Source organism: Hippocampus bargibanti, linkage group LG04 (assembly GCF_051943395.1).
Source record: "Hippocampus bargibanti isolate YZ-2025 linkage group LG04, ASM5194339v1, whole genome shotgun sequence".
NCBI classification, from domain to species: Eukaryota; Metazoa; Chordata; class Actinopteri; order Syngnathiformes; family Syngnathidae; genus Hippocampus; species Hippocampus bargibanti.
In genome coordinates this window covers 17463469-17533750 of record NC_142737.1, presented here as the reverse complement: position 1 = coordinate 17533750, position 70282 = coordinate 17463469, and the positions used below count along the sequence as shown (strand labels likewise).

Sequence of the window (70282 nt, the reverse complement as noted above, 5' to 3'; positions counted from 1 at the left end):
AATCCACATGCTGTTGTTCGCCAGTGACGTCTGTGTGTGGATCATCGACAGACGACTTTGACAGTCTGTGTATATTGTATATAAGTTATTATATACAAATTTATCTTAGTCACATTTTTTTGTATCACAAAAACCTGGCATTTGAACTTGGGTACATATCACAGTAATAATACTGTTACAAAAATAGCCATTTAATCTCAATAATAATGGTAAGACACCCACTAGCTCTCTGTTAAATTTGACAACATGATGGATTGAACACTACCTGCTTTCAACATGCTGCCTAAATATAATTGAACCACAGATCACTTACAAGAATAGCATATAAAGTGTTTCACAAAGTTTTCAGGTTATTGAAAAGTTTGTTTTTCAATTGAGGATCGCATTAGTGTAAATTGCCAGATGCAAAGAGAAGTTGGACCCCCCAAAAAAACAAAAACAACAAATGAGCTGCGTATTATTATTATTATTATTAATTATTATTATTATTATTATTATTATTATTATTATTATTATTGTTATTAGTAGTAGTAGTAGTAGTAGTAGTAGTAGTAGTAGTAGTAGTAATAATAGTGGTAGGGTAGTCATCGTGGTAATAGTGTTCGTGTCAGGCGAATTGGTTTGTGAATTGGCCTCACAATGCAGTGATTGGAGGGTACTATTCCGGCTCCAGTACTTCCTGTGTGGAGTTTGCATGTTCTCCCTGTTCCTGTGTGCCTACTCAAATTTTCTCCCACGTTCCAAAAACATGCATGGCGGGTTAATGGAGCACTCTAAATTGTCCGCAGGTGCTGAGTCAAAGTGTGGATGGTTACTTGTCTATGTGTGCTAAGCGATGGGCTGGCAACCAGTGCAGGTGGTGTCCCCTGCCTACCGCCGGAAGGCAGCTGAGAGGATTAATCAACCATTCAAATTGTTTGAAGACAGCTCCAGAATGCCCTGCGCTCATTGTGAAAATAAAGCAGGTCAGAAAATTGATTAATGGATTATTATGCTTATTCTTATCATTATTAGTATTTGTACTACAATGTTAATGCTGCATTGGCACAACAACAGCAATGAATGAATATCATGTTTGAAAAACAGTCACAGTGTATTGACTGACTGCATCTATGCACATATAGCATATAATTTAAAACCCACATTTTACGTCTTTACACTTCAAATTGGTTTATGTAATAACCTTATTCAGATGAATGAAACCACAATGGCCAAAGGTAATCTGTGCAATCAATCTAAAGTAATTGGAATGATGGGAACTATTAATGATGACAATTTATGACAAGCTTATGAGACTGAAGCAAAATGTAAATGTGTAATCTTTGCTTATTTTCTCAAGTTCCATTTTGATTCTTCAACCGCACAGCGTAATTTGTTGCTCGCTGTGATCACTGCTTTATGAACTGACCATTTTACCGCTGCAACCATTCATCTGAAATGTACAGTAAATGGTATCTCACAGAGACTAAATGAGATGAATAGCAATCAAAGGTGTGCATTATATGAGTTCATGTTATTCATGACATACAGAAATGACCTTCGACCTTATGGCCATTGAGAAAGCCTTTGGCGAGAGGGTGACGGCAAGTATTGGAGCTTACGTCACATTAATGCAGGGGTCGGGAACCTTTTTAACAAAGAGCGCCATACAAGTAAAATATTTAGAAATGTTTTTAATGAGAGCCACTCGCATGCACGCACACACACAGAACAGAAGTTACTACAAGCTAGCCTGCACACGGCTCATTAGCTTCCACACTTGCTTTCTGCTGTCTCTTGCAGAAGTATATTGATGCGGACGTTAGCATGGGGCTTGTCAAAGTGCCACTGACATTCAACTGTTTCATCGATAGTATTGTTTCAATGCAAATTAGAATCAGAACCTTTTCTCTCTTTTTTCTCATATATGGCTCGCGAGCCATAGGTTTCCGACCACTGCATTAATGGACTGCCTCATGTGTCCTGTCATCATGCCAATTGCAACGAGAGAAAGGAACAGCTTTTTGGTGCCATAGTGGATGTGAATTGCTGATAACAATTTCGTGGTGACATCAGATCCATTAATGCATTAATGCAGGATTGGATTGGATATGCCTTTATTAGTCTCACAGTGGAGAAATTTACATTTCACAGCAGCAAAGTGATGAAAGGAATGAAAGTAGAAAAACAAAATACATGAGCTGCTGGAAAGGCAGCCACTCTCGCGGCGCCGTCTTGAAGTCAAAATAACAAAAAAAAACTAAATAAATAATATGACAGCATAGAGACAATATGACAAAACAAAGACACAGAGAGACATTCATTCTTCAGGACTTGCTGTACCCTGTTTGTGATGACATGAAGCAGTTCTAGATGAAAGAGGAGAGGATCAAAGCGTCTTTCCACCAGTGGATCTGCATTAATGGATCTGATGTCACAACGAAATTGTTATCAGCAATTCACATCCACTATGGCACCAAAAAGCTGTTCCTTTCTCTCGTTGCAATTGGCATGATGACAGGACACATGAGGCAGTCCTGATTATATTGCAAAATGGCACAATGAGAAAATTGTATCGCCGCTGTTGTCAGCACAAATTATTATTGTCACACAAGAGTAAATCACACAGTCAAAAACTTAAAGGACAACCGACGTCACTTTTGTTTTTTAACCGACATCAGAAAAACGTTTTATAGCATCTAAAATACCCAAGACACGCAGTATATTTTTAGTCAAATGCAAAACACCAATAAAAATGACTTAAAGTGTCCAAAATCTGCAAAAAAATTGAGCTGCGAATTGGGCATTTTCCGAAAGTCCCGTCCCCAGTTCGTGACATCACGCCAAGACGTCTTGCATTGCTGGAGAATCAAAACAATGGCGTCAGATTCGGAGAATATGCTTTCTTGTTACACATCCAGTTATGAATATGATTCAAATAGTTCTGAAGAGGAAAGCATACATGTTTGCAATTGATGAAAGAATTTATTCCGTGTCATTTTGAGGCAAACGGGCGGGGGGAATGTCGCACCCAAAAATGGCCACCGCTGTTGTGAGGAATGAATCAGCCCGTTTCCACAGGCTGATAAATTCCTTCCGTGGAGCTTGGACTCCCTCTTCTGGCGGCTTTTGGGTGCAACACGGTTCTCAGACCAAACATGTACAGCAAACTATATTGACGTGATGGAAGGACGCTACAATGAGTCTTTTTTACGGCCAGGGGGCGCTCCTTTCATGACATCACGTGCGGACTCGTCACCAACTCAAAAACAAGACTTCCTGAATATTCAGCGCGAGTCTTAAAACGTAAAATATAGCTATATTGCGGTGGAATCTTTGTAAAATACGCTCAGTAGAAGTCATTTGAAGCCATTTTACAAATTATGGACACAACTTGTCCGGAGACGTCGGTTGTCCTTTAAATGGGTCAATTTGTAGCTCCAGACTGGAGAAGTGCCATTAATAATGGAATGACAAGCAATTGGATCTTCATTCTCAAGGCCAATCTGCTACAGAGTCAAATTCAAGCTGCGTCAAATTCCCAAAATGGAATGAAAACTAATAAGGCAGACAGTCTGTGCACAGCGGCGCGGTGGTGGCTGGTCACTGAGTCGACCTCACATCCTGGAGGTCATGGGCTCGATCCCGGCTCCGGGCTTCGTATATGAAGTTTGCATGTTCTCCCTGTGCCTGTCTGGGTTTTCTCCGGGTATACTCCAGTTTCCTTCCACATTCTAAAATCATGCTTGGCAGGCTGATTGAATACTCCAAATTGACCCCAGGTGTGAGTGTTGTTTGTTTCTGGGGGCCCTGTGATAGGTAGGGAACCTAAAGCGGCTCAGGAAAAAAAGCAGAAGAAAATGAATGAATGAGTCAGTTTCCATTCAAGATTTTTATGGTGTCAATGTCTAATTATTTTTGGCACATTCTCATCTGTTATTCTTCGAAGAATAGCTAGAAAATCTGCTTGGGAACAATGGATGCCAAAGTCAACTTTAGCACTGAGGCTTCAAAAGTCCAACTCCGTCCATAAAAACATACCTAAAAAAAACTAAACCGTCCCGCATGAATTAATGAAAAAGGCATTATGGTGGGTTATTAAGGATTATTCAACAACTCAAATTATTTGAATTATGCTCGTGTAATCAGGGTCATTTTAGATTTATTCATATTTTTTTCCTGATAGATGACTCTCTGGTCATACAGGGTTTAATTTCGTCACTGTGCTTGATTCAAACCATCCATCCGTGCTTCCATTTTCAGATCAGCTTTATCCTCACAAGGTTTGTGCTGGAGCCTATTCCAGTCATCTTCAGGAACTGGTTGCCAGCCAATCTTAGGGCACACACACACACACACACACACACACACACACACACAACCATCGCCACTCACGCTCACACCTAGGACAATTTAAAGTGTTATTTTCTATCTATCCATCTATCCATTTTCAAGACTGCTTTTCCTATTCAGGGTTGTGGGGTGCTGCAGCCTATCAAGATGACTTCGGGCAAAAAGGTTGATGACGATTCACTCTGAAATTTACACCTCACTGAGTAGGAACTGAACACAGACTTGTCACGGTTTGCGAGGTGGTGATAGCGGGTGCGGATCCCCCCAAAAAGCAGGCAGGAGGGAGCAGGAGGTTGTTTGACAAAGTGTATTAAAATAAAGGTCAGCAGGAACCAAATGTAAAACATCAAAATCATCTGAATGGAAAAAATACAAAGTAGCAAAACAAGACCAAAAGTAAAAGTCCGCCAAGGTTAAACAAACACATACACAACGCATGCAGCCAACAAGCAGCAAACAATGAACCGACAACGGATGGTCGTGCCGGGTGTCCTTTTAAGTGACAGTGATTATAACGATCAGCACCTGCGAGGCTGCCGGCAGGGCTGACGTCGCTACCCGTTGGTCGCCAATCTGATCGGGACGACCAGCACCTGTGCAGGTGCAGGCGGGGCCGACAGCGTCCCCCGTTGGTCACCAACCAGATCATGACTGTACCCCCCTTCAAGGGGCTGCTTCCAGAAGTCCCAACAGTCTCCCAAAAGGTCCACTCGCCAGGGAACGGTCGGTGGAGAGAGCAACCGCTACCTCTCCAGCATACGACGGGCGGCGGCCTGATGGGAACGGGACTCTGCCTGGGGTGGACGAAGACGCGGCACGGATCGTCGTGGGCGTGAGTGCGATCCCTCTCGCACGTTCACGCGACGGCGCATGGCTCAACGTGGACGTCGCACTTCCAGGCGCAGAATGGCACCCCGTACGGCCGTATGGGACCAGGTCTCGGCCGGACGCCGACGTGGGCGTGAACTGCCCGGCACCGGGGGGAACGAGACCAGTCCAGAGCCGCTCCGGGATCCAGCGGTGAGTGGGGTCTCGGACTGACGTTGACGCGGACGTTGCACGGCTCGTCGTGGATGAGACTCAATTCGTCATGCACGACGACAGCGTGGCTGGACGTGGGCGTGCACAGCCAGTCACCCAGTGTCACCCTGGACGGCCACCTGGAAGGAGGTCTCGGCCGGACGTTTACGTGGACGTTACGGCTCGTCGAGTGACGAAATTCAAAGGCTCGGGCTAACGTGGACGTAGCATTGCCAGGCACAGGGTGGAAATGAGACGGGTCCGATGTACCTGCGGGATCTGATGGTTGGTCGGTTCATTCTGTCACGATTTGCGAGATGTTGATGGCGGGTGTGGATCCCAAAAAGCAGGCAGGAGGGAGCAGGAGGTTGTTTGACAAAGTGTATTAAAATAAAGGTCAGTAGGAACCAAATGTAAAACATCAAAATCATCTGGATGGAAAAAATACAAAGTAGCAAAAGACCAAAAGTAAAAGTCCGCCAAGGTTAAACAAACACATACACAATGCATGCAGCCAACAAGCAGCAAACAATGAACCAACGGATGGTCGTGCCGGGTGTCCTTTTAAGTGACAGTGATTATAACGACCAGCACCTGCGAGGCTGCCGGCAGGGCTGACGTCGCTACCCGTTGGTCGCCAATCTGATCGGGACGACCAGCACCTGTGCAGGTGCAGGCGGGGCCGACAGCGCCCCCCGTTGATCGCCAACCAGATCATGACAAGACTACTCGCAGAAAACCCAAGAAAATGTACCACTGCACGATCAGTGACTCAAAATGAGTGTTCATTCCAGTGCGAATGTTGAGTGAGAATATGTGTCTGTCATGCATGTTTAACGGATTCACTGCTATTCACAAATTCGTTCGAGAATTGAAAATATGACATAGTGCTTCATTCCTGAATTTGTTCGGGTTTTGTTTTTTCTTGTTTGGGTGCCTCTGGTAATGTTTTTTCCCTTCCACATGGGGGCAGAATTTCCCTTTTTTACATGTGAGCACTTTTTCCTCACTTCTGCTGTTGTGAAAGCACTGGCCGATATAAACCAATATGTACAGTATGTATTGCATTTATTTTGGACAGTTACCCTTATTACAAGCTCATATAACTCCAGACCCATACAATTTAGGAATTAACTCTTTGTTTATGATAAAAGAAGAGAGTATAAGGTTTCTTACACTGTATTGAATGTTTATGTAGTCCTAAAACCCAATATTCTGCAGGTCCTGCAATTCGAGTGACAATGACAAAAACCCTGGAACAGGTGGCCACATTTTTGTACATCGTCTGGCAATGAATGGGTTAATTTGTTCTCAATGGTGAGGATGAATGGCTCGATGATCACCATGTGTGATGCAATGCAAATGTATCGTCGCTTTATCATTTGCTTTCTTATTTTAGCTTGAAAGATGTGTAAAACTTATTTTAGAGCAAGCGAAAAACCAAGATGCACAAACCAAGCTGCTTTAATATGTGCTTTTATTTGCACAATCAACTGTACTGTTCATATTCACTGGACATTTATCTGCTGTTTGACAACCCTTTTTTTGCCTTGGCCATGCAGAAAAGTGATGACAAACCTCTTTTTGGCATAAGCTTTACCTACAGATACACATTAAATGTTAGCTCATTTGGCATCTAATCTGCATGCACTCAAAATTATCCAATATGACAGTTGTTGTGAGATAAAGACGTAATGGACCCAAATGGAATTATAAATTAAAAATGTGGCCCAAAGAATTACAGCTGTCTAATATATACAAACCACTAGTGTAAAAAATAAAAACTTGCAAAGGCAGCACACACAGTACAATTAATGAAAAAAAGGGTGAATGGAAAGAAGAGGATGAAATCAAGAGTTCATCCAAATTTAAAATAAAATGTCTAAAAGGAATTTATGTTATTGCTTTTTAGTAGATTCACAACTCATTTAGAAGATTGTGCAATGATTCATATGATCAACATTATTTAAATGCAGCACTTCTTCGAGGCTAGACAGTTCTTGCGTTTGCCTCCTTTGAAATGACATTATAGTCGAGTTGAAGTGTGAACACCAAGGTCTGTTGAGAACACCTAAAGTTAATGAGAACGATATAATCCTAATCATTATTACTACAAAAGTACTACAAAAACTGAAAGTGTACTTGAAATGATCATAGTCTGAATTCTCAAGTAGAACGTCAGAAATGTCGTGTGATGATCTGCTGTGCAAAATATGTGAAAATGTGTTTCATGTGTGACATTCATTTACTTCCCAAAAAAAAGAAGGAAAAAGATGCCGGTGGTGGTTTCAGTTAGAAAAAATAACTTCACTTGCTATTCATAACTTTTTGCATTTTTTTAGATTATAAATCTTTACATGAAAAGAAGCAATGACATCAGTTTGTTTTCAAATCCCTTGATGATGAACAATGAGGGAGCGACTCTACGAGTTGTATCATCTAATGCAGACCTGTCACCTGCCTATGATATCTCACCTGTGAGAGGTTGTACAACCTCAAACGACACATGCGCATATTTGTTTCTACAATGTAGCAGGCGAACGCACAGGCACTCAATTACATGGAAAGTCCCAAGCAGAGTCCAGATGTTTCAGGGTCTGTGTGGTATTTGGTCCAAATCATCATTGGCTAACAAGGCAGATGGTGAAGATCAGCTAAAAATTCTAATAGGTTCTTACTTGGCCCTCGTCTTCACTTCTCCACAAAGTTTCATGAAGACACGCTTATCTTTTATTGCTTTTATTATTTTTCATCACCTTCCCACTAAGATCTTCAGATTATGTGGTATATTGAGGACAGACATCAGGAGTCAGATAAAAAGAAAATTAACCTTTGTGGCACGTGTTAAAGCCTGACAAGCAGTTTGCACGTATCACAGCCAAATTCAGATCCGAAAGGGAAATCTGCTCTCAACTTTGTGCGCTCTTGTTTGTAATGAGAGGAGAAGGTTAGATGGTCAGTCACACTGAAGAAAGGATCAGAAAGGTCCAAAAAGTGTTTGAAATGTTTTTAGAAACCAAACCAACAGGAAGAGCCATCACTTCGACAATTCCGGGCCACTCGTGTAAATCAGTGATCATGGCTAAAAATGGCCCGGGAAACAGTGGGACACTACATTTTAGAATTAAATACAGTAAAGTCTCGTTATATCGATATTCAAGGGAGTCCGAAAAAATATAGATATAACCGGGACTATCGATATATCCGACCCTGTTTGCATGTAATTTTCTCCGTGCCTGCATAGAAATAGTATCGATATAACCGGGACTATCGATATATCCGACCCTGTTTGCATGTAATTTTCTCCTTGCGTGCATAGAAATAATATCGATATAACCGGGACTATCGATATATCCGATATCGATATAACGAGACTTTACTGTACTGTACTTCTTCTGTACTTACTGTAACTTCTTCTGAGAAATAAACAGCATCATTGGTAGCATGTTAGTTAATATGACAACAAAGGTGCCTGGTGGAAGGTGCTGAGCACTGTATTGGACATCGCCAAAGATATGATCGCCATTTATATGGCGCAAAAGCAGCCACTTATCAATACATTGACAGTTTAAACCAAGTTCCAGCATGATATTCCAATCCACGGACATTTTCCTTGTATGTGAGTGTGAAGAAAACTATAAAATTGTGCATACGTGCAGAGATGTCACATTTTTTGTGATATAGTAATGCCATAATCATGTTGGAGCTTTGAAATAGCCCCCAGCCAATGAAGAGTTATCAATGATGGTGGACAATCGATTGCCTGTTGCCATTTTAAGATCTTGGAACTTAAAGGAATAAATATCTGAAACATGGCGGCATGATGAGCAACTGGCAAGCACATCTGCCTCACAGTGCAGAGGAACAGGAGGGTTTGATTCCAGCTCCAGCCTTTCTTGGTAGAGCTTGCATTTACTCTCCGTGCCTGTGTGACTTTTCTCCGGGTACTCTGGTTTCCTCCCACATTCCAAAAACATTCATGGCAGCCTGATTGAACACTCCAAATTGACCTTTTGGTGTGAGTGTGAATGTTTGAACAGTAAGTAGAGTGTATTGTTTTTGCATTTGGATATATTATTGTATTAGATTAGATGCACCTTTATTTGTCTCACAGTGGAGACATTTACATTTCATAGCAGCAACAAAAAAAAAACGCAGCAGCTGCTGTAAAGGCAGTCATTCTCACGGCGCCATCTTTAGGTCAAAAACAAAACGACAAATGGCACGCAGCACAAAAGGCACAGACAGTCTTCAATGTGAAGCACTTTCTGTACCCTCTTTGTTGCATGAAAAAGTTTTAGATGAAAAAGGAGAGGATCAAAGCGTCCCTTTCACCAGTGGATCAAGGACATCATGGTGGAATGTGCATGTCCGCGACAAGCTAAATGTTGAAAGCAGACACGAAGCTGTAGCATCCATTGATGAAAAGAGAAGGTCTCACATCTCCTGTCCCACGTAAATCCGCTTTGATTCCAAGCCGTTCCAGATCCACATATGCATCGGTGCGCTGCGCTGACACTCCTTTCTTCTCATTGCGGTCTTATAACATTGTTGTTCTAAGATCCCCCATGGGCTGAGATGAGTCTGTCCATCTGTCTGTCTGTTTAATTCGGTGGGGATTATTTTGATGATCCCCAACTTTAAGCTCACTGACCCCCATCAACAGTTGTTGGACAGTATGTGTCGATATGTAACCAGTATCATGATGGCTTTCATTGCATATCCAAAATTGAAAGCTGGGTGCCTCAGTAAAAGTATTTCCATAGGGAAGGTGTTTGTGCAGGATGCAGTATTTTACCAAATAAGGACTGTATTAAAAGGCTAAGGAACACGGAAAACAATATCATGGGTGTTGCCGTGAAGTAGAAGGAAAGTATTTGCTGTTCATCTTCATTTTGTCTCATTGTAAAAGGCAAACTAAAAACATAACATGAGTTCAGTCGAGAATTTACTTTGTTAATTGTCAGATCTGTTTAGAAGAAAATGAATCACTCCAAGGGTTATTTACAAACAAAGGAGACTGCGGACATGATGGCATTTCTAAAAGCACACTAAGTCAAAACTTGACAATGTTATGATTGTGTGAGCAAACGGGAAAAAAAGACACATGCATTTTCCCATAGGAAGGCTTTGCGAAATGTCTGTGGGCGTTTAATTTATGTGACTTTAATACCACACGGACTCACAAATATTGTCTCATATCAAAGTAACAGTGAGCTCTGGATTGAACTTTGCCGATAACAGGAATGTGACTCCACTCGATTCATAGAAACGACAATGCATTCATTATAGTGGACTTATTTGACCCTGCCTGACTTCCCACATCGTCTGCCGCATGGATTGGATTGGATTTGCCTTTATGGATGGTTTTCTTTCCAAGGGACCACACAAAATGAGAACCATGTGTTTACCTTTTGTTAAGGTCTCAACAGAAAGATAGTGCATATGAAAGTATTGTACAGTAATTTGTCACAAAAGCATAGTGTTGTAGCTTAATGCCACAAATATTTAGGGCAAAATTGTCACCATGTGTTTAAAATTGAGCGTATACACCACTGTGAAGGTATTATCTGTACAAAACGTTGTGAATAAATTGTCTTATTTTAAACCCACCTAAAACAAAGACAAATTAAATGAGTGCAGCAAATTATCTCAAATGCATTTAAATGTCTTGTAGTCACTGTTATAACTATAAAACACTTCTAATCTAAGCAGTTGAAAACAACAGTACCCACAAGTGGTCTGTTAACGAGAATGTAAGACACATCGTACGTATTACCAAAATAATGAATATAAAGATTGACAATGAATGGATGGTCAAACTTTTCAAGTGGGATTTCGTCGGTACACAGCGACCTCTAGAGGAATAACGTTGATTTTACACATAGCAACGAGGTGCACTGCAATACAATGGGGAACATGCAATATGAATAAATTAATGTCATCACCGACACAGATAGTTAAGGCAGAATCACTGCCGAGCCACCGTTCAAAGTTAAATTTCACTTTGCTCTTTCATTCAAAATGGACTTATTTGCTCTTACATCTTAGAATGAAGATATCCGTTCATTCTCGCGCCCATACCAGTTGTGTTGCATGGCACACAAAGACAAACATTCACAATCGAAGTCACAACTAGACACAATTCAGAGTGTTTAATATACAGACCATGCATGTTTATGGAATGTAAGAGGAAACCAAAGTACCAGGAGAAAACTCCATGCAGGTGGCAGGAGAACATGCAAATTCCATATAGGAAGGCCGTGGCCTGGGATCAAATGCTGCACCTCTGCTTTGTGAGGCCGACATGTTTACCACTTGACTACTCTGCAGAAAGAATGATTAAAAATCACCAGGCCTGCCCATAATGACCCACGTCACTTTGTAACTTTTTAGCAATGTTAAAATACAATCTAGTTACATGACACACAACAAAACACATTCAGCATAGATCAATGGGATAGACGGACGGACGGACGGACGGACGGACGGATGGATCGATGGATGGATGGAGAGAGAGGGAGAGAGAGAAAGAGAGAGACACAGAGAGAGGGGGGGGTGACTGACGGACAGATAAACAGATAGGTAGAACCATTATCAGTAATGCATGTTAATATGCCTGCTTAGTTTCGAATTTGTGACAGTGTAGCCGTTGAGGAAGGAGCACACACGACTGATTGCGGAGACGCGTTTATTTCAACGGCTAACAAGTGGATCTGCTTTGAACATGGGAAAATGCAGTAAAATAGTTTTATCATAACCACGCCCCTTGCTGTACACCTGCTGGGTGTGATACACGGTCTTAGTGCCCGCTACAACAGTACATTTTCATTTAGATGCTATAACATAAGAAGAATGTGCATTGTGAATTTAATTTAAAGGTTGTTGCATCGAATTTTCCAAACTTTGTAATGAATCTCAGTCAAGTGGTTTTGTACTGAAAGGAACGGGTTTATGGAAGTTCCTGTTAGGGGCGGGGCTGAGACAAAAGAGTGTAAAATCATCGCGACGTTGACCAATCACAGAGAGAAAAATGACGGCGAGTCTTCACGAAAACCCTCCTCTGTAATCCCCGTTAGCTTTGTTAATTGGTTATTTGATCACGCTCACTGGATTTGTATTGCATAGTGTGCTCAAGATCCGACATTTGATGGGGACACTGGAAGAAGGGAAGTGAATGCCTTTAGCGTGATGTAATATCTTCGATTTAGTAGCATATGCGGGCACGTGTGATAAGCCGCTTTGGGTAGTGCAGAGCTACCTGCTGCCTGTGGTGGCAGCTGTCACCGCACCTAGCCGGTTAGCTTAGCTGCATAGGTGCGCTAACGACCGCACCGGGCAAATAGACTATTAGTACAGTCACTCAGCAGTCGTTTCTGAGAGTTTAGAGTAAATCGGTGTTTCCATTCTTGACGTCAAAACACTAATTAAGACACGTTTTGGTTCTGCCCTTTTCGGACCAAGCATTAGCCCGGACAACCCGCCTTGTCTTTTCTTTGAAGACTTTTATGTATAGTTTGTCAGCTAGCGTTGAGCTAGCTGCTGTCATCAGTAACGGCAGCTACCTTATCAGACACCACCTTGATCAGGGACCGATTGTTCATCACTCCCGACAGATCTTTTGTGTTTTTGTAAACACTTGAACATCGGAATTGTCGATTTGGATAACATCTGTAGGGAATGAAGAAATTTTTTGACTCGCGCCGGGAGCTCGTGAGCTCCGGGCCTGGACCGGGAGCCGGTGGAGGGGGTGCCGGGTCCAGCAGCGGAGGTAGCTTCATCGGTCGGGTTTTTACCCTTGGACGACATCAAGTGACCATCGAAGAGATCGTGGCTGAAGGTGAATGGAAGTGCTTTCGTCTGGTTTCAGTTTCATTCACTTAAATCACTTTGAAATTATTTAGTTCCGCCAGGTTTTTGACTTCATTGCCAAATTGGGGGAAAACAGGATTAAGTTTCTAATCCCTTGCATCCCACAGGAGTTCCTACATGTTCTTGGACAAATGTTTAATTCGTGATATAGCTGATTTATTCATTCTTTCTTTGGGGTGGGTATGAACGTATGTCTTTGACTGGCCCATAATTGCGCTTTTTGGAACTGCTTTTGTGTACTTAACAATGTATAAGTCATGTGTGATGTCTAAACCATTGTTTGTGTAAGAATAGGCTATTTGAATTACTAAATCTATTTAGATAAGTGTTATTTCAGCTCAAAATTCAATAACAGTTAATGCGAAAAAGAATTTTCTGGTTGCACATATGACCTCAAGGCTGGGAGTATCTTGGAATCGATGGATAAAGTCTGTGAATGCTGAGTCATTGGTAATTGTAAACAAACATTGGGCTAACATTTTCATGCTTGCACAATCATGCTTGGAAGAATTGCTGCAAGGCGGTCTAAAGAGTTCCGGTAATGTTGACTATTCTGTCATTCATTTCTGAGGACATTTTTATTCTGTTTAACTAAACAATTAAACAGAAGTTGTGTTTTCCTTTACCCAAATGGAAGTCAGCCTTGTTGTTTTAGCCATGATGGCCTGTCACTGAATAATAGATTTACAAAGACTGATTAATTTATCAGCGTTCTGGCAGGACTCCAGCACTCTGGTCACTTCATGAATGGTCTGGTCATCTAGCCACAAAAAAAATGATACAGAGAGAAACTAGTGTCATAAAAACTGTACAATAGCTAGAATTGACTTTGATGAAATTAATGAAAAACCAAGGATGATGAAATCACACTGTCTACATTTACGTACTTTTTAAACACTTTTTTTCTATACTTTATTTATTGAAATTTGACAATGGCGTCTGCAAAATGGCCTGTTTGTCATTTTATGTTAACTGGTCTTTGGTGGCGCAGGCACCAGCCAGCTCCTCTTGTTGTCTGTTGTCTGGTTGAGAGGGCGGAAATTTCATCTCTGATGCACATGCAGCATATTTGACAATAAAGTTGTACTAGTGCTGCCTTGAACCTTGTTGACTAATTTAGCAGTCTGCATGCAAACCTTTATCTGACTTGCTTGCTTGACACTTTGAAATGGTTGCAATCCACCTTTTTTATTACAAATTGTCACACAGACCACGTGCTTTGACCGTCTTGTGATGGTGTGTGTATAACACAAGGCTCCAATGATTTACATCATCTGTGAAGCAAAATCATTCACTCACGCTCATACTCTGTAAAGAAAACATTGGAGGCCCCAAGCTCTGTCTTCAATCGGCAGGACAATGCCACTTGTATCTTGTTTCATCATCACTGTGTAACCCTGCAGTAAAGTAGTTGTAAAGCTGTGGAACATTCTAAAGCCTCGTTTATTGCTGCGTTGACAAGCGGAACCAAATAGTGTGCTCTTAATGACTATGCCCAAAGGGTGCATTGCGTTACTTGGACATTTTGTTTTTTGTGTATTCATAAGCGGGTGGAGAATAATCCTGACAGTTGGTTATGTCATTGGGCAGTGGCTATTTGTAGCTGTACTCACTTATTCTTTTGGCACCATCTTCCGAACAGAGTAGACCAGTGAAATGGTACTCAAGAAGTTTGCTCATCCTAATTTCTTACAGTCATCTCAGATTAGGCAGCATGTCGTGAGACATTTAAACTCTCAGGGAACACACACACGCAAGGGTGTGGATCTAGGCTGTCGTGTCGATTGATATCGAAAAAAATCACCATTGTACCCCATTTTTAGAGACAGTATAAAAAGAGATGAGGAGGGATTGCCAACTATCGCAACATTTCATTGTTTTGCATTGTGTCACTGAAAAGGCCAGGCTCATATAACTGCAGTCCCCGACTCCGCTCCCGTTTTATGACTATTGTTATTCAAGTTTCTATAGATTTTTGGAAGGTAATAACAAAAACAAGCATGCTGACATTGTCGACATTTTAGATGTCGACTTAGTTAGTTCATAAAATATTATTCTGTGACAAAATTTCATTGTGGCAGACACTCCAGCACCCAGATTTAATAATGTAAACCTATTTGTTGACTTTGTGTCACTGCTGACTCCTTCGCGACGTACTCAACTGGTTGCGTTGGTCCATGCAAATACTATAATTGTTCTTGTATTTCTTGCCTCAAGCCCCCAAGATCTCCTGGGACCCTTACACATGACACGTTTGTAAAGATTTGACACATTTTATATTACCATTGTGGTAGACTAATGTAAATGAATTATACTGTTTTCATTGAATAAGTTTATATCATATGCAATGCAAAAACAGTGCAAGCTCAAACCTTTGGGGTCATTTTTATTTTTCTCATGTTACTAAATGTATAGTTTTTGCTTTTTTTGAATGTTGCTGTGCTAATGGCCATTTTGTGTTTGGGAGCCTTTTACTTAGCGAGTTGCTTGGTCTGTAGCCACAAAGGGACATAAGTCTTCTTGTGCCTGTCCCAAGCCCGGATAAATACAGAGGGTTGTGTCAGGAAGGGCATCCGATGTAAAAGCTTGGCCAAAACAAACATGCGGATCAAACCTCTAAAGATGGATGACACTGATTTGCTGTGGCGACCCCTTGAAGGGAAAAGCCGAAAGGAAAAGAAGAAGTTCTTAGCCCATGTGAACAGTCATAACATCACATTTACGATTCGATGTGCTGTGATCTTCACCTCTGTAGTGAATAGTACAGTGTTTAATCTCGCATCATTTTATCTCTTTGCAGGCGGTTTTGCCATTGTGTTTTTGGTGCGAACAAATCAGGGTCAGCGGTGTGCTCTAAAGCGGATGTATGTTAACAATGAGCATGATCTTCAAATCTGCAAAATGGAGATACAGATTATGGTGAGTAGAACACGTGAGCAGAAATTTAACATTGTATTTTTCTTTTGGCTCCCCAAGAAGTCACAGTCAAACTGTTGTTGCCTATTGTACTTTTTGAATGCTCAATAAAATGACGAGATGTACATCACCCTTGTTTAGAACAGAGCACTTTGGATATCAATAAAATAATTTGTATGAACCTAAATTGGTACCAATAAGACATACAATGATGGATTTATTTCTCTAAATGTCTGTATGTTGTAACGGTAACTGGTTTCCCACTGTTTCCCTGTCTGTGTTTATTGATATAGCGAGACCTCGTCGGGCACAAAAACATCGTTTGCTTCCTGGATTCCAGCATAGCTGCTATTGGAGCTGGTGATGTGTGGGAAGTCTTAATATTAATGGACTTCTGTCGAGGTAAATTTGTCGAACGTCATCGCATCCTTTTGATGTGATACAAAAATAGTTCACTTGATTTCACCATCAACATCACGATAAAACAGCCTTTTACTGAGCATATTCATCTTTTTTTAAGTTCATAGAGTTGCTTGTTCTGTAGCCACAAGGGGACACAAGCCAGTGTCTTCTTGTGCCGGTCCCAAGCCCGGATAAATACAGAGGGTTATGTCAGGAAGGGCATCCGACGTAAAAGCTTGGCCAAAACAAACATGCGAATCTAACCTCAGAAGATGGAGGACACTGATTCTCTGTGGCGACCCCTAGATCGGAAAAGCCAAAAGGAAAAGAAGATCATGATAAAAGATAATTTGCTCTATTTGTGGCCAATGAATTCAATTCAAATTTAGTCAGGTCTTGGTTTTAGCTTGAAATGCTGAGAAAATAAAGAAATTAACAGTTTGTTTCATAAGTAGATGCAACATCAGATTCTTGTAGAGTGTTATCTTGCTTGGCACGAGATTATATTTCAGTATGTGCCAAATCTTGTAGGAGGACAGGTGGTCAACCTAATGAACCAGCGCTTACAGACTGGCTTCACAGAGGCAGAGGTGCTGCAGGTCTTTTGTGATACGTGTGAGGCGGTTGCCCGTCTTCACCAATCCAAGATGCCAATCATTCATCGAGACCTCAAGGCAAGTTACGAGTTGTAAAAGTTGGTTTATTTGCTGTTTTTGAGTCATAGCACTGGAGTGAATTATTACGTGTATTCTTCCTGTCCAGGTGGAAAATATTCTTCTGCATGACCAGGGACATTATGTGCTGTGTGACTTTGGGAGTGCAACAAACCACTTCCAAAACCCACAGGCGGAGGGTGTACCTGTCATTGAGGAGGAAATAAAAAAGTTGGTTTTGTTTGCACTTTGAATGTACACACTGGTTAGCAATATCAATAAAATAGATGTCTTTTGAAATGATGTGTATGTCTTTCCACCAGGTACACTACTTTATCATATCGTGCGCCCGAGATGGTCAACCTTTACGCTGGGAAAGTCATCACAACAAAAGCAGATATATGGGTGAGGTGTTTTTGGATCACAGGATGATATTAGTTTACAAGTGTCAACAACTAAGCCGAATTAACTTGTCTTTTTTGAAAATTGTGGGTGCAGGCTATGGGATGTCTTCTCTATAAACTATGCTACTTCACGCTTCCTTTTGGGGAGAGCCAAGTTGCTATCTGTGATGGCAGTTTCACCATTCCAGACAATTCACGCTACTCCCACGATATGCACTGCCTCATCAGTAAGCAACAGCAGCACCTTCCTTATTTTCAAGTTATCATATGCAGTTACAGTTTCACAATGTTTACATTGGCTGTCACAGTTCATTTCCTTTAGTTTCCAATCTCCTTAGTTCATGTATTATACATATACTGTACTTAGTTTATGCGATAGCCATCTACAAAGGCTGAAAACTCCATGATGTGTGTATCCAAACGACAGATTCAGGTCAAACTGACAATCCTGTCCCTTAAATATGTGCATGTGTGCAGTTTCTATTCAAGTGTGATGGCAGAGTACAATATTTACATGACTGAAAGCTGAAGATTCCCCGTGTGGATTTTTCAGGATATATCCTGGAACCCGACCCCGACAAGAGGCCAGACATCTATCAAGTATCTTACTTTGCCTTTAAACTGAATGGACGAGAGTGTCCCGTTCCAAATTTATATGTAAGTTCAGAGTGATGGAAAGAAACGGTTTCCTTTGTGTCAGCACATTCTAATTCCCAGGCAAATGAAAAAACTGCTGACTGTTTTATATCTCTTCCTAGTTATATAGGGGTACCTAAAGGAACTCTTAAAATGCTTATGTTGTTTGACTTGGTCTGCTGTATAGTATTTTAGTCTTGTTTTTTTTTTGTTTCAAGTCCACTGATATAGTGTATCAACTCATTTCATTTTCTCCATCCAGAATTCATCCATTCCTGCAAAACTACCCGAGCCTATTAAAGCCAGCGAAGCAGTGGTAAAAAAAAGTCAAAGCAAAGCCAGGTAAGAAATAAGCCAAAACTCTTGGTGCTTTTTGTACAAAATAAATGTAAACATTACAACACACATTTCTCCTTTCGTGCTTCAGAATCACAGACCCCATTCCGACCACCGAAACGTCAATAGCACCTCGACAAAGGCCTAAAGCTGGGCAGACTCAACCACAGCCTATATCAGGCATCCTTCCCATACAAGCAGGGTTGACCCCACGCAAGAGACCCAATGTTGCTGCTGCAGCGCCCCAGGCCATAGGTACTACCGCTTTCATTCCTTTACATGTGAGCCTGTTTTTATTTGGTGATAGGTCAACTTTTACATGGGACTAATCACATTGGTCTGTTGTTAATACCTATTTTTCTTCTAGGTGTCGGTGTCAGTATCGTAGCTCCGGGTGCCCTCCAGACTTCTCAACAGGCTCCTGCTGCAGCTCAGGCCTCAGTGCGACCAACGCAGACGACTACCGTTCAGTCTCAAGTCACACCGCGACCTCGGCAGCTTCTCATGAAACAACAGCAGTCTTCTGCTTTCGTACACCTCCAGAATGCCCAGCAGGTAGGCATCCCAGCAGAAGAGCAAGAAAGGAAATGCAGTGAGGCTGTATTTCAGTGTGACTTGGAATTGATTCCCACTTAAAGGACAAGCGACATCACTTTTTTTTTCCTAACTGACATCAGAAAAACGTTATATAGCAGCTAAAATACCCAAAACACACAGGCTGATATTTTTAGTCAAATGCAAAACACCAATAAAAATGACTTGAAGTGTCCAAAATCTGCAAAAAATTGAGCTGCGAATTGGGCATTTTCAGAAAGTCCCGCCCCCAGTTCATGACGTCACGCCAAGACGTCTTGCCTTGCTCGAGAATCAAAACAATGGCTTCAGATTCGGAGAATATGCTTTCTTGTTACACATACAGTTATGAATATGATTCAAATAGTTCTGAAGAGGAAAGCATACATGTTTGGATTGGATTGGATTTGTCTCGCAGTCTTTATTAGTCTCTCAGTGGAGAAATTCACATTTCACAGCAGCAAAGTTATGAAAGAAATGAAAGTAGAAAAAGCAAAACACAGGAGCTGCTGGAAAGGCAGCCACTCTCGCGGCGTCGTCTTGAAGTCAAAAGAACAAAAAAAAACTAAATAACAAATAACATGACAACACAAAAACACAGAGAGTCATTCTTAAGCACTTTCTGTACCCTCTTTGTAACATAAAGCAGTTCCAGATGAAAGAGGAGAGGATCAAAGTGTCTCTTCACCAGTGGATCAGGAACATCATGGTGGAATGTGCACGTCGACTACAAGCTAAATGTTGAAAGCAAACACGCAGCTGTAACATTCATTGACGAAAAGAGATTGTCTCACATCTCCTGTCCCCCATAAATCAGCTTCAATTCCATCCCGCGACAGTTCCATTTACGCATCGGCGCTCTGCGCTGACGCTCCTTCCTTCTTATCACTGGCTCATCAAGCCATTTATCCATCCAGCCGCAGACTGTCCAACAGCACCGACATTCCACTGAACAAAGTGGGGCTGTGAAGATGCTGCCCATTACAGGCGCAAAAAAGCACAATGGCCCCTTTGGTGTCCAGCGATGGCAGTCGAATGGCACCGACATGCCTCCCATTCAAAAACAGTACTGGCATATTCATGCTGCCGAAAAGGCGCAACCGCTCAGCACAGTCTCCTCCTTGATGAATGTCGTGGTCAAAAATGCTGAAAAACAATCCGTATCCGTTCCACACGACACACAACAACACAAAGTGACAAAAGAAAACACAAAAACAAGACAAAAACAACAAAAAAAGCAAGGCTCATCAGAGCACTTGCTGACGGCTGCCTACTCGGGCGCCATCATGGACTCCTTTTTGCAATTGATTAAAGAAGGTTTTCTGGGTCGTTTTGATGGCTAAGACTGACGTGTAAGGAATTAATCAGCCCGTTTCCACAGGCCGATTAATTCCTTACACGGAGCTTTGTCGCCCTCTTCTGCCTCTTTTTGGTGCAACACGAGGTTTTCAGACCAAACAAGTACAGCAAAATGCATTGAAGTGATGTAAGGACTGCTACAATGTGTCCTTTTTTCGGTCAGGGGCGTTCCTTCAGTGACATAGGGTGAGGACTCGTCACCAACTCAAAAACAAGACTTCAGAAATATTCAGCTCGATTCTTAAAGCGTAAAATATAGCTATATGCGGTGGAATCTTTGTAAAATACGCTCAGTAGAAGTCATTTGAAGCCATTTTACAAATTATGGACACAACTTGTCCGGAGACGTCGGTTGTCCTTTAAACAGTGTTTCATGTTTCCACTCAATTTCAAGCAATAATTTGCAGTACCTGATAAGGCATAAAAATATTTACACACTTTCTCTCAAAGTATAATCAACCACCTCGGCCTCTGCCCCATGCCTGTCAATATCCCTGCAGGCAGAAATATCTATAAAGTATTCTATGAATACAAATAAATTGATTGGCACATATAACCAAAATGTTCCTGTGTATTCCTGTGTGGAATCATCTGACATGGAGCTTAGACCACCAAGTCCAGCATACTCCCACTGTGACACCCACTCTGTTGCAAGACAATGCTAAGTCAGATTTCCTCGCTCTCACACTGCACCAGCAGCAGCAGCATGAGGTCCAAGAAAGCCCAACTCTCCATCTGACCCCCATCCCTGAGTGCTCCGTCATTGAGCCAGCTGCTGACCCAGATGTGGTAACTTTCTGCTAATAGTGCCATCTGCTGCTGATTTGATTGAGCATGGGATTTAATCGCCGCCCTTTCTTCCTTCATTGCTAAAATCTAAAATCAATGCACTTACTCTGATTGACCAAATGTCAGGTACATCATGTTTAACGTGAACCCTCTCACAACTTTTTTCATGGCTTCTCTCTGCATTTTCTCTTGTTTGGCTTTCATTTCATTGGCAAGAGGTGTCAAAGCAGATATATCTCAGATATTTTTTTCCTTGATTTTTCTAGTTCCTCTTCAACCACTCATCCTTGATTATTTAAGTGTGGGAATTGTGTCAGATTTAAAAAAAAAAAAACTCATTCACTGCCAGGCGTGCAAAAATTTGTCCATTCCAGTGCCAGGGGTTCATTCATTTTCACTCAAATTACAGGACCCACAGAATATTGAGTTCCAGGACTACATAAACATTCAATGCGGCGTAAGAAACCTTAGACTCTCTTCTTTCATCATAAAAAAGAGTTAATTCCTAAGTTATATAGGTCTAGAGTTATCTGTGCTTGAAATGTACAAAAGGCAAAACATTGCCAGAGGACTGACCAGCGCTTGATCAGCACTCCCCTCACCCCCCACAAGAAAAATCAAAACCCAAACAAATTTGGGAATGGCGCTGCATGTCATGCTTTTCGATTCCCGAATAAATTCAGGAATGGCAGTGAATGAGTTAAATTGTTCATTATATTTATTTTTCATGCTCACATCCCTTATGGTCCCCCGCACATACAGGCAACTGGAAGAGGGCACAAAGTCGGCTCGCTAACACCCCCATCGTCACCGAAAATGGCAACCAAAAGTGGTCATCGACGCATCCTGAGCGACGTCACTCACAGTGCCATCTTTGGGGTCCCCATCAGCAAGTCCACCCTGCTACTGCAGACAGCCGCAGCTGAGGCCGGCCTCAACAAGTCCAAGTGAGCAGAATAAGCTCCCCTCAGTGATGTGAGGAGCGACTGTCCTTTCATGGCGCCGCAATAGATAGGCCTTTCACTTGACACGACCACGATGGAGCAAAAGTAAACCTTTTACATCAGACAGAATCTTGCTGAAGAAACACTCCCTTCACACATTTTTTTACATACATGATGAAATCAAGCCCGAGGGCAAAAATCTGTCCGCTTTCTTACTCATCTGTAGGTCAGCCACTACGACTCCTTCTGGCTCTCCATACTCGTCCCAGCAGACTGTATATCACCCATCTGATGTGGACACGCATTCTGCCCATGTTACACCCAAGACCCAGTCCAGTTGGAATCCCTTTGGCGACGATAACTTCTCTAAGCTAACTGCTGAGGAGCTGCTTAACAAAGACTTTGCAAAACTCGGTGAAAGTATGTACACTATTCTATGTGCTGTCGAGTAACACAAACCTGTGTGAGCGTGTTATTAAATACCAAGATATCCTTATTTATTGATGTCTTTATTTTTAAACACAGCTGCTGCACATGAGAAGCAGTCCAAAGGTGATTCTCTCATTCATGGGCTCAATTCATTTGCAGGTAAGAGTTTGTTTGACTCTAGTTTTTTTCTTTATCTTGAAATGGAAGATCTTGGAATGTCTAGGCCACCCAATAATTTCTTGTTCTTGATTGAAGGAAGCTTGCCAACATCAGAGTTGCAACTGCTCCTTTTAGAAGCCGACTTTTGTTGACATATGTTAGTAGCCGCACAGTGGCTCGTTGTCACTTACCATGAATAGTCTCGGCCTGCAGCGAATTTGCATCTCATTAGCAGATCTGTGCTTTTACGGTCATTCGTTACAACAAAGACAAACACTCCTTTGTTAATCGGATTTCCTCACTGATGAACTGTGTTCTAAAATCTCTGAGCCTAGCCCGGGCAGTCACACAATCTTTTACTTTTATCTTTAGTTCAATTGGAAACAAATTGTGAATGTGAGTGGGATGAAAGCAATTTTCTTTCACACCTCTGTCAAACAATCAGTACTAAACATGATCAACATCCAATCTTTGGCATTGATGAACTACAATCTGCACATTACAATATAGTCACTGTGCCTTATTAACACCTGCATCAAAATAATTCCATTTTTTTACGAATTGCAGCCTTACTCTGGATGATAAAATGTGATTCTCTACCACTCGAAAAACAAGTACAATCATAAAATTGTCTATTACTTAAAAAAAAACTCAAATCTCTCATCGAGTTTGAGTCAAAACTTAAGGGACAACCGACGTCTCCGGGTTGTGTCCATAATTTGTAAAATGGCTTCAAATAACTTCTACTGAGCGTATTTTAATAAGATTCCACCGCATATAGCTATATTTTACGTTTTAAGACTCGCACTGAACATTCAGGAAGTCTTGCTTTTGAGTTGGTGACGAGTCAGTACGTGACATCACTAAAGGACCGCCCCCTGACCGTAAAAAAAGACTCATTGTAGCGTCAATGTATTTTGCTGTACTGTTTGGTTTGAAAACCTTGTGTTGCACCCAAAAGCCGCCAGCAGAGGGAGTCCAAGCTCCATGAAAGGAATCTATCAGCCTGTGGAAAAGGGCTCATTCTTTCCTCACAACAGCGGTGGCCATTTTTGGGTGCGACATTCCCCCCCGCCCGTTTGCCTCAAAATGACACGGAATAAATTCTTTCATCGATTGCAAACATGTATGCTTTCCTCTTCAGAACTATTTGAATCATATTCATAACTGGATGTGTAACAAGAAAGCATATTCTCCGAATATGAAGCCATTGTTTTTATTCTCCAGCAATGCAAGACGTCTTGGCGTGACGTCACGAACTGGGGGCGGGACTTTCTGAAAATGCCCAATTCACAGCTCAATTTTTTGCAGATTTTGGACACTTTAAGTCATTTTTATTGGTGTTTTGCATTTGAATAAAAATATACTGCGTGTTTTGAGTATTTTAGATGCTATGAAACGTTTTTCTGATGTCAGTTAAGAAACAAAAAAGTGATGTCGGTTGTCCTTTAAGCTTCATTGTCTTTATCATCTTTGCAACGACTTGTAGATCTCATCTGATCTTGCCGAGTGATGTGGCCATTTTGTTTAGTTCTGTTTTATATTTGGTCACTTTCTGATGTTAGTGTTAACCTTTCAACAATGGTCTTTCCTTTAGAGAAGGGACTAAGGGGTCACATCTGCTGTGCCATTTTCTGAGCCAACACATTCCTCCTGTAAGAATCCCTCGCCCCAGCACACATTTTCCCCATTATGATTTCCCGCAAGTATGAACTGCGATGAGGAAACTGTGATGTTGTCTGCTCAGCTGACCAAAATCATTTTTTTTTTTTTTTTTTTGCGTACAGCGGGCCTTTCTCTGCTCGGTGTTGTTTGTTCAGCTGAACACTTACTGATGAGTTTCCAAGTTTGTCTTTGCCTGGTTGGTCTCATTCTGTTGGCAAAAGTATTGCACAAACCTTAGGTGTGTTGCTGTGTTGACCAGACCGATGTTACTAACACTTTAGACTGGACAAATGAAGCCTTTCAAAAATACTGAATACATGTATTCTAGTGATACACTACCAACTCTGTTTTTGGGTTAGGTGGAAGGAACACTGTTTAAAGTCCTAACACTGCTTGAACGTCTACACTTTGTTTATGCTTGAACTTTTCTGTTTGTGCGTGTGCATATGCATGCGTGTGTGCATGTGAAATAATATTTCTTCCAAATAAGTGACAATGGATATCTTCTCTTAGCACACTTGTTGGGAATCACTGATTTAGACAGTTTGATTGATCATGGACCGTAGTCTCATGAAACCTCATTTCTGCACTACCGGTCTCTTAACAATGTCGAAAACTTTGAGCACAAATGATGATACCAGTGCCATCTTTATTTTTGTCTGCCTTACTGAAAAGTAGTTTCCACTTTGCTTTTTTGTTGTTGTTGCCTTTCTCTGTTTTCTGTGCAAATCTCAGGGAGATGCCTTAGCAAAGGAAGCAATTCTCCCCTCTTGCATTCTTAGGTCTGTGTAGCAGAGTGTTATGTGTAGGTTCACTGAGTCCTGGTTTGGTAGTCGCTCAAATCCAGTGGCACCTGGGTCAGTCTGAGATCACCTGTGCCGACATGCTAGGTTAGCATTGCAGGGCAAGGTATAGGGTTGTTGGCAGCATAAAATCTTGTTACATTTCAGTTCTTTCTTGTCATGTCAATTGTGACTCTTGGATTGGAAGTGCCAATGTCATAGAGTATTACCTCTTCACTTGGCTTGTTTAAACAGGCCCATCACATGAATTGTAATATGGAAGTTGAGTTCAACTGTTTCATCGTCAAATCGTTGCTTTTCTAAAACATTTATTGACTAAATGTTTCTCAAAAGTCATTCTTTATAGTTACATTCGTTGGCCACTGTAATATTAAGACGTCACCCGCATTTTTGTCAGTGTCAGCTCACATTCGAAAATTGACTGTGACACAGGTTTTAAAGGGATTCGTCTGTGTTGCATAAAGTAGCGAAGTGTTACGTTGACTATAGTGAAATTGCCACGGCAATCTGTTGTCAAAAGAAAGTACAGTAAAGTCTTGTTATATCGATATCGGATATATCGATAGTCCCGGTTATATCGATACTATTTCTATGCACGCACGGAGAAAATTACATGCAAACAGGGTCGGATATATCGATAGTCCCGGTTATATCGATATTTTTTCGGACTCGCTTGAATATCGATATAACGAGACTTTACTGTATATGCCTTGAGAACTGGCTAAACCTGATGAATGCATACAAAATGACATTGTCAACCATGTTCATTGTCCAATGCATTCTGCTGCTTTAACTTTCAGCCCACACTTTTACTCTGACTCCCTTTCATGATGAGTTTGCATCGTTCTTGTGACCTCAGACTCTTTAAATGGGAAAGACTCTCTGCTGGGCTGCCATCTTCTATCTCATACTTGTCCGCATGGAAACCAGAATGTTTCTGCTACTTCCTCCTATCCATCTGCTCCTTTTGGCTCCTGCTCCGCAGCCTGTCTGGAGGAGCTGCATCCTGCTCAGACAGCTGCTGGTAAACACACCTTGGCCAGCTTTGTTTCTGTATATCATGTTTGACTGTTGTTTCTCCACTATTATCTTTGGCAATCAAAAAGAAAAACAGAAATAAAACTGATTATTTTCGGTGTTTTTCAGTTTCACTCCAAAAAAAAAAAAAAACAAGGGGCATTAGTTACAAGTGTTACGAAAGCTAACTTAACCTTCTTACCCACCAAAGTCAGTCAGAACCATGACCACAATCCATCAGGAAATCATCCTGTGAGCGTTACTGTAGTCTGCGTCATGTCTTACGTAGGAAACAAGTGATTTGCTTTCACTGATATTTGTCCATCCAATTTAAACGTCTTTACAAATGTAAGTACTGGTTACATAAACACAGTCATCAATTATTAAAATATTGAAATCGGTACGGGTTTTCTTCCCAGTATGTTTTTGAAAAAAAAAAAAAAAAAAAACATACGTTAGTTTTAGATTTGTAATTATTTGTAATTGCCAATTGAAAGACCAAATGATAGACAGAAGAATGAGTGTCCCTTTCACATACAGTACTAGTGAAAGAAGAACCTAAAGCAACCCTGAAATTCCACCTAGTAGTCTCTTGTTCTTGGTTAATGAGGGAAGAGAACCGCCCTGTGAGTAATTTTTGTGATTAGTTAAACTGCTCTCCACCTCACTACTGCTGCCATTGAAGGAATGATTATTATATTTTTTAAAGTATTATTGTTTTTCAATCAATATATTTTAGAAAGGCTTGTGAAATACAATACATATTGATTTATAGAGCGCTTTAGCAACTAAAATGCTGAAGCTGAAAAAAAATCAGCGCAAATTACCGAGGGATTCCCGAATTTATATTGCTGTTTATCTAAATCTCCATTAATCGTTGCCTTTGTGCGATGGCTGGATTACCTGCTTCCCCGTTACATCCACCTTTCCTTCACTTCCTCTTTCTTCACTGCAGACTCTTTCCTCATATCACAAGGAGAGAAAGGGAATAGTGACGAGTTTGACCCTATTCCCGTGCTCATCTCCAACACCGCAAACCAAGGTAAGACGAACCGAATCCTGAGATGAGCACCCATATCTGATGTCAGCAGGACAGATCCTGAGCCCCTCTCCCTCAGCGTTAGCCCTCTGTGACTTGTGATGTGAGAAGTTCCAAGTCAATATCTCACATTGGGACATGTGATATTGTACCCTGCAAGAATTTGGCTTCTGTGATTATGGTATTTTAAGTCCTCCCATGTTAGATTGGTGCTCCCTGAATCTTGCCTGTGCCGATGCAGCCATGTTACGATTAACCCGGCTCACTCTCTGCTTTTTTTTCTCTTTTCTTACCCCTTGTTCATGCACCCCTCTGCTCTGGTCATCCTCAACCACTCGTCCCTTTTTTTTAATCCATACAATTTCCTTTCATACGATTTATTCTTTGGCTCCCCGGCTCTTCCGTGTACATTTCTGTGTCTTGTCTCTCTTTCTTTCTTTGCCATGTTTCAGGTGGTCACTCACGCAACAACAGTGGCAGTTCAGAGTCCAGCCTTCCCAACTTGACTCGCTCCCTTCTACTGGTGGATCAGCTCATCGACCTCTAGAGGGTTGAGAGAGGTCATGGGGGCAGTGTGCAAGCCTGACATTGGACAGAGGAGGCGGGTTGATTGTGAAAAATGGAGCATCTTATGAAATGAAAGAGAGGACTTGGCATAGACTTGTTAACCGTCGGCTCTGATAGGCTATTTTCATAAATTTCTGCTAACATTCCCATCAATGCTCAAACATATCTTCTGCCGCTAACTTTGGCTACACCATGACCTTCTTTACGCTTTCCCCCCCACAATTGCTCATTTAACGTGCAGCCATGGTTGGCTTCTTTTATTTCACGATGGACTGCTCTATGACGGCTGCTTTGCTTTCCCCTTGTGTGCATGTGCGTGTGTATGTGTTGAACTTTATTTGGAACCATTCTTTACCAAGAGAGTGAGAGTTTTAGGCACTTTCTCTAAAAGCCCACATAACATACTTGTGGCCTTTAACCTGGAAAAACGTGTACCTGCCCTGACTCATTGGGAATGGCAAAATCTGTCCAAGCAGGTTCCTCAGATGGCTGTGGGTTGTTGTGCTGCTGCTTTCATACCGCAGTTTGTAAACATAATGTACCCATTATTTATAGTACGTGTGGATTCAAATTCCAATAAAGTTGGAACATTATACATAAACCCATGCAATGATTTGCAAACTATTTGTAACCCATGTTCATTTGAATACATGAAAAAGAGAAAATGTTGAATGTTAAAACTGAGCAATGCTGTTTATTTTCAAATACTCACACATTGTTGTCCGCAACACATTCCGAAATGACGGTTTTAAAAAAATGTTTCAGACTTCTCAAAAAACATCTGTTTTAGAACTTTAGAACTGGTTAGAGGGGTTCAGGGGGGGGTTACACAATTGGGTACTAAAGGAACATTTCCAAAAGGCTCAGTTATTAACAGGCAAGGATGTGGTGAGATTTGCCAGTCTGTGAACAACCGCATGTGTAAATAATCCTTCAGGCAACACTGCACTTAAAATGTACATTATTGTGAAGAAGATATTGCCACACAGGCTAATGAACACTTGAGTAAAGCATTGTCAGTAAATACAGTGAGCAAGATGGTTCCAAGCTATCACCAGCTCATGGTAGGTCCCCAGCAATGCTTGGCATCTGTAGTTTTGTTCATAGAGCAGATTGCCCCCTGACCGAAAGTTGAGCTGTTTGAATCTCGGCTGCTTTGTTGTGATTTACTGATCAGTAAGACCAGTGTGAAAAGACAAACAAAACTATGCAGCTTTTTTTCCCGAGCGGGTAACCCACCAACCATAACCATAACCCACCAAAATGTGGGTTATGCTGGAGTTGGGTCACCCTCACCAAAACCTTACAACCATTCCTTTCTGAATCAACCGTGTTTTATGCTCTGAGTTGTACAGAAACGGGAAAGAAAATTCCCCTTGTAGAGTTGTTGACATAGAAAATGGCTCACAGTTGAAGAATTTGAAAACTTGTCAGACCCCAACTTTACCTTACCACACGATTTAAAAAAGAAAAACATATAAACGACAAAAACACATACGTGAGATTGAATATCTGTATTATAAAGACAACGATATGTTGCCGGGAACGTTAAAATATAGGGAAGCCAAAGAGGTAGAATAAAGAAGTGATAATTATGTGCATTAGTTAATAGTAAATACAGCCATCAGATCCTTGTCGTACAAAAAGGAAAGACCTCTGATCTCAGTGAACAAATTGACATGTGATGACTCATTCCTTCTCTAGAGCAAATGTATAAATGTGATTTATGTACATTGAAAGATTTTTGTATAAATGCCAAGATGTCAACCTTTTCCCTTGTCTTTTCTTTCCATTTTGTCAGTGTTTCTTAAACACAATCCAACTTTTGTTTTCTGATAAGACATACAACGACTTGTATTGAATTGCAAGACAACTGCTGAATTGAACGCAGAATTAGTTTTTTTACAATACAGTATTGTGGTTTTGGTCATGGTGAAGATAAATAACGGATCAGGTAGCATTTTTGTTTGAACTACTTAGTGAGAGGTGCTGGTTGACAGCTGTTTTCGACGCTGCAGAGGTAAGACTCACCCATACCTTGCTCTGTGTTCGTCTGCTGTCAAGGACCCTCTCCTTGTTTCCATTGGCTCTCGTCCTCAAAATCAATGAGGAGAATGAGTTATGGAAACAAGGATGATCCATGTTGTAGTGATGAATGTTGTAGAATGTGCATATTGTGTCATTTAGTGCTAATCCTCTGTATGTTTGACCTTAACTTTGATTGTCAAGATCAAATCAATGCTGTACTTTTTTTCTGCTCCTCCATACAGATGTGCAGCTGGACAGGAACGGCTACTCTGTACTCGACCAAGAAGGGTACGGCAACGAAACTCTCGGAGATTCTGTAACAAATGACGGATGTGCTGACTCGAGTGATGAAGACCAGGAAAAAGAAACCTGTCAAGAACAGCAGCAGAATTTCGGGGCTGAAACCGAAGGTCATACCTCGGCCCACGATCTCAGCGGCTCCAGACCACTGCTGCTTGACTCTGAAGAGGACGAAGAACAGGTAACCCAGCCGAGCTTCCAATCAACTCCGGCTTCCTGTGTGGCATCATCCACCACCGTTCCCCAGAATCCTTCCCAACTTGATCCCGAAGCAGCCAGTGCAGATGTCTTCTCCAAAGCTCCTTTTCGCCTCACCCAGTTAGAAGCGGGCGACGTGTTCTCCAACGCGCCATTCCCGAGCGGCCCCTTGGCAGCCCAACAGCAGCCGGATGTGTTCTCCCAGGCTCCGTTTGCGAAAAGAAAGGAGGCCGCACTACCTACGTACCTTCACGGGGCAGCTCCTGTCCCTGAACAAGGCATACTCGGACAAATTGCACCGCATCCGTTCCGCCCGCAAGAGCTTGCGAAATATTCCCGCCACTTTGTAGGCCCTTCCAATCAAAGTTGTGTACACACTATTGACCCTTTTGTCTCTGCGCCGTTTCACCTCAAAGTCCCACAAGAAAAGCCATGATCACACCAGCGCTGCAGCGGGACTGCAGGACTGCTCCGAAAGTTTCAGAGCGATGACTCGATGCAAAGACTCGTGTTGGGTGACACGGTGGCGCTTTGATATCTTCGGTTTCACAAATGAACACAGAAAAGCATGCATGCGTGTAAGGGCTGCAAAGCACAACCATTTCTTGAACCGCCCAAGCATTTCGTGCCTCAACCTGAGCAGACCTTAACAGCACTGACATATGGTATGAAATGCTTATGTTTGTTTTAAAAAAGCGCACATTGTTCACGTTGGCACAACAACACCAACACACAATTGTCATTGACTGCTGCTCCTTGGAAAACCAAACTTTCCAGTTTTGTGACATGTTTACATCGATTTTTTTTTTCCCCTCCAATCAGCGTTTAGTCCTTAAACGCATGTCACTTGCACTTGGCAATTAATAGCAGAGTTGTTTCTTTGCTTTACTCATCTCAAATTAGTTCTCACTGGAATTCCTGGACTTCCTCTAACTATTCAGTCCTTTTGGTACATGGCCTTTTACAAAAAAAGACAGAAAAGGTGGTCAAGCATGACCTCATAATTTCCTCGTTCGTCTTTTTCTTTGAATTCAAACTGATCATATTTACATATTTTGTCTCTTTGCAGCAGTTTAAGTCACAGGCTCGTTGCTGCTGAAATCGAAACACGCTGTATGTGTCCATTGCATGTGGCATAGTTAAGGATTGTTTGTATACATGTCAGGAATAGACTCCAATGTACAGTATGTACTATCACCTAACGTTGGACACTATTCGATACATTTAACTACTGCAATTAATGTGGTTCTGATGTCATTGAAATACTGTGTCAGGGGCACTTGTCTTCATAAAGATCAGCTGCATCCGTTCAGAATTGATTACTTGTTGAGCTCTGTCAAGTCAGTACACTTTGGGTTTCATCATGGCACTTTTTTGTAATAGCGTCCAAACTACGTAATTGAACCCAAAGTACAGTGAAAATGTTTCTGTTGTAATCTAAAATGTTCTGTTGGAATGAAGTGCAACTGGATAGTGTATTTTTGGCGCATGTTTGAAGCGCAGGTTTCAACAGTTGAAATACTGTAAGGACTAAAAAGCTTGAAATACATCACAGACTGTTTTTTGTGGTTAATAAATGAATGTAAATCCTGTTTTGTTCCATTGTGAAGTTTTGCACACTGAATTTTAACTATACTTGAGAAATATGATAGTCCAAGATATGGCAAATCCCAGAACCATGTAAATACTCCCCATACTGAAATGTAGCAAAAGATCTGAGCAATCTGATTTGCATATTTATTGTGTAAAATATTTGAATTAATATAAAATCAATTCAAAATATTCATATAACTATTTGGATTCCTGAATACCATTCTAGAAAATCCAACTGTTGGGGAAAAAAATGATTTAGCTTGACAGGAATCTTTAATTCTTCTCAGAGAAAAAAATATTTTTGTCTTTCGTTCTGTTTGTTTATGATTAGCAAGTCTGCTTTACACTGCCGAGGGACAGATTTCAATTCGAGGCCCTGGCCTGCCTGTGTGAGGTTTGTATGTTATTTCCGTGCATGAGTGGGGTTTTTCACTGTCACTGTCGGTTAATTGAATGATGCGTGTGTGAATGGTTGTTTCTTTGTATGACCTATGATGAGCTGGCAACCTGTGCAGGCTGTACCCTGCCTACTGAAAATTGATGGATGGTATTCCAAAGCCATATAATTCATACAATGTTTGAATTCAGCTTTGTAAAGTATAAATTACAAGCAAAATAGAACGTAAAATCCAAGTGGCAGCCATTTATTAATAATAATAATAATACATTTAGAGCATTGTCGTCAAATGGTGAGTATAGTTTTGCTTTTGTGAATGTTTGCTGTGCCGATGACAATTTTGTGTTTGGGAGCCTTTTACTGAGCATCTTCATTTTTATTAAGTTCATAGAGTTGCTTGTTCTGTAGCCACCAGGGGACATAAGCCAGTGTCTTCTTTTGCCGGTCCCAAGCCCGGATAAATACAGAGGGTTGTGTCAGGAAGGGCATCCGACGTAAAAGCTTGGCCAAAACAGACATGCGAATCAAACCTCAGAAGATGGAGGACACTGATTCTCTGTGGCGACCCCTAGATGGGAAAAGCCGAAAGGAAAAGAAGTACAGTACACTACATTTTATTTACAAACGCCTTTCAAAGCACCCAATGACACTTTACAATTAAAAGAACAATAAACACCATAACAATAAAACCCTATTGATAAATAATAGAGCTCACTAAACCAAGCCCGGATAAATACGGAGGGTTGGGTCAGGAAGGGCACCCGACGTAACAACTTGGCCAAAACAAACAAGCGAATCAAACCTCTGAAGATGGAGGACACTGATTCCCTCTGACGACCCCCGAAGGCAAAAGCCGAAAGGAAAAGAAGAAAATTAAACTAAACTGTGATGCAATTTGTGAAGGTAGTGAATATTGCCTTCTCGCCCAGTTTCATTCAAGGACACAAATGTGTGCCAAACAGTTTAAGTTTACTTCTGAATGAATGAGCAATTCAAGTAATCTCCTTTCATTTAAATCATGTTACCTATCTGATCAGAGTTTGCCTGCTTGCCCAAGGAATGTTCACAACAGGGTTTTGAACATTCTATTTGCTAAAATAAACAATAATGTTTTTCGGTTCAGGGTGTACCTCTACTTCCACCTGCTGCTCAAATATTGCTGGGATCGACTCCAGCAACCCCATGACCAACAGATCAGAAAGGGTGGATGCAAGCATGGATTTTCTCACTAGGTGGCGGTAGTCACTTGACACATTGGTTGTTCCAAAGTATAAAAGAACACATCACTGACTGTGTTGTTTTGGTCACGTTACTTAATTGTATTAATACCTGGTTTAAGCAGCGTTGAGATTTTTATCCATTGCGTATTTTTTAAAACAGCACGACATTATAAAGTCGAATGCGCTTGATGTTTTGGAACATCGTTTCACGTGCGAATCTTGCTAGCTTGTGACGCAACATTTTGCTAATCATCCCCTTGTCTTGTTTAGTACAGTATAATACTCTTAGTTAAAGTGGATAAATGAGTTTAGATATATGGGAATGTTGTAGGTAAACCTCGTATTGGCTTTGCTCGAGCACAATGGCGACCCAGAGAGCGCTTCCTCAAAGTAAAGAAAGTCTTCTACAAAACTACAACAAGAGGCTGAAAGATGACATCAGGTCCATATTGGACAACTTCACCGAGATCATCAAAACCGCCAAGGTACGTATTTATTTACAGGGCCGATTTTCAACTTCATTGTTCTACCTGCCACTGGCCAAAGTACCCTTGGGTGACGGGAAATTGTTTAATTTCGCTTTATGGATCAACAAATGATTTGTATAGTTCAACATGTTGGTGCCGACGCAGACCTCCTGTAAAATCTTTAAGTCCAAGGCCCACTTTTTGACTACCTGGCAAATCAGTTGGGAGGCACCGCTCTAAAATGTTGTCATTGTTTTTTTCTTCAGATCGAAGACGAGACGCAGGTTTCCCGAGCAACTCAAGCAGAGCAAGACCATTATGAGATGCACGTACGAGCAGCGAATATTGTAAGTGGATTGATGTAGGTCAGGTTTTTTTATGTACATGTATTCAGAAACCAAACCAGTCAGTGATTTATCAAATAGTAGCAGAATTTTAAAATGATTTCTACAGCTCATTAGGAGCTGGTGCTAAGCCTTGAGGACTCGAACAAGGAAGAGGGATGTTGAGATTCAAACCCAGAACCTGAGAACTGTGAAGTAGACGTTCTTAACCATGCTGGAACATGTGTGGCTCCATCAGGTTCGTGCAGGCGAGTCATTGATGAAGCTGGTATCAGATCTGAAGCAGTTCCTCATCCTGAATGACTTCCCCTCCGTCAACGACGCCATCAGCCTGCAGAACCAGCAGCTGCGCTCGCTGCAGGAAGAGTGTGACAAGAAGCTGACCTCCCTGCGTGATGAGATCGCCATCGACCTGTATGAACTCGAGGAAGAATATTACTCCTCCAGGTACAAGTAGACTCCTACTCGCCCCCCCCCCCCCCCCCCATCCCACCACTGTTCTGCGCTCCCACCCTCACCATTCTCCACTAAGTCCCAGAAGCCATCAACATCGTCATCATCATCATCATCATCATCCACTTGTAGCTATGTGTGAGTGGTGGATATACACTGTAGTATATTGACATAGCTACCCTCCCTAAAAGAAGCACGTGCCTTACATTTTACTGCTGTTCGAAGCGAGTATGGTTGATCTTGAAAGAGATATTCAACTGAATATGAGCAGGATAAAATCAGCTCTTCAAATATAATGTTTCTATGTTTGGGGCCTTCTTTTTGCCAACAGGGATGATTGCCATAGATGAGCCATTGAACCGCATTTGAGCCAGGGTATATATTTTACTGAAGGGGGAAATCTCCTCACAGTATTACCAAAGACACGTTACCAAAATCATGGTTACTGGTGAAACACTAGAAAAATTAAAATTTAGCCTTGTAAATGCAACATTAAATTAATTTGATACCCACCAAAGTTAAAGTAATCATATTTATGAATCAAAGTGGAATAGATGTTCAAAAAGCTTTTTAAAGAAAAGAAGCCCTCTTTTTATTGCAGATTCTATTCAGACTTTTTAGGGACACAATTTGTGGGTGCAGCTGAGGTGTTGGGTGGGGGGTCTGTTTTTGTCGCCTCAGTATTGCATCTTTGCTTTTTGTAGATGATGTGGTATTGTCGGCTCCTTCAAGCAGGGCTCTCCAACTCTCACTGGAGAGTTTTGCAGCAGTGTGAAGTGATTGGGATGAAAATGAGCACCTCCAAATCTGAAACAATGGTCCTCAGTCGCAAAATGGTGGAGGGCTCTCTTTGGAGTTGGGGAGGAGATCTTGTCCCAGATGGAGGAGTTATAAGTATATGAGCGAGGTCAGTAGGTAGTGAGGCATCGACAGGTGGATCGTTGCAACATCTGCAATGATGTGGACTTTGTATCACTATCGTGGTGAAGAAAAAGTTCATTTACATTTCGACCTTCAATGGTCACGAGTTATGGACCAAAGGAACGAGATCACTGGATACAAGCAGGCAAAATGAGTTTTCTCCGTAGGGTGTCTGGGCTCTCCCTTAGATATAAGGTGAGAAGCTTGGTCATCCGGCAGGAGCTCAGACTCGAGCCACTTCTCCTTCACACTGAGAGATGCCAGATGAGGTGACTCGGGCATCTGATTAAGATGCCTCTTTGACACCTACATGGTGAGGTGTTTCGGACATGTCCCACAGGAATGAGGCCCCGGGGATGACCCAGTACACACTGAAGATGCCGTTACCCAGCTGGACAGGGAATGCCTTATGATTCCCCATGAAGATCAGCTGGAAGAAATGGCTGGAGAGAGGGAACTCTAGTTTTCCCTGCTAAACCTGCTGCCCCCATGACCTGACCCCAGATAAGTGGTAGAAAATGAATAGATGAATTGATAAACTTAGTGGCTCCTTTATTCGACTCTTTCGCCTCGAACATGTTTTTCTTTGTCGCACAGAGGTGTCAACGTCATGAAAACATTCATTCAATGTAATTGTTCCTTATTGACATGATGGTAGCTATTGAATGCATCAATGTTGGAAATACAATTCTATATCTCATATTTGATGAGCAGAAGAGTGCAATGAGGCTATACAGGGCACAACCATACTCCTAAACTCTGGACCATTTGATGAAATGTCCTTGATTCAGTCGGTAAAAGGTAGTGTTTAGAATGATGAAATAATGCATGAAAGCATGTTCCACTGCACACGTTGGGTTTGAAAACGTGCAGCCGTTCTGACCTTTCCATCGGAATGGGGGAATATGAGACATTGTTCCTGTCTCTTGTGAGATTTCCTGAGCCTTAGCCCTGTGAAACCGTTGTGGTCTTCTGAGGTTGTGGTGTCGTCAAGGTGAGCATCCAGATAGGCTCCACTAAATACAATACATAGTTTCTTTGGAACAAAAATGCCACACTCAGCATCTTTTGAATCCCCTTTCTTCCAACATTGATACTTTATGTATGGCTCATACTGTGTATAGGTTTTTAAATTTAGGCAGAATTCTATTGGTGTACCCAACTAAATGTATGGCGTTAAATATTTAAAATCATATTTGATGATTGCATCAAATTGTTTTCGATTGAACTGTATGTATCAACAGTATGCTGTTCAAGGTGAGAATCTAAAGTGGCTAGGAGAGACATTTTGTTTTGAAAGGGTTGAGTGAACGCTGGCGCGTGGCTGCCACTGCTCACCCGCAGAAAAAACTAAGCCTGTGACTGTAAAATGACCTTGAGAGCACAAATGAATTATTATTAAATGTATTTCCTTCCAAATATTGTTTTCCATCATGTGATCCAAGCTGTTAAAAAGTGTCAATCTTACATGGTTGAACGTGTGCCAGTTGTGCACAAAGATAATGATTAAGAAATAAATAGAAAGGAAAAAAAAGAATAATTTGTCTTGTTTTTCGACAAGAAAGCAATGAGATGGGTCTGCGTGTTCTTTTTGGCATCATATTGGATGTGAACTCGTGTCACTTTCTGCATTTGCTCGGCTTTCCCCCCCTTCATAATCAACTTGACAGCCATTGATCAACGTTGGCTTCAAGTTCTACAGCAGCTGTTGCCTTGGTCAATATTCCAGTTTCTGGCGCTTGTTGCTTAATCTCCATGCTTGTTTGCGACTGACTGAGCTTTCATGGGCATATGAATGTGCTCCTTCTTACTTGGCACTCTTGTCTGCTCCTTTCTTGCTCCGCTGTGCCTCTGCTGCGCTGATTCTTCCCCCCTGCCGCCTGCCTTCCCCATCACAAAGCTACAATCAGTGGGACAGTGTCGACCTGCCCTTGTGTGAGGCGTACCGGCGACGAGATAGTTGGGCTTCCCTGGGCAGCAGCCGCAGCTCCAGCCAAGGGGAGCAAGAGGAGTCGGAGGGCCCCCTGCAGCAAGACATCAACTCACAACACCACCTCAACGCACACGCTGGCGCCACTTCCATCGAGAAACCGTGAACTTGGGGGTACTTTTATTCATCAAATTGTTTACCTGTAGAAGTAATCTTGTTTTTTAGGCTCGAGAAAATTGTTGTCCTGAAATGCATTCCACCGAGTTTAATCTGAATGTGTTCATGCAACTGGTCACTTCATTGCTTTACTGGATCAACGTTAAAATAGTCGGACACGAAAGTGAGAATTTGAGCATCGTCAGTTTTTCCATTCTCATCTAACAAAAGCAAATTGTCTTTGTTTACTTGCTGTACCAAGACGTTTCATTCATAGTAAAATTCATTTTCTGACATGTTCTGCTACTCTCCTGCATGATACGAATAAAGAACAATCGTCCATGCGCTTCTGTTTTTATTTCAAAGAAATGGCTGTAGTGGCATTTAAAATACAGTATGTACATTATTTACACAGCTCATCCACAAGGTAGCAGCTATCGGAGGTCAGAAGATTCTACCTGGAGTACCTTCTGGTAATCAAGAGCCATTTTTTGACTCAGAAACACAACTTGCATGTAAACGGGGGAAGGGTAGTACATCTTATCACCTGTTTGGTAACAATAGAACTTTCAAAGATGATGTTGAGAAACTTTGCACGATGGTATGTGACTATTCAGTGTTTTGAGATTTACTTTAAATTACATTTTCTATCTTAAAAATTCCGGTACACAGTACATACCTTCTGTTAATGAATGGTGCAGAATAGATATGAGTGCCTCAATTTGTAAACACCCATTTGTTTGAATGATTTCATGTATTTCTACATCCTTGCCTTTTCCTCATAATACACTGGCCGCCTTTTTGTGTAGCCATTGGGTGGGTAGGAGGCTTCATTTTCAGCAGATGGGTCGCCATCAAAACATTAATATCGTCGATTCATCTTCTTGAACTTCTCATAATGGTAGTCATCGGTAGCCTTTTCGTTATTTGGTCGTTTGCGGAAGTTAGGTGGCTCTGACGCTGTGGAGCGACAAGGTTGAATGAGAAATATGTAGCAAATAGCTGAAAGTAGGCAGTGTTTGTGGCTGAACACTTACTCTCTGTCCCAGGTTTCTCAGTGTCCCCCACGCGCAGCGGTCTTGCTTTGGGTTCCTCTTTTTCTCGTCTGTGGTGGTGCCTCTGAGCTGCATTGGCATCCTCATGATAAACTGCGGAAGGGAGAAAGCGGGATGATAAGGAAACTTAACCATTGAAATAACAGTTCTTCATGCCTACAGCGATTGTGCTGGACATAGTTAACAGCTATGTTCGTCGGCACAAATGATGTTCCATTGTCTTTTTTCTTGTTCCTTTGGTCCGCAAGCAGTTTGGCTTTGGCTTCCTCTGTCTGGATGATGTTCTTTATCTTTGCACTAAACAGAAATGAAATGTTATCTGTTGATGTATTTTTCCCATCAAATGCTTAAGTTAATCATTTTGACATACTCGATACCAAGGTCGACTTCAGGGATTCCACTCAGCATCTGATTGGACAACATTTCCTCTGTCTTCTTGGCAGAGTTGACACGGATGTTCTCAGGCAGCTCATACAGGTGGTCCTCTGCATTTTTCACCTTGACTTTTTGTTCCTCTGCTTCCACGAGGCCCTTCTTTCGTCTCAGCTCTGTTTCAATGTATTTCATCCTGACGGAACATATTCATCAAGGTACGTCTGAACCATGCCCTGCCATCTATTTTTTTGTTTCAAAACAATAACGCCTGGTTCAGATTAACTGAATATGTGACTGACTATTAAGCAATTGCTTAAAGGTCGTGAGAGTATCAGAAATTAATATGTACATACATGTCAGCATCTTCATCACGTCTGTTTGTCTCAGCTGAAAAGGAGGTACCTAAATTAAGGTCCGTATCGTCCTCTGTCCTATAAAGGCAAATGTACATATTTCAGTGACAATGCCAAAGTGTTAAATATGAAAGACAACACGATTATCGAATACTTGGTCTTATTTACATGTCTCGATTGCGATCTTTGACTTTCTTCATGTCCACAACCCCTCCAGTTTTGAGCTTAAATGGGTCATTCTGTGAAATGAGTAGATATTATTCACCGGGTGTACATCAAAAATAAAACCGCACAAGGCAAAGGGTGGTACAGTTTTTAAATAGTCAACATGAGGTTTAGGAGTACAGTACTCACATCAATCTCAGCCTCGGGTGGCAATTTTTCTCCAACCAATAAGGCAGTTACGCTGTGAAAACAATCGTCGTCATTGACGTGTTTGTTAACTATACGGTCTTTCACATTTGTAGCAGTAGCTGTAATTAAAATACGATCGGTAGTTACCTGACTCCGTTCTGTCGTCGCCTCAAACTCTGTAGCTCTTTGGCTTCTTCTACTTTACATCTAAACGGAAGGAGACCCACGGGAACATTTGAATATGAGTTCGATTGGGTCAAACAAATACATTCACTTAATGTAGCTATGACTGGTCCTGCTGCGTGGTTATCTGTTCGCTAGCAAGACGTTAGCTCGGCGCCCCTCATGTAATATTTAATCTGGTTACCTGACTTCCTGAGTTGTCTCATCTTCTTCCACGTCCGAAGAGTTTCTTCTCCTTCTAAAGTTTTTGCCAGACGGCATTTTAACATGCGACTTTAAAATTACCTTCTCTTGGAATTCGCGGCGTGACGATTGTTATACTGTACCGACAAAATAAACGTTCCCTGTCGTCCGATGGGGACAATTCTAAATCGCGCACAACAACAACTCGTCAACCATTTCCGGTCTCTTCGGTTATCAAAACAAACATGGCGACTGCGTTGCAGGTCGGCAGTTTGCTGGCTAAATCCGCGAGACTTTTGCGCCCGTAAGTTATTTACGCCCGTCAAACGGGACGTTTTCGATATATCCTTAGAAATTGTTGTAAAACATTTCGGTAGAGTGCCTGCTGGCTAATTATATAATTTATGTGTGACACTGATTATGTGATGTCACCTGCATCATTGATGACACATTAAATTTGATAGCCCCTCTGTTGCAATAAGACTGCTGTTGAAATCACGACTTAATAAATTAATTACTAGATTTAGTATTGTAAAAGTTTAATATCATTTGTCCGTGAACTCAAGAGAGGCGGTGGTAATGATTGGTTTATTAAAGCTAAATATTTTTGTAAATGGCCTATTTATTATTTCCCTTTGTTATTTGTTGCCGGAAATGTTGTTATGAATATGATGTTAATAATCACCCACCTCTGTTCTTCTGATGTATCGTAATGAACAGAAGTGTAGGCAATCAGAATTAAGTGACCTGATAATATTATCACTCAGTCTTGTATTTCTTTTCCCAATAAGGCCCTTTCTTTCTCTTTATTGATATCAGGAGGCTGGATACCCTATGGCACCATGCTGCCTCTCACAGGTCAGTCTTTGCACAAAAGCAGATCTGTACTTGATTTTAGGGAAGAGATACCGTTTCGTGTGTGGTTGTGGTTTGCTGTGTTGGGTGGGTCACATCAAATACACCAGACAAAGTAAGAACAGGAAGCATGCGTGGCGATTTTGCTCTCATATTGTAAAACAGATTTAAGATGTATTTAACATTTGATATGTGGGTAGCCCAGTTTATACTTTATGCGGACGTTGCAGTGAAATAAAATAAATGAACATTGTAATGCATCTGAATAAAATCAGAAATTCATTGGCTAGGATATAAATCATACACTACAGTAGTCTGATCACTATTATACATTGCAAGTGAAATATGTCACATAATTTTTACCCTAACAGTGGGTATTGTCAGACTAACATGGGAATTTCCCCATTGTGGGACTATTAAAGGCTTTCTGATTCTGATAATGTAGTGTGGATAATGTGCTATATTGACAGTTGTTTTTCACTGTTTCACCAATTTACTTTTGTGTTGTTGGCAGTGGAGGCCAGAGTGGTGGTTTTCAATGGCTTTCACACAAAACAGTAGTCAGGAGCAGATGGCCTCAGCAATGGGTTCTTCCCGGTCTGTATCTCAACTTTATGGGTGTCTATGCTCCTTTTGTTTCAACAGTGATGGTGTTTTATTAATTGTGCAATGCGTCTTCCTAGGGAGGAGTATGTTTGTACAGACACAGGACACACCAAACCCAAACAGTCTCAAGTTTCTGCCCGGACGTATTGTTCTAGAATCAGGAACTATGGATTTTTCCAGCCCTCGTGAAGCATACACGTCACCCTTAGCCAGGTATACACTGTCATTATTCCAGAACAATTTTAGACTGATATTTGGATATGATATGTTGTAGGATATACGGCCATATTCACAATATACAGTTGGACCTCTCAGACTGAATGCAGTCAGTTTTGGGAAGCAAATCAACCTTGAATTCTGTTTAGATTATATATCAACTAAAAATGTTGTTCTGTGCTATCTGTAGACAGCTATTCAGGATTGATGGTGTCAAGAGTGTCTTCCTGGGACCTGACTTCATCACCATAACCAGGGTACAGCAGACCAACTTCGATGACAAACACAACAAAATCCAGTCATCTGTAACACATTTTGTCCTTCTAGGCTGATGAAAATATTGAATGGAAAGTATTGAAACCTGATGTGTTTGCGGCCATTATGGACTTTTTCACCTCCGGGCTTCCTGTTATCAATGAGGACGCTAAGCCTAGTGCAGACACAGGTGAAATTGAGCCACTGTGGCTTACAATATACACCATGGACTATTATTTTGAAGGACTTGGATGTGACAACGTTTCTTCCGTGAACAGCACCATCAGATGATGACGATGAAGTAGTTGCAATGATCAAAGAACTGTTGGACACTCGAATAAGGTAGCTGACATTATTGTTGTGCTTTTTAGATTTCCACATTCGTCCTTTGGTATCATAGCATTGTTTTTCTTTTTTCCTACATTTTTCTTAGACCCACTGTGCAGGAAGATGGAGGAGATGTTGTGTATCGTGGCTTTGAGGATGGTGTGGTGAAATTGAAGCTACAGGGATCCTGCACTAGTTGTCCCAGCTCCATTGTCACTTTGAAGAATGGAATCCAAAACATGCTGCAATTTTATGTTCCTGAGGTTGAATCAGTCGAGCAGGTTGGCATTGATTCCAAAACATAGCAGTTCAGAGAACCCACCCTTCTTAGATTCCAGTAAGAGAGTGCTCTCTCTGGTATATATCTCATTTGGTTGGGGGTTGGGGTTTCAATGTGCAAGGACTGTGAGACCTGGAAGCACATTGTTCGGAGGAATAGCAATGTAACCAGAACACAAGGAATGTTGTGCTCATGAAAACAATTATGCACTTGGAACCATAGGTAGTAGTTCAATGATCGACTTTGCGGTTGTGTCATTGGACTTGTGACTGTATGTCTTGGACACTTGAGTTTAAAGGGGCGCGGGGAGTAAACCAATCACCACCTAGTGGTGTGTTCGCTCCAAAGGCAGTCTGCCTTGGCAGACCCAAATGTGTTGTCAGTGTCTGCTGGCAACATTGAAATAGACTATCTTTTCAGAAGGAGCTTCAACTCCCATCGCTGACAGAAATTTGGACGCACTCCAGGGAAGACAGGGGACAAGGAGACACAGCAGACCATGTTCATGTGTCCTTTGTTGAGTTGGCTCAAAGGTGGTCACTGCCAAACATAGCAGCAATACTGCAATCTGTCGATGGACACTGGAAGCATGCTTAAGAAGAATCAGTCATAGCTGGCCTTTTTGGCCTGTGGAACTCAGACAGCTGATGTACTGGCTTGCTAAGCAGAACCCAACTCTGGCCGAGGCAAAAATTCAGGAATGGGGTGGAAAGACTTCTGGATGCCTTCAAAGAAATTCTAGTCCAACAACATCTCAGGGGAAGGAAGTGACAGTATACCAACACCACTGTGTATAGTGGTGATTGCACACTGCTGACCTATGTTAGGGTCATTATTAATGAAGCAGGAATCAAAAGTAAAAACAAAAAGATTTTTTAATATTTGGGACGGCACAACAGAATGTGACATGATGACAGGAAGTCCAAGAAAATAAAACGATGTGTAAGGAAATAGAAAAGATGTTAGAAATTTGTTAGTGTAGCGAATTGCCCGAACAACCTCAACTGCGAATTAGTGGGAAGAATGCTTCAAAGACCTCCTCAATTCCACTGTCACACCTTCCCATGGAGAACCAGCATCTGGGGTGTCTGTGACAGGTTCTCATCTTGGTTGAGTTGAGGTAACTAAGGCGGCAGGTTCCCATGAATATATGAGGTCCACCCTGAATTCATAAAGGTTTGGGATGTTGTGTGGCTGTCCAGGTTGACATATTTCTGCGAAATTTCATGCGCAGTGACTTGTTCTTAGATGATGAGAGTGGCCGGTCCCCTTTTTAAGAAAGGTGATCTGAATGTGCGTTCCAACTTCAAAGGAATTACACGCTTGAGTCGCCCTGGTTTGGTCTGTTGGAGAAGAGTCGTTGTCAGGATGTGAAATACCAGATTAAGGAGGAGCTGTGTGGTTTTTGTTGTGGTGATGAAACTGCACTACCTCTACATCATCACTTTGCTGCTGTGAAATGTAAATTTCTCCACTGTGAGACTAATAAAGGCATATCCAATCCAATCATCAAGCTTTAAACTCCACCATGGCTCCTCTTTTACACGATTTTTTTAATCTTTAGGGCCAGATTTTTGGGGCATCCAAATATTACGTCTGTCTTATGCAGGTGATGTGGTGCTTTTTTCTGATTCAAGGCCACCGGATGCTAATATTTTCGCACCGCAATTTACGGTATGTGCTATGTACCGGTACTTGTATTGTAACATTCGTAATTACCTCACACAAAAAGGAGACTCGGTGGTTGAGAAATACTGTTTTTACAGCAGTGAATTTTACGAAGAATTAACATTCATTTTTATTTTACAGGTGAAGGATGAGGAGGAGGAGGAGGCTGCTCAAGTTTGACTAACATTCAGCGAGGTCAAGCGCACATTCCTCACTGCACTGGCTAAGAAGGAGCATCCATGTGGCTTGTATACAGTACCACACCGTGGGAGTATTCATCCCCCTTATGTTAATCATAAAATCACATAATTCAGATTGTGGACACCCTGGGTGCCAAAGTCTGGTCCTTGAAAGCCTAATAACGATCCTGCTCACTTGAATCTGATGTGTTGGAGGGACACATCTAAAACAGGCTGGATAGGGTCAATTTTGGCACCTGACTGGATTTTGGCACCCCTGGTCTACAGTATATTCAAACGTATTTCAACATAAGACAACTTCTTTATAGCTTGATAGCCATTAAATTTATCATCATCCAGTAATAAACACGCCCTCGCATTGCTACTCTAAATGACTTTCTTGTTTAAATGCACAATATTTATATGAATAAAGTTAACCCATCAACATTGTCCGTCTTCCTGTTTGTACTGCATTTTGTGAAGAGAAAAAAGAAGAATGGTTTCATATATGGTGTGACTATTTTGTGAATTACAATGTCCCTTTTTACGAAGACGTGCGCTGATTTATTTGGCAAAGGGGATAAAAAGCCTATTGTGCTGTGATGCTGACGTTGAGGCGGAAACCATCCACAAACATCTTTTTGCCACGTCACAAGAATCGACGCGAAAAGGCACGGCCTGATTGACAGACTACATTGGCCAATCACAAAACATGCAAAAGTTGCCTTTCCACTCTGATTCGTCCCAAAAAATATGAAAGGCGCAGACTACTTGACGGGCGTTTCTAGCTGCCCGAGTGAAAGAAACTGGCAGCCGAATAGAAGTCATGTGTGGTGAGTGTTGCATGCATTTCTATATTTTATCCATTTAATTGGTAATCTTCGTTCACGAGAAACTGTCGGATGGCATCGACGATCCATATGATGTATAAATAAGGCTATTCTTGGAGCCTGTTTAAATTAGCCAGAGGTTGCTAACAACTGCGAAAACCCAATCAGAAACGTAGTACATACTATGTTATAACTAAAATGTTACATAAACAATGCTGAATTTGAATTCACCATGTGGCATACAAGGTTTGAATGTCAAAATTAAACAATTAAGAGGATGTAAGGAAGACATGACGACAAACTGGTACAAGCTAGCTATCATGTTAGTTGGCTAATTAACGCAGTTCGTAGTGAAGATACTCATTTTAACTTTAAATATGCCCCTCTTTTATTTAAAGCTATTGTACAACCATTAATGAGCCCGAGTCAAGTTTGCCGATCGACTGAACAAAGAAGGAGCCAATGCCAATAACGAGAGACTTGAGTGCGTCTGTAGTGTGGACATTTTTCATATGGCTGTTAAAGTTAAGGAAATCAAGGTTGGTCTGTTCATTATCATCGTCACTGATTGTTATACTTTTTTAGGTGTCACGATGAATGTTCTCTGGTGTTTTGGATATTTCAAATCAGTGTTAGAATAATGTCGGACTCTGATTGGCCATTATGATTATGTACGTAAATTATCAGACTATAATGTGAAACGACATTGTCGAGGTTCTCAAAGGGGCAATATGGCCTTAAAATAAAAACAGATATCAGAACAAAAGCACAAACTCACTCACACACACTCTCTCTCTCCTCCCATTTGCTGTATAGAATAGCAATTTAGAATTCTCCTGACACCAAGAATATATGAAATATTTTTAGAGTAATTCCCTCTCCTACTTTTGGATTGCATAAATGTCTACGCATTAATGAAAATGTAAGTTTTTTTTCCATATATGGATGGAAAAACTGTGTCCTCCTATAAAAAAACAAATGTCTGTAAAAAAATTGCCCTCAGAATTTGCAATGAAAACGTTCAATAATTTTTAACGTCATAAAACAAGCTGTCAAAATACAGTTTGATGAATAGCAGTGCAGTTTATCCAGCTCTCAAGAATTCAGTATTGCACAGTTGTACAGGTAAAGTATGATTCCCTCTGCTAAATATTGTGGCTCAAGAAAAAAGAACACAGTTGAAATATTTCCAACATGTTGACAAATCACCATACAGCGTTACATTGCCATACGCGACACCCATCAGATGACACATTTGAAAGGAAAAGAGAAAATGAAGTCTCTTTGAAGTGATGTTTTTATAGAGAGGTGTCTTTTTTGCTTCCATTTTGTATAAAGGCACTGAATTGTTTTCGCTCCGCTTCTTCTATCCCCCTTTTGAAATGTTGTTTTTTTGTTAGATGTGCTGTCTGTTAGTATTGTTTAGTATGAATTAAACACTTATTCATATTCGAGTGAAAATGTCGCGTGAGTGTATTTCCTGTTCCTTAAAAAAATCCTCACTGTTCCTTCTCTTCTGAATGAAAGCCTTGTTGAACTCAGCTGTCCTCTGCCACTGCTTCATCAGTGCTTCACTGTTTGACCAAGTGTACACTGTGATTACTCTCATGGACATGTTGGTAAAGTCAAATATTTGCCGAAAGTGTGATCTTCAAGCTAAATAAAAAACTGTTTCAATGTGATGCACAAGTAAATGTAATTTTCAAATGGCTCTAGATTGCAACTTTCAATGTTTAACATCATTAAGATGGAATGTATTTTTATGCCAGTCCAAAATATTAAAATCTTATTTCAAACATGGTCTTTACATTTGATGCACATTATTTTGTGGTGACAGTCTGTTTGCTTTTCACGATTTTCTTTGAGATTAAAACAAATCTGTCAGTGTGCAAAATGGAGGAGATTGTGTTCGTCACGAGGTTCAACGTCTTGTAGTTTCTTTTGTGAGGGATTTCCCATCACATTTTGTTTGCTAATAGCTCAGACAATACTGACTGTACACACATGCTGATTCTTGACACATACCTTTGTCCAAAACAGGTTGTAAAGCTCAGTAACACTCACAAGAGTCATTTGTGTACCCCTCACACATCCGCAATGATATGCTTTTCATTTTTACGGCGAAATATATTGGTGGAAGAATGTGGTGTTGTATAGATTATATAGTCCAACCCATCGAACTTTTGTTGATTTTTATCAGTTCTTCGAAGAAATGTAATGACAGATGAACAAGGAGGGGACTATTTGGTGATTTTATCTTATGTATTGCGTGGTGAAAATAGATGTGTATGGACATTCCTTTAATTCCCACAAACGGTGAGGCACTTTTGTGCAACCATACTATAGAAGAATACCGCCGAGCCTTCCTGAACATTTCTACTGATCATCAATGTTAATGCTATCCCTCTACACCCTCCAGGAATCTTTGCCTATCTTAACTACCATGTACCAAGGACTCGCCGTGAGATTCTTGAAATCCTCCTCAAGGGCCTGCGGCGTCTGGAGTACCGAGGCTACGACTCTGCCGGTGAGTCAGATGAGAAAACAGTTATCAGCATCGTACTACTGCTTTGTTTATTCTTGGCTAATCTCTTCGCTGACGACCCAGAGGACAGTTACCTTGATATAGCTGCTGCACTGCACGATGAATGCACAATTGTTGTGGTTATAGAAAGTGAACACACAGTTGTCCTTAAAGGACAACCGACACCTATTTTTTGTTTCCTAACTGACATCAGAAAGACGTTTTATAGAATCTAAAATACCCAAAACACGCATGCTGATATTTTTAGTCAAATACAAAACACCAATAAAAATGACTTAAAGTGTGCTAAAACTGCAACAAATTGAGCTGCAAATTGTGGATTTTCAGAAAGTCCCGCCCCCAGTTCGTGACGTCACACCAAGACTTCTTGCCTTACTCGAGAATCAAAACAATGGCTTCAGATTCGGAGAAGACGCTTTCTTGTTACTCATCCAGTTGTGAATATGATTCAAATAGTTCTGAAGAGGAAATAGATGTTTCCAATCGATTAAAGGAGTCCTCCCACATCAATTCGAGCCGTCAATGACAGCAATGTAGTACCCATAAAATGCAGAATTGGAAATGCTCCATTGGAAATGGGCTGATTGTCTGCTAGGAATTTGTGTCAGCGAATATCAAATAGTTGTCTTAGTGCAACACACAACGATTCACCATTGCGTTATTTATGTGTTTTCCTTCTAATTTTGCCATCAACACGGATCAACACAAAGTTTTCAGATCAAAGTACCGCAAAATGCATTGTGTGTCGCTTTCTCGGTCAGGGGCGTTCCAAACGTGACGTCACATGGGGATCGTCATCAACTCGAAAACAAGACTTCCCGAATATTCAGCGCGAGTCTTAAAACGCAAAATATAGCTATATGGGCTGGAATCTTTGTAAAATACGCTCAGTAGAAGTCATTTGAAGTGATTTTACAAATTATGGACACATCTTGTCCGGAGGCGTCAGTTGTCCTTTAAGGTTGGATGTGAACCTTGCTCAGCTGACTTGGGGCACGCGGCAGGTCATGCTGTCGACTTGTCACAAACAAATCGCATATAACTTGTTGACAAGTCCCTCCAAGTTGACTAAAAACGCAGTTCTGACTTAATAGAAAAGGCCAAAGTGTGGTACAAATTTGAAGGTTTCGGACGTTTCGCCTCCTATCCAAGAGGCTTCGTCAGCGAACTAAAGTCTGACTTATCGTATCGTATTTAGTTCGCTGACGAAGCCTCTTGGATAGGAGGCGAAACGTCCGAAACCTTCAAATTTGTACAGATGACGGCTGAAGAAACCTTTTCATCGATGGACCACTCCTGTACGACTGAGAGCTTACACAGACGAAGTGGACCCTTATGGCAAAACAGTTCTACCCTAGTGTCAATAATCAGAATCAGAATCATCTTTATTTCCAAGTATGTAGAACACACAAGGAATTTGTTTCCGGTAGAACACGCTGCACTAGTATCATCATCATAAAAAAAAATTCAAAGATACACGATACAGTTCTATTTGGGTTACTGTTGAAAGAGTTCATGGCTTGGGGGAAGAATCTGTTTAAATGTCTGCTGGATTTGGTGCGCATGGATCGGTCTCATTGTTGTTAAAAAAAAAATAAATAAATACTCTCTGACTGTGCAGATCAAAATGCAGTTACTGTGTTATAATGAAAATTGAATATCGGTGGATGCTCTAGCTCAGGGGTGCTCAGTATGCTGATCGCGAGCGACCAGTCGATCTCCAGGGTACTATTGGTAGATTGCATGACAAGGTGATGTGACATTGTCATGAACTGTCGCTATACAAATAAAAGGTTGAGTTATTTATTTAGTATAAAAACTAGACATCAGCCTATCAGCCATCCCTTCACTTGATTGATACGCCGGACAACCAATCACGTGACATCTCATTATTAGATACACTGCATGCTCAAACAACGCCCCTGATAGTTGCAAAGTTAACAAGCTAGCTGTTCGTTACATCCTAATTTTTCGCTTGTTTTTTTTCTCTCTCTTAAACATAAGATAGGGTATACAAATGAGTGGGGGAGCTGGACCAATTAGAAAAAAGATCAAGTTCATACGCAATGGGAGCAGGACATTTTTAAAAGGCATTTGTCTTGTCTGACAGTTATCAAAGTGAACTCGGGTAATGGCAAAAAATACAGAATTGTGTTGTGTTGTTCCTTTTATCACTTTGCTGCTGTGAAATGTAAATTTCTCTACTGCGGGACTAATAAAGGCAAATCCAATCCATATGTGGTTATACATCAACATAAATTGCAGGAATGCTCAATATATTTCTCAATAAATATAATGGGTAGATCATTTTGACTCCCATGCTGAAAATGTGGGAGCACCCCTGCTCTAGCTGTATGGACAGGTAGCTTTGCTATTCTAATTGTCTCACTTAGAAATTTGAATGTGGCGTTAAAGGACAACTGACGTCTCCGGACGAGTTGTGTCCATAATTTGTAAAATGGCTTCAAATGACTTCTACTGAGCGTATTTTACAAAAATTCCACCGCATATAGCTATATTTTACGTTTTAAGACTCACGCTGAATATTCAGGAAGTCTTGTTTTTGAGTTGGTGACGAGTCCGTACGTGACGTCATGAAAGGAGCGCCCCTTGACCGTAAAAAAGACGCATTGTAGCATCCTTCCATCACGTCAATGTATTTTGCTGTACATGTTTGGTCTGAGAACCGTGTTGCACCCAAAAGCCGCCAGAAGAGGGAGTCCAAGCTCCACGGAAGGAATTTATCAGCCTGTGGAAACGGGCTGATTCATTCCTCACAACAGCGGTGGCCATTTTTGGGTGCGACATTCCCCCCCGCCCGTTTGCCTCAAAATAACACAGAATAAATTATTTCATCGATTGCAAACATGTATGCTTTCCCCTTCAGAACTATTTGAATCATATTCATAACTGGATGTGTAACAAGAAAGCATATTCTCTGAATATGAAGCCATTGTTTTTATTCTCCAGCAATGCAAGACGTCTTGGCGTGACGTCACAAACTGGGGGCGGGACTTTCTGAAAATGCCCAATTCGCAGCTCAATTTTTTGCAGATTTTGGACACTTTAAATCATTTTTATTGGTGTTTTGCATTTGAATAACAATATCATACTGCGTGTTTTGGGTATTTTAGATGCTATAAAACGTTTTTCTGATGTCAGTTAGGAAACAAAAAAGTGACGTTGGTTTTCCTTTAAGTGTTTTTGTTGTTGTTTGTTTTCAGGTGTGGGCATTGATGGCGATAACGTAAAGGATTGGGAAACCAATGCCAAGTCCATCCAGTTGATCAAACAGCGTGGGAAAGTGAAGGCTCTTGATGAGGAGATACACAGTAAGCTGAAAGTAGTTTATCACATCACAATCAAAGAATGTCTCCCAAATGGGCCACAGTTTTGATTTAGGGTATTTGAGGTTTTTATTTTATTTGTAGAACAGCACGACCTGGATCTGGGGGCGGAGTTGGATGTTCATCTCGGCATTGCCCATACCCGCTGGGCTACCCATGGAGAACCAAGCCCTGTCAATAGTCACCCGCACAGATCAGACAAGACGAATGGTGAGTAATTTGCCCGTCATCTAAATCAGGGGTGTCCTGGAGGGCCGGTGTCCTGGAGGGCCGGCGTCCTTTTTTTCCCTAGTCTCCCTGTTGCAACGCATTTGATTCAAGGGTACAGGCTCAAAGGACACACCTGATTCTAATGATCAGATCATCAGCAAGCTCTGCGGAAGTCTGACATGAGTCCGTTCCCTTGAAATTTTCCCTTGTTTCCCTTGAATATTGCAACGCACGTGGCGTTGCAATAGGGAGACTTGGAAAACATGTAGGACGGCGGCCCTTGAGGACCAGAGTTTAAATAGTGAATGCATTCATCAGATCCTTTTTTTGTCTTGGCTATTTCTATACTTTTTTGTTACACATATTGGTCAGTTGAACTCTACAGATCGAAGACTTTATTCACACAAAAGGCCCATTTCTCTTGGACTTAGTTCAAAATATGTTAGTCAGCACTTTTTATTTATTGAGAGAAAACTATTCACCGCACGAGCATTGTTTATCAAGCTGATGATTATTGCACACATTTGCCAAAATTTGCTCACAAGGATAGGTTGTGCAATTCTAACTTATTTTCCCAGCGAGGGGAAGTAAAATTCTTGTCAGATAAAGTTCTTCTTTGTTTTCAAAGCCCCCACTCACCAATTCAATAAAGTAAAATGCTTTCGGGTTTTATTGTGTGGAACCTTTGGCACATTATCATACACCATGCAAAAAAAAAAATGTTCTTGAATTATCTCAGCAAATAGGAAATACAGTACTCCTGAACACGTCAGGGTAAGCTCTCAGTCGTACAGGAGTGGTCCATCGATGACAAGGTTTCTTCAGCCGTCATCTGTACTTCTTTGAAGGTGTCGGACGTTTCGCTTCAAATCCAAGAAACTTCGTCAACAAACTAAAGTCTTACTGGTAGTTTAGGCTCTCTCTCTCTCTCTCTCTCTCTCTCTCTCTCTCTCTCTCTCTCTCTCTCTCTCTCTCTCTCTCTCTCTCAGTCTGCTGCTCTCCTCAACCGGTATCATGTAATACGCTGTTTTCATTGTTACTGTATACAATTGATCTTTATGTGAATAATATTTGAGAAAATAAGTAGGAGTGAGCCATTTGGGACAGTACTGTATTGGTTTTAGCATTCAGGGTTAATAGTTTTTCTTCATGCTCTGCAGAGTTCATTGTTATTCACAATGGAATTATCACAAACTATAAAGATCTGAGGAAATTCCTGGTGAGCACAACATTTTATTCTTCATTCATCGTTATTATTTTCACATTTGACCGGGCAAGAATTTACTCTTGACTCCCATTCTGCAGATTAGCAAAGGTTATGAATTTGAGTCAGATACTGACACAGAGTCCATTGCCAAGCTGGTGAAGTACATGTACGACAACCGGGAAAGTGATGACATCAGTTTTGCCACTCTGGTGGAAAGGGTAACACAGCAACTGGTAAGGACGCACACGCATATATGCACGCACAATTTTTGATCATCAAATGAAATGTGGCTCTTTGTACTTTTTCAGGAAGGTGCTTTTGCGCTGGTCTTTAAGAGTGTTCGTTATCCTGCCGAGGCAGTTGTTACAAGGTAATTTCTCTCTATTTCAACCCTGTTTTGGTAGTCTAGAGCAGTAATTGCCAACGTTTTCTGGTCTGTGGACTCCGCAACCTTTTTGTCATACTTTGACTACCCCCGTCACTCATCCGTGTTGAGTGACGTTCAGTACAATGTTGCACAACTGATTATCAAAGTAATTTACATTTATTTCCTTCATCCATCCATCCATCCAAATAACTCATTGGTTGCCAGCCAATGGCAGGACACAAACAACCCTTCACTCTCATTCTCACACCGAGGGACAATGTAGAGTGTTCAATCACCGTGCCGTGCATGTTTTGGGAATGTGGGAGGGAACCGGAGGACTTGGAGAAAACCCATGCGGGCCCAGGGATAACATGCAAACTCCATACAGGGAGGCCCAAATGGGACTGGAACTCGTGACCTCTGCACTGTGAAGTCGATGTGCTAATCACTTTACTACCGGGCCGCCCCATTTCCTGAATTTGAACAATTAATTCGCAATATTTTTAGAACTCAAATTCAACATAGAAAATATAGGTTTTTTTAAACAAACATACATTTAAATATAAAGAATCAACAAATAAAAATGCCTTGTTATACATAATTGTAATCACATTTGTCACTCTTGAGTAACGGTCAATCCCTTTTTGGCAAGCATTTAAAGTATAAATAATAAAACAAACAACACACTAAACAAGTATATTATTCACAACAAAATTTTTACTTTTGTCCTTTTCACTTATCAGAGATTTTTATGAGACACTCGAGTTGACGTGCCGCTGTTGTGATTTTTGGAGCGTCTGTGCTACAGGTTATTGATCAGGTCCATGAATTATGAAATGTTTCCATGTATACCCTGCAATGTCTCAAACTCTGGTTTTCAAATACGTGTTAGTTCACCCCACGATTGAAACGCCATTTTACCTTTGTATCTACATGTTGCGCTCTAGCAAATTTTCTCCCTGATGCGCAGGAGGGGAAGTCCTCTGCTGATCGGTGTGCGAAGTGACCACAAGCTCTCAACAGACCACATTCCCGTGGTCTACCGCTGCTGTAAGTGCCATTTCAAGCCATGGTTGTCTCTTATAATGTCTCAGTTTGATTACACCCCATAGTTCATGTTTATTTTTGACAGCTGGCAAAGAAAAGAAAAGCTGCGGTTCCCTCCCCAGAGTCGACCAGGACACCAGCCTGTTCCCCGTGGATGAGAAAGCTGTTGAGTATTACTTTGCCTCTGATGCAAGGTATGCGCATCCCCACGTCCTCGCAGCCATCCTTTTCAACTCCAAAGTACCATCTTGCTTTTGTGGTGTCATCCGAACAGGAATCAATGTTGTGTTTCTTGTGTTTGTGACCACAGTGCGGTTATAGAGCACACCAATCGAGTGATCTTCCTGGAGGATGATGACGTGGCCGCTGTAACCGAGGGAAGGCTGTCCATCCACAGGATAAAACGCCGTGCCGGGGACTACCCTGCCCGTGCTATCCAAACCCTTCAGATGGAGTTAGAGCAAATCATGAAAGGTGAGTTGAAGGTCCTTAAATTATTCTTTCCTGCATCAGGTATTGTCTTACTGTCAAATGATAAGTATGACGCTGAATGGAGTGATCTGCCTTTTGAGGCAGTTCAATACTACCATCAATGATTCCTGTAATTTAAGCTTCTGTTTTAAGATTTTGTGTACCCCGTATGAAGCATGGATCCTCCATTTTATTTCCATTGTGTGCAAAGTCATGTCACAAAGAGGGTACAGCAAGTGCTGAAGAATGAATGACTGTGTTTGTGTTGTCATATTTATTATTTAGTTTGTGTGTTTTTTTTCCTTTCCTCTTCCTTTCATAACTTTGCTGCTGTGGCGCTTCCGGGTAGAATGAACTCTGGCGCGAATGGCTGCCGCTGCTCACCCGCACAAAAAAATCCCATGCCTCTAAAGTGTCTTTGAGAGTTTTGAAAGGCGCATAGAAATTAAATGTATTTGTATTTGTATTAAGTGTATTGTATAACTGATTCTGTCCGTTTAAATACCTGCACCGTACGCTGTTGTCCATTCCTTGGTTGTACTGCTTTTGTCCAGCAGAGAGCAGAAATTAGCTGCCATTGGCTCACTTACACATTCCTCTGTGGTCCAATCATTTCTCAGCCGCCTCTGGAAGCGATCTGCTGACTAACCTAATTCGCATGACCCAAATTTCTTGTAGGGGAAACTAAAAAACACTGATGCAGTTTATTCGGGATGGAACAACATCAACTCCCTCTTGTCCCGCCTTTGTTTTTCTTGATGGAAAGCCTGTGTTTTACCCGATGTATCAAGCATGTGGTAACCCCTTAAACTTTCAAGCAAGAACTGTGAACCAATATTTTTACTGCTCTGCTGGAACTTAATGTTTGTCAACCTTCACATGTGGGCGAGAGCAAAAGCCCATTGTTGTTTTTCAGCAGCAGTTTTTAAACGTATCATGAATGTTTCTTTGTCTTACCCATACACCACAGGTAATTTCAGCTCCTTCATGCAAAAGGAAATCTTTGAGCAGCCTGAGTCTGTGGTCAACACCATGAGAGGAAGAGTCAACTTTGATGACAATACAGGTTTGATAGCTTGCCTCAGCTCAACATGTTCTGATGGATCATTGTCCATCCCAACAACTATACTCTCATTTTTAATGAATATACATGACCATATATCTGCACATAACTTGAAATGAAATAAGAGTGAACCTTTACTATTCACAGGGACAACACCGAGCCCTCATATGAATTGCAAAACAATGCAAGTTATTGACAACCTACCCCAAGAATGTTTGTGTATGCTACAAGTACAAATTATAAATATACCACAAACTATGATTCCAAAACACTTTCAGATATTAAAAAATCATTTTACATGTTACCTTTTGATGATTGGTATCTTTAAAATGGTTGAATTTGGGTGGGTGAGGTGCATGTTTATGCACTTTTGGGGAAGACTGACTTGTAATTCTAAACTTAGCTCCACTCTCTGTCAAGCTTATCACTTCAACACAGTCAGTTATAGTTTGTCGTGAAATATCTGAACTCATTCACTGCCAGACGATGTGCAAAAAGGTGTTCACTCCAGTGCCAGGGATTTTGTCATTTTCACTCAAATTTCAGGGCCCACAGAATATTGAGTTTTAGGACCACATAAACATTCAATACAACATTCGAAACCTTAGACTCTCTTCTTTCATTAGAGTTAATTCCTAAGTTATATGGGTCTGGAGTTATCAGCTTGAAAGGAGGGCGGCTGTCCATAATACAATGCAGTACATACATATTAGTTTGTATGGCGCTTGAACAACAGCTGAAGCTGGAACAAAGCGCTAACATTGAAAAAAGGGAAATGCTGCCCCCTTGTGGAAAAGAAAATTGGCACCCAATTTTCAATTCCGGAATAAATTGGTGAATGGCAGTGAATGAGATAAAGTCGCCATTACTATGATACCAACGTAGTACTATGATAATAGCCAGGGCTTTGGAAACATCTTGTGACATTTATGGGCTTTTTGTGCCAAAAAATACAAATTGGCACAGGGAGGTTACACAGAAATTAAATGAAAATGGCCAGCTATTAACATAAAGTAGTAGTCTTGGTATTTTATGACGTTAACAGCACAAAAATATGTGTAAATTCCCAAATAGGTGCATTTTTATTTTTTGATGAATACAGTACAATACTTTGTTCTACACACAAAAATAGCGAGTCACAAATCAGCAGGGGTTCACTCTGGGGGATTAGAAACCATGTGAAAACATAACACATGAAGAATGACTTTGTGAGTGGCTGACTTCTCTCAGCGCTCTCATAGTTGCGTTTTAATGATGTAGAAAATGGTTAGGCAGGATGATGGATTGGTTGTTGGGTTTGTTCCCAGTGACCTTGGGTGGACTGAAGGACCACATCAAAGAGATCCAGAGATGTCGACGCCTGATCCTTATTGCATGCGGCACCAGCTACCATGCCGGCGTCGCGGTGAGTAGACAGACAATTTTAGTGTAAATTATCACTGTTCAACACATTAGTTCGGCCTGTGGGCAACGTGTTCTGACATGAAACCTGGTAGTGATTTAAAAATTTGTTGCTCCGACAGACCCGTCAGATCCTGGAGGAGCTGACGGAGCTGCCTGTGATGGTGGAGCTAGCCAGCGATTTCCTGGACCGGAACACCCCCGTTTTCCGAGATGATGTTTGTTTCTTTCTTAGCCAGTCAGGTGAGGTTTGATCGTATGTCCAGGCCTTGTTTGTTCACCACTGTCCATGTCAGTGGGCCGGTCTGTGTATTGCTTAGTAATTTGTTTATATTCTTTTGTGTGATCTCCGTCATGGGGTTTCTTTGAGGTTTGCTTAATTATAGCCTTACGTGTATCATTTTCTACCAAACTAAAAGTCACGATGACTTTGTTTTCCCCTACGTCTCATCCCTCAGGAGAGACTGCTGACAGCCTGATGGCCCTGCGCTACTGCAAGGAAAGAGGGGCTCTAACTGTGGGCATCACAAACACAGTGGGCAGTTCTATATCCCGGGAGACAGACTGTGGGGTCCACATCAATGCTGGACCTGAGATTGGTGTGGCCAGCACAAAGGTGAGGCAGCAGCTACTTCTTTCAAAATTATCAATGTGAAGTTCAATAAAACCTGTTGCGAGATGGTGCACCTCAGATTTCCAAACAATTGATTGCATAGGAAATAATAAAATAATGGTGGCCCGCTAATCGAGCAAATAGTACAGTGAGACCTTGGCTTACGAACTTTTCGGTTTACGAATGTTACATTAATGAAAATTTTACCTTGGTATATGAACTATTTTTCGGGATACACACGGAGCTGCCACAATGAGTGATGTGTCGTTCGCGAACGATTACGATTCAACATGTAATAAAAAAGCCCGTTCTTCTAACCACAAAATGGCAGCCGAGTTCATTTATTTCTCTATTCCCCGGCCCCAGTCTTTGATTAAAGCCACGTGATTGGTCATAAACGCAGCAGTGGGGAATGGGGTTACAGACACAGAGAGAGTGAGGCTGTTCACCAAAAAACAAAATGGCGTCTTCGGTTAAAGCCACGTGATTGGTCAAGATCCCAGCAGTGGGGGGTTAAACATTAAAGAGGCAGACAGAGAGAGAGTGAGAGAAAACGCACACATACACACGAAAGGGAGATGACGGAGTTTTAAACCAAAAAAACAAAAGTGAAAAATAAAGGAAAAAAACGAAAAAAAAGTTTGAAAGTTGAAAATGCAAAAGCAGAGCGTAGACTGGAAGGTTAAAATATCCCATCAATTAGGCTCCACAAATAACCCGCACAAGTCATCTGTACACTTGATGCAAAAGGCTATCAACCCAGCTAAACAGATCACAACTGATTAAGCACTAGATACAATTATCACAGAGAAAGCACCTACAAGGGATCATTCCTCAAGATGGTGAAAGAAGAAGGTTACGTTCCTCATCAAGTGTTTAATGCTGAGGAAACCGGAGCATTCCATTCCATCAAACCATTAACGACCATCACAAAGGTAAATAAAATCATTTTATTGTATAGTACAGTTTATTTATTTAATCAGAATACTAGAGCACATTTATTATACATAAAATAAGGCATATTTTGTGTAGTTTTAAGGCTTAGAAAATTAGAAAGTAGAAAATGATGTTTTATGTGGACCTGGGAACGCATTATTCTCATTTTAATGGAAAATTATTTTTTGGGATACACACCTTTCGCCTTACACACTCTGTCTGGGAACCAATTAAGTTCATAAGCCAAAGTCTCACTGTACATCAACTTTACAATGTAAGGGTACCAGGTTGGATTTCAGCCCCGGCCTCCCTGTGTGGAGTTTGTATGTTCTACCCGGTCCCGTGTGGATTTTCTCCGGGCCTTCAAGTTTCCTCCCACATTCCAAAAACATGCACGGCAGGGTGGTTGAACACTAACGCTACATTGTGCCTAAGTGTGAGTATGAGAGTGATGGGTTGTTTGTCTCTGTGTCCTGCGATTGGGGTGCGATTCAGGGTGTCCCCCGCCAACTGCCCAAAGACAGCTGGCTCCAACACCCTTACGACCCTAGTGAGAATAAAACAGTTCAGGAAAATTAATGAACACTATAACAATGGAATGTTTTTTAATGATTAAAAAATGGACACTGTAAATACAAAGTTTAAACCGTTCAACATTACCTGTCATAAAAGTACGTAGACACTACATACTCTCTTTTACATGGATGAAAAGGTTTCTTCAGCCGTCATCTGTACTTCTTTGAAGGTGTCGGATGTTTCGCTTCGTATCCAAGAAACTTCGTCAACTGAAGTCTTACTGGTAGTAGTTAGACTTAGTAGTTAGTAGTTACAACAAAAAAACAAAACAACATAATACATCTGTGTAAGCTCTCAGTCGTACAGGAGTGGTCCATCGATGAGAAGGTTTCTTCAGCCGTCATCTGTACAAATTTGAAGGTTTCGGACGTTTCACCTCCTATCCAAGAGGCTTCGTCAGCAAACTAAAGTCTGACTGGTCGTATCGGCCCTATTTATATATCCCTAATGTCCAGCCATGGCGACGCCGGACACAGCTATGATAGGTCCCTACTCTCAGGTTGGGGGGAGCAGAGGACCACTCCCTGTGGCCCCACTGATTGTTCCTACATTCCTGACTAACGACTGGCCCATTTCCCCCACTCCCACCGGTATCACCTCATCAGTATTACGAATGTTGCCTCACCTGTTTTACCTAAGCAGGCTATTGTATGAACGATCCAAATTGAACCTCACCCCACCAGACCGGTTTAATGAAGGATTTTGTTGTTTTATAAGAATCGCTTCTTTTACCCCCCTTTCAAACCATCTATGTTCTTTCGCTAAGATTTTAACCTCATTGTCGTCAAATGAGTGGTTGCTAGCTTTTAGGTGCAAATGTACTGCCGATTGAGGCCCACTTGTATTATCCCTGCGATGTTGATAGTCTTTTTTTGAGAATTTGTTGAGTCTCCCCAATGTACTGCTCTTTACAATTTTCATTCTTACAATGTATGGTATAAACGACATTACTTTGTTTTTCATTTGGTAGCCTATCTTTTGGATGCACTAATTTTTACTTTAACGTGTTTATCGGTTTGAAATAAGTAGGAATTTTGTGTTGCCAAAGGACTCTTTGTAATTCTTATAAAACAACAAAATCCTTCATTAAACCGGTCTGGTGGGGTGAGGTTCAATTTGGATCGTTCATACAATAGCCTGCTTAGGCAAAGCAGGTTAAGCAATATTCGTAATACTGATGAGGTGATACCGGTGGACTGGGGGAAATGGGCCAGTCGTTAGTCAGGAATCTAGGAACAATCAGTGGAGCCACAGGGAGTGGTCCTCTGCTCCCCCCAACCTGAGAGTAAGGACCTATCATAGCTATGTCCGGCGCCGCCATGGCTGGACATTAGGGATATATAAATAGGGCCGATACGACCAGTCAGACTTTAGTTCGCTGACGAAGCCTCTTGGATAGGAGGCGAAACGTCCGAAACCTTCAAATTTGTACAGATGACGGCTGAAGAAACCTTCTCATCGAAAAACAACATAATGTGACACAACACAAAAGACACAGACAGTCATTCAATCTTAAGCTCTTTCTACACCCTCTTTGTTGTATGAAGCAGTTCTAGATAAAAGATTAATAATAATAATAATAAATTGTTATTATTATTATTATTATAATTATTATTTAAGTACGAGTAATCAAAATAATTTCATGCTTTATTCAATGTGTTTTGTTTAGTTACTTGTGTGATAAAAATATTTAATTTTTGATTTTGTAAAATGACTTTATATTTGACCCTTAATATATTACCAAAGAAAAAATCAGTCATGAAGTAGATGAAGGGTGTCAAACTACAGGCTTGGAAGGAAAGTGACCTTCAAGGACCAGATTTAAAACTCTGCTTTAAATACTGAATTGTTATGCATATTAGATTACCAGTCAAAATCAGATTAAAGCATATAAATAGGCACACAATTCATAATATCTGGTTTTAAAGAGAGACTGATACGCAGGTCGCATCCTGCCTCAACCTTTTTCACTTGGCTCTGCGACTTGAGTGGTGTGCCGCTCCAGAGCCTGCAAGCACGCCTCAGAGACGCCATCATTCACTGCTTGGCTGCCTGAGCGGAACACCGCACCACGTAGCTCACCAAATGACTGGAGAACATGTGTCACATCCCACTCCTGTAATTTCGCGCACTGTGATGTGATGTGCTCTATGCACAATTAATAAAAACGTTTATTTTTTATTTTTATTGTAATGGATTTTAATTGCGGAATGCTGAGACCTATTGACGTTTGTCAGGTCACCTCCAGAGAAGCATTGTCATCATTCTTAGATAAAGGTCAGTCTGTTCCACATGAATCATATTGTGATCACATTTTTCGGCAGCACATTCAGTCAGAGGCCTTGGGGACTGTACTTAAAAAAAAGACAACGCAAAGGCTTTTCCAATTATTTCATTGGCAGCCAATGGATCTTATGTAATGAACTGGCTTCAGGTGGACGTTGGCTTTCCCAAATGGGCATTGAAAGACTATGCGGCGAGTTGAAGGAACAAATGGCACGTCGCTGAAGACAGCGGACGTCAAGTCACCAAAGAATTTTCTGACACGCTGCTCCTTATCCCCACGTTTCAAGCATGTGTTCAGGATGAGCCTTGGTTTCGACTGAGCTCCACGTTTGCCTGCTCTCACCTCACCTCACATGTCTCATCTGTTGTGCATTATTAGTTGGAGACAGAATTCATTATCAGAATGGCAGAAAAGAGATCAGTGTCTCAGAAACGTTGCTTTTAAATGGGATCGTATTCCTTTTTGGGTGTCATTTTTAGGGATTTCAAAACTGATGTCACTCAAAACAAAATCCATTACGAGAGCTTTGCTCATGAGAGTCATTGACCCCAACCTCTTGTTTTGAGTGTCTATAGAAACCAAAGGCTGAGCTCTCAACTTTTTTACTTTTTGGGGGGGGGCTTGTTTTTAAATGTGTGCAGGCCTACACAAGCCAGTTTGTGGCCCTGGTCATGTTTGCTCTGAGTATGTGCGCCGACAGGATTTCTATGCAGCCAAGACGCCGTGAAATCATCCAGGGATTGAAGGTGCTTCCGGGTAAGTCAAAGGTCTTGCCATCTACTGAAATCTACTGAGGACAGCACACTGCAGACTTCATTCTGTTCACCGGAATCATCCCAAATATAAAGGAAACATGCAAGGGTCCAGAGTGCCACATACTCATTGATGCAATTTTCTTTACAAAACAATACATATTGGATTGGATTGGATTGGGTTTGCCTTTATTAGTCTCGCAGTGGAGAAATTTACATTTCACAGCAGCAAAGTAATGAGGTAGAAAATATTGATTTATATAGCGCTTTAACAACAGCTGAAGCTGTAACAAAACGCTTAACACAGGAAATAAAGAATTCACAAAGATAGTAGAAAGCACCAGGGAGTAATTCAGTAACAAGAAGTTTAAATCAGCAAATTCATAGGAAAGTCAAGTACAGTGATACCTCAGCTTACGAACTTAATTGGTTCCCAGAATGTGTGTGTAAGGCGCAAAGTGCGTCTTCCAAACATTAACTTTCCATAGGAAACCATTAAAAATGAGAATAATCTGTTTCCAGGTCCCAATAAAACAATTTCTACTAAATAAGCCTTAAATCTACACAAAAACCTTCTTTTATGTACAATAAATGTGCTATTAGATTGTAATTAAAGAAATAAACTGTACTGTATAATAAAGTCATTTTATTCTCCTTTGTGATGGTTGTTGATGAAGTTTCCTCTTGATGATATCCGAGTGAAGTTCCCGTGCTTTCTCTGTGATTATACCCTCATTCACAATGTCCCCTGCTAGCTGCTTTTTGTTAAGTTTTTCAACCTCTTCTATTGCCTGAGACCGTTGCTTAGACAACACAGAAACACCCTTAGCAATGGTTGACTTAGCATACTGGTACTGGGACACTAAGTCACACGAATGCACACCTCGTTCGTGGTTCTCGATGATCTTCTTCTGCTCGACCGTAATTTTGTTTTGTGTCCTCTTCGGCTGAACACTAGCCTGTGGTGGGGTCTTTTTCGGTCCCAATAAAGCAAAAGTATCCACTCGATAGCAAACCACGTATCCACTCAGAGAAAGGGTGTGTGGAAAAGTAGTCCAGTAGCCACAGTGGGACTGTTTGACCCTGTGGTTTGGTGTTCTTCCACCGAAAATTAGTCTGCCAGCCATTGTGGCGCTCCGTGTGTTTCCCGAAAACTAGTTTGTATGCCAAGATTGTGTTCTCGCGAATTTCATGTTCGTAAGGCGAAAAGTTTGTTGGCTAAAGAGTTCGTAAACTGAGGTATCACTGTATTAGTGATTGGGAAATTTGAAAAAATCTTTAAAAGCAATTAATGTCTCCCAAATGTTCTTCATGAATATTTAAATGTTGAAATTTGACTGACCAAAGAGTAATGACAACTTTTCAAATCTGTAGAAGCGCACCACATCGTGATCTACAGGCAAGGCTTTTGCTAGCCTTATTTTATAAACATGATGGAGAGAAAATTATTACATTTATTATTTTATTTTTTTTATTTTTTTTATTGATGACTTCAAGATGGCGCCGCGAGAGTGTCTACCTTAACAATTTTGTATTTTGTTTTTGCTGCTGTGAAATGTAAATGTCTCCACTGTGAGACAAATAAAGGCTCATCTACTCTAAAAACTAGACATGGCACTCTGTGGGATGCCATGCTGTTGTAAAACCCCCACCACCGCAAACTTTTTGATAAACAATCTGTGTCGGAACATTTAAACAGCATGTAGTCATCCTTAATGTTGTGGTCACAGACTTTATAGAACCAGTCAGGCAAGTTTTTAGCCACATATCAAGCGATGCCTTAGTCTGATTCATTTTTCAGCTATTCTAAATACAGTAAAGTCTCGTTATATCGATATCGGATATATCGATAGTCCCGGTTATATCGATACTATTTCTATGCACGCACGGAGAAAATTACATGCAAACAGGGTTGGATATATCGATAGTCCCGGTTATATCGATATTTTTTCGGACTCCCTTGAATATCGATATAACGAGACTTTACTGTAATAACAATGAGGATCATGAAGAGGGAGAGAGGCAGGGTGCGGATCATCACTCGTGGCCCTCGCGTGCCTTTTTGAATTTAAAGCAGATGACGGCATGTCCTGAACGGTAAAGTTACCATCATAAGACCGCCTGGCCGCTTATTGTCAACATTCCAATCTGACACTTCACACGTGGCTTTTGCGCAACATGTTTTGAAATCTTCATTTGTTTGCCTCCCATGCGTATCAGACCTGATCAAGGAGGTTCTTAGTTTGGATGATGAGATCCAGGGGCTGGCGACAGAGTTATACCAGCAGAAGAGCGTCCTGATTATGGGCAGAGGCTACCATTATGCTACCTCCTTGGAAGGAGCCCTGGTGAGAAAACAGTTCCCCTTTTCTAACCAGCTTAATGTCATCATTTTTCTTTTTTTTCTTTTTTTCTCTTCACTTCACTTTTAATGTGTAACGTGTCCAATGTCTCTGGAGGAGCCCATGGAAAATGTCACTCCTTTCAGCTCCTGCCAAAATATGCTTTTGTTTTTGCCTAAAGGACCAACAGCACATTTGATTCCTTCGGAGTAATTAACTTATTAAGTCTATGATGTAAGTGTAGAAGTGTTCAACTTTGGTAATGTCCTACCCAGAAAATCAAGGAGATCACATACATGCACTCTGAGGGGATTCTGGCTGGGGAGTTGAAGCACGGCCCACTGGCGCTGGTGGACAACCTCATGCCAGTCATCATGATCATCATGAAAGACCACACATACGTCAAATGTCAGAATGCCCTGCAGCAAGTCGTAGCACGCCAGGTAGGAGCGACTGTGCCAATCGGTGAACCCCTCCCCTCACCCCCCCGGCAAGAAAACCCACCAAAATAATCCTGTTCTTTAACTCATTCACTGCCAGACCTGTGCAAAAATGTGTTCATTCCAGTGCCAGGTTTTTTGTCCTTGTCACTCAAATTCCACGGCCCACAGAATATTGAGTTTTAGGATCACGTAAAAATTCAAGACAGCATTAGAAACCTTAGACTCTCTTCTTTCATTAGAGTTAATTCCCAAGTTATATGGGTCTGGAGTTATGAGCTTGAAATGAGGGTGGCTGTCCAAAATACAATGCAATACATACATGATATTGTTTTATATGGTGCTTGAACAACCGCTGAAGCTGGAACAAAGCGCTAACATGGAAAAAGGGGAAATGCTGCCCCCTCGTGCAAAAAAAAAACGTCCAGAGGCCATGGCAAACGCTTTATCGGCACCCAAGCATGAAAAAACGAAACTGAACAAATGGCGATCTACGTCAGATTTTCAATTCCCAAATAAGTTTGTGAATGGCAGTGAATGAGTTAAAGTTGGCATTACATGACAATTTTCTGGCTGTAGGTTCTTGATACCAATGTAGTACTGTGATATTAGAATATTGAGTTGTAGGACTACATAAACATTCAGTGCCGTGTAAAAAAACCTTGAACCCTCTTCTTTTATCACAAAAAAGTGTTAATTCCTAACTTGTGTCTGGAGTTATCTGAGTTTGAAATGAGGGCGGCTGTACAAAAGGCAAATGTTGCCCCCTCGTGGGAGGGGAAAATATTGCCAGAGGTCTGACCATCCCCTCATCGGCATCCCGCCTCAAGAAAAACCAAAAACCCAAACAAATTTGGGAATGGCGCTCTACGTCATATTTTCAAGTCCCAAATAAATTTGGGAATGGCAGTGAATGAGTTAATCATCATGGCGACCCAAGCCCCACCTCATTGAAATATTCATAAGAAGTGTAGCTTTTCTTTCCATGTTCATTTTTAACAATTCTTTCCTGGCGGTGAGTGTGCAGTACAGTAAAACTACTTCATAAAAGTTGAACATATTAGAGTTTGCAAAAGTCCCTAATTATGCATGATGTCCACTTGACTCTAGCACTTTTGTTCCATTGCTTGAGATTTATGGATGGAAAACTTTCACCTTTTATTACTTTTGGGACAAATGGAATCAATAAAATTCTGTGGCCTGTAGCTTACCTCGTGTAACATGACGACATCTATTGGACAACTGGAGCACATTATGTTATCAGAGGTGTGACACTGTTGGAACCGTTTTTTTGTTTTGTTTTTTTTCCTCTTTCTCTTTTGACAGGGTCGCCCAATCGTGATCTGCGACCGAGACGACTACGAGAGCATCAGCAACTCGTGCCGCACCATCAAAGTGCCTCACTGCGTTGACTGCCTGCAGGGCATCCTGAGCGTCATCCCCCTGCAGTTGCTCTCTTTCCATCTGGCCGTGCTCCGAGGCTTTGACGTAAGTGCCTCATGCTCGCCCGCGCCGACATCTGCAAGGGGTTTTCACCTCTGCACGCCCACAGAGCGCAACCGTTGTCATTCTTTGACATCAATTTGGACCGCAGATGCCATTTGTCAAGTACTGGCGACGACAACAAAGGGACACTAACTTTCCTTCAAAAACATTTAAAGGACAACCGACGTGACGTCTTCGGACAAGTTGTGTCCATAATTTGTAAAATGGCTTCAAATGACTTCTACTGAGAGTATTTTACAAAGATTCCACCGCATATAGCTATATTCTATGTTTTAAGACTCGCGCTGAACATTCAGGAAGTCTTGTTTTTGAGTTGGTGACGAGTCCGTACGTGACGCCCCCTGAGCGTAAAAAAGACGCATTGTAGCAGCCTTCCATCACGTCAATGTATGTATTTTGCTATACTGTTTGGTTTGAAAACCTTGTTGCACCCAAAAGCCGCCAGAAGAGGGAGTTCAAGCTCCATGGAAGGAATTTATCAGCCTGTGGAAACGGGCTGATTCATTCCTCACAACAGCGGTGGCCATTTTTGGGTGCGACATTCCCCCCCGCCCGTTTGCCTCAAAATGACACGGAATAAATTCTTTAATCGATTGCAAACATGTATGCTTTCCTCTTCAGAACTATTTGAATCATATTCATAACTGGATGTGTAACAAGAAAGCATATTATCCGAATCTGAAGCCATTGTTTTTATTCTCCAGCAATGCAAGACGTCTTGGCGAGACGTCACGAATTGGGGGCGGGAATTTCTGAAAATGCCCAATTCGCAGCTCAATTTTTTGCAGATTTTGGGCACTTTAAGTCATTTTTATTGGTGTTTTGCATTTGAATAAAAATATCATACTGCATGTTTTGGGTATTTCAGATGCTATAAAACGTTTTTCTGATGTCAGTTAAGAAACGAAAAAGTGACGTCGGTTGTCCTTTAACCTTGGGTTTTCTCTGGTTTGTTGAATTGAAATCTTTGTGTGATAAACTTGCAAAGAACGCAGAAATCAGGAAGGTGATAAATTCATTTTCATGGCACTGTAAGACCCATTTAGGTGAGGAATAGTTTTGTAATTATATCTCTTTTTCTTTCTTTTTTCTTAATATTTTTCTATTTTTTACATTTTTCTTTCTTTTTTCCCTTTTCATCTTTCTGTTTTCTCTTTCTCTTTATTTTTTATTTATTTTGTCCTATTTTTTTTCCTTTTTTCTGTTTTTGTTTTCTTTTTCCTCTTTTTTCTTTTTTTCTTTCTCCTTTTTTGTATTTTTTTCTCTTTCTTTTTTGTATTTTTTTCTCTTTTTTCTCATTTTCTTTTTTCTTGTTTTCTTCTTTTTTTTCTTGTTTTTTTTTCTTATTCGTTTCTTTCTTTTTTGGGTTTGTTTATTTATTTATACGTGTCACTCCAACCTATTATTTGAACGGAGGGGAGAGTTGACCTTTTATGCCGACCATAACAACCGTGTGCTTGATGCTTTGTGCACCTTTTGTTCAACGTTTTAATGGAGCAGAAAATTGAACCTAAGATCCCAGACTGCACCTTACAGCACAGTGGCAGAAAGTTGAATTGATTTCAACAGCCAGTCTTACTCCATTTGAACCACAAAGATGAAAGTTGTTGCATTGCAAAACTCTGGAGTTTTGTTGATGAAATGCTTTGGCTGAAACTGGATTGCGCTGTGTACGCTTAGGTGGACTGTCCACGGAACTTGGCCAAGTCAGTGACGGTGGAATGAAATGACCCACACGTCACCCAGCAGCAGGATGGAGGTCAACTGCCGTACATCAAGGGGAAGAAGAGCAACATGTCCCGTTCCATTCGTCCTTTTTTAACCATTTTACTGTCAGATTCGTCTCTCTGTTCTATCTTCCTATTGGACTTCTTAGTGTTGTTGGAGACTGGTGGTGGTCTCGGCTGGCAATCGTGTTATCCTCTTTGCTCTCCCGCTCTTGTGTGCTCATGGCATCAAAAAAGGAGCTTCTTCATTCCGATTAATACATCAAAGCAGAGAGTTGACGTTACTGACCATTGGAACTGAGAACATTTTGCTTCTTTTCTTTCTTTCTTCCAGTTGCTTTCATTTTATTTGGCGGCAAATATTTGAAGTGAGAAATTAGCCTGGAGCACAGTTATTGATTCCGTTGGATTTGTTTGCATACCTCTATTTCACAGTCAAATGGTCTTGTTACGTTCTTTATTTATGCTCTAATTGTTTTTAAAGCATATGTATAAATGACACAATTTTCCATATCCCGGTATTTTGTTGACTAATTCTTGTTTGTGCACAAGAACAATATTTGATTCTGTACTTTATTTCGTAGTACACGATGAAGTGATACCAGTGAGATGAAGTTACTGCCAGCCCACACCGTTCCATCCTGACTACTGTTAATGCAATTTTGGGACCATTTGTAGAAAGTGATTTTATGTGTTGCTGGTTTGTTTGTTTTTTACATTGTCATAAGCAGAATCCAGTTTTGTATGGTTACCCTATGATTCGAAATGTAAATGTTAGTCTTCTGTTGAAGTGGGGAAAAAAGTCCTGTCAATCCAAACACACTTTGGGGAGTTGGAAACCAAAATGTGTGCCTTTGATATGGATGTGATATATATATATTTTTTTATTTTTAAGCCATACGTAAAATGCTACAAGGCCTCAAACACACTGTCACTGCTATTGCATAATATCATACTGTAGAGGTATTAGATGCTGACAAGAAGAGAGAATACTATAATTGTTACACGTTAGTGAAGGAAACGGGAGCTGCTATTACCATTTTTATCATTCGTTTGCTTTCGACATTCATCTCGGTTCATCAATCATGCCTTAATCTCAATGTGTGCATGTCATTTGAACATTGTATGCCAGGTTTCAAGATCATGTTACTGAGCAAAATCTTTCAAGTGACAGAAGTTGCCAATATTAGTGGGACACGGTTACACATCCTAGGCTGGGATTCCCAGCTCTTGTTTGAAAAAAAAAGGTGATTTGTCATCTTTGTGAGGTCATGTGTCTAGAAGAAATATCTGCAATGTATACTTCACAGATGTATTTCAATGAATACTTTTTTCATGTACTGCAACATAATGGAACAATTGAATTGTAAGGGTTGTATCTGAGCAGTGGCAATTACATCAAAACAACTTAAAATCATTGGGGATTTACCTTTGGATTGAAATTTCGGGATGAACATAAAATGCACTCAATACAATCTTTACATCTGAACTTTATTTGACGTCCTCTTTGCTTTTGAATGCACAGCTGTTCACATCTTTGAGTAGTGAATCAATATCTAGTCAAAATCATTTGGACAAAATTGCCCTTCCCTGTATGTGTCACTGTGATTACCCTTGCAAAAAAGAAGTTGTGATAAATGCGTTGTCATATATGCTGTTGCAAGAAAAATATGCAAAGCCTTTGGAACAACCTAGATTTCTGCATAAACTAAAATAAAATGTATTCTGATCAGTAATAAAAAAAGTCAGCTTTAACTAATACCGGGAAAAAATGATTTTGTTCATGTTTTTAAATTGAACAGCA

At 41.1% G+C, this 70282-nt stretch overlaps 5 protein-coding genes across 12 annotated transcripts; 4 read left to right on the top strand and 1 right to left on the bottom strand.

The window, feature by feature from the left end:
• Positions 1 to 12396: 12396 nt before the first annotated feature.
• Positions 12397 to 32033, top strand: LOC148899315 (AP2-associated protein kinase 1-like). 7 transcript variants are annotated; one of them, XM_088994478.1, is made up of 19 exons: positions 12397 to 13192; positions 16025 to 16143; positions 16434 to 16542; positions 17074 to 17216; positions 17305 to 17426; positions 17519 to 17600; positions 17694 to 17826; positions 18153 to 18256; positions 18498 to 18577; positions 18663 to 18826; positions 18939 to 19126; positions 21200 to 21292; positions 22055 to 22239; positions 22463 to 22656; positions 22762 to 22824; positions 26152 to 26316; positions 27265 to 27351; positions 30186 to 30424; positions 30563 to 32033. In XM_088994478.1, exons 1-19 carry the CDS (start codon positions 13033 to 13035, stop codon positions 30875 to 30877), a joined length of 2745 nt encoding a protein of 914 aa, XP_088850604.1. In that variant the 5' UTR covers positions 12397 to 13032; the 3' UTR covers positions 30878 to 32033. The 7 variants fall into 7 exon arrangements, with proteins under 7 accessions (XP_088850604.1, XP_088850602.1, XP_088850601.1 ...); XM_088994476.1 differs by having other exon boundaries at positions 30491 to 32033; XM_088994475.1 differs by having other exon boundaries at positions 21203 to 21292; positions 30186 to 32033.
• A 1667-nt stretch (positions 32034 to 33700) lies between these two features.
• On the top strand, positions 33701 to 38119 carry med22 (mediator complex subunit 22). Its single transcript, XM_088994472.1, has 4 exons — positions 33701 to 34136; positions 34385 to 34465; positions 34701 to 34909; positions 37737 to 38119. The coding sequence occupies exons 1-4, from the start codon at positions 34014 to 34016 to the stop codon at positions 37930 to 37932; spliced, it is 609 nt and encodes a 202-aa protein (XP_088850598.1). The 5' UTR covers positions 33701 to 34013; the 3' UTR covers positions 37933 to 38119.
• A 145-nt stretch (positions 38120 to 38264) lies between these two features.
• On the bottom strand, positions 38265 to 40566 carry lg04h9orf78 (linkage group 04 C9orf78 homolog). The gene is made up of 9 exons (XM_088994469.1): positions 40427 to 40566; positions 40207 to 40266; positions 40060 to 40111; positions 39874 to 39944; positions 39706 to 39783; positions 39348 to 39545; positions 39138 to 39274; positions 38960 to 39070; positions 38265 to 38882 (listed from the first exon to the last, which is right to left on the bottom strand). The coding sequence occupies exons 1-9, from the start codon at positions 40501 to 40503 to the stop codon at positions 38785 to 38787; spliced, it is 882 nt and encodes a 293-aa protein (XP_088850595.1). The 5' UTR covers positions 40504 to 40566; the 3' UTR covers positions 38265 to 38784.
• Positions 40567 to 40596: 30 nt separating this feature from the next.
• Positions 40597 to 45260, top strand: nfu1 (NFU1 iron-sulfur cluster scaffold homolog (S. cerevisiae)). Of its 2 annotated transcripts, none has more exons than XM_088994470.1 (9): positions 40597 to 40729; positions 41217 to 41283; positions 41795 to 41877; positions 41964 to 42099; positions 42293 to 42359; positions 42430 to 42547; positions 42636 to 42699; positions 42791 to 42965; positions 44774 to 45260. In XM_088994470.1, the coding sequence occupies exons 1-9, from the start codon at positions 40597 to 40599 to the stop codon at positions 44810 to 44812; spliced, it is 882 nt and encodes a 293-aa protein (XP_088850596.1). In that variant the 3' UTR covers positions 44813 to 45260. The 2 variants fall into 2 exon arrangements, with proteins under 2 accessions (XP_088850596.1, XP_088850597.1); XM_088994471.1 differs by having other exon boundaries at positions 40611 to 40729; positions 41245 to 41283.
• A 298-nt stretch (positions 45261 to 45558) lies between these two features.
• On the top strand, positions 45559 to 69972 carry gfpt1 (glutamine--fructose-6-phosphate transaminase 1). The gene is made up of 19 exons (XM_088994468.1): positions 45559 to 45644; positions 48061 to 48168; positions 51411 to 51518; positions 51618 to 51743; positions 52904 to 52962; positions 53049 to 53183; positions 53259 to 53320; positions 54288 to 54367; positions 54450 to 54558; positions 54675 to 54838; positions 55806 to 55901; positions 57206 to 57303; positions 57422 to 57542; positions 57758 to 57915; positions 62353 to 62467; positions 64684 to 64811; positions 65081 to 65248; positions 66572 to 66733; positions 68432 to 69972. The coding sequence occupies exons 1-19, from the start codon at positions 45638 to 45640 to the stop codon at positions 68474 to 68476; spliced, it is 2049 nt and encodes a 682-aa protein (XP_088850594.1). The 5' UTR covers positions 45559 to 45637; the 3' UTR covers positions 68477 to 69972.
• Positions 69973 to 70282: the final 310 nt, after the last annotated feature.

What these genes read in the sequence shown, in the direction of transcription:
- LOC148899315 (XM_088994473.1), top strand. Translation starts at nt 13,033, where the DNA reads ATGAAGAAATTTTTTGACTCGCGCCGGGAGCTCGTGAGCTCCGGGCCT. An exon ending in CGAAGAGATCGTGGCTGAAG is followed by an intron (nt 13,193 to 16,024) that starts GTGAATGGAAGT and finishes ATCTCTTTGCAG; the next exon opens with GCGGTTTTGCCATTGTGTTT. An exon ending in ATTAATGGACTTCTGTCGAG is followed by an intron (nt 16,543 to 17,073) that starts GTAAATTTGTCG and finishes CAAATCTTGTAG; the next exon opens with GAGGACAGGTGGTCAACCTA.
- med22 (XM_088994472.1), top strand. Translation starts at nt 34,014, where the DNA reads ATGGCGACCCAGAGAGCGCTTCCTCAAAGTAAAGAAAGTCTTCTACAA. An exon ending in ACGTACGAGCAGCGAATATT is followed by an intron (nt 34,466 to 34,700) that starts GTAAGTGGATTG and finishes TGGCTCCATCAG; the next exon opens with GTTCGTGCAGGCGAGTCATT. An exon ending in GAAGAATATTACTCCTCCAG is followed by an intron (nt 34,910 to 37,736) that starts GTACAAGTAGAC and finishes CCCATCACAAAG; the next exon opens with CTACAATCAGTGGGACAGTG.
- lg04h9orf78 (XM_088994469.1), bottom strand. Translation starts at nt 40,503, where the DNA reads ATGCCGTCTGGCAAAAACTTTAGAAGGAGAAGAAACTCTTCGGACGTG. An exon ending in CGACGACAGAACGGAGTCAG is followed by an intron (nt 40,112 to 40,206) that starts GTAACTACCGAT and finishes TTGTTTTCACAG; the next exon opens with CGTAACTGCCTTATTGGTTG. An exon ending in TGAGAAACCTGGGACAGAGA is followed by an intron (nt 38,883 to 38,959) that starts GTAAGTGTTCAG and finishes GTCGCTCCACAG; the next exon opens with CGTCAGAGCCACCTAACTTC.
- nfu1 (XM_088994470.1), top strand. Translation starts at nt 40,597, where the DNA reads ATGGGGACAATTCTAAATCGCGCACAACAACAACTCGTCAACCATTTC. An exon ending in CACCATGCTGCCTCTCACAG is followed by an intron (nt 41,284 to 41,794) that starts GTCAGTCTTTGC and finishes TGTTGTTGGCAG; the next exon opens with TGGAGGCCAGAGTGGTGGTT. An exon ending in TAAGCCTAGTGCAGACACAG is followed by an intron (nt 42,548 to 42,635) that starts GTGAAATTGAGC and finishes TTCCGTGAACAG; the next exon opens with CACCATCAGATGATGACGAT.
- gfpt1 (XM_088994468.1), top strand. An exon ending in TCTTGATGAGGAGATACACA is followed by an intron (nt 51,519 to 51,617) that starts GTAAGCTGAAAG and finishes TTTTATTTGTAG; the next exon opens with AACAGCACGACCTGGATCTG. An exon ending in AAGATCTGAGGAAATTCCTG is followed by an intron (nt 52,963 to 53,048) that starts GTGAGCACAACA and finishes CCCATTCTGCAG; the next exon opens with ATTAGCAAAGGTTATGAATT.